This window comes from Mytilus galloprovincialis, chromosome 1, assembly GCF_965363235.1.
Source record: "Mytilus galloprovincialis chromosome 1, xbMytGall1.hap1.1, whole genome shotgun sequence".
NCBI lineage: Eukaryota > Metazoa > Mollusca > Bivalvia > Mytilida > Mytilidae > Mytilus > Mytilus galloprovincialis.
In genome coordinates this window covers 68,275,288-68,347,376 of record NC_134838.1, presented here as the reverse complement: position 1 = coordinate 68,347,376, position 72,089 = coordinate 68,275,288, and the positions used below count along the sequence as shown (strand labels likewise).

Genomic DNA, 72,089 nt, shown 5'->3' with positions numbered 1-72,089 from the left:
TATACATGTGCCTTGGTTAAAAGTGTCTTTTGTAGATCTTATTCTTGTAGAATGTTATCCAAACGAAGCAACAGCTAACATAGTATAAAAGTAAACATCACAACTTTGGATAACTCAGATTGAATTGTCTCCCTTTGTATATAAAGTGTGTGATATCAACCCATATACTAATAAAATAAGTTCATAGTTTAATTCGATATCGATAAACTTTTTACTTCAAGTTATATATATAAGAATAATATTTCATAAGTTTTGATTTACATAGGATTGAAATGTAAGCGTTCTTCATCTGAGATTGTAGCAAGTCTCATTTAATTTGGTCTGACTTCTAAACTCTTTTTTTCATTTAAAGGCAAAGACATGTGAACATGTACTTTAACAGGTAAATGTAACACATTAAACATATATTTTTTTTACCTTTGGAGATGGGAATACAGAGTAAGTGATCATAATCCTGTCTGGGTATTCTTCCCGGAGTTTACTGATCAACAGTGTTCCCATGCCAGATCCTGTTCCTCCACCAAGAGAATGTGACAACTGGAACCCTTGAAGGCAATCACATGTTTCTGCCTCTCTTCGGACGACATCCACAACACTTTCTACCAGTTCAGCTCCTTCCGTGTAATGACCTTTGGCCCAGTTATTTCCAGCACCAGACTGACCAAATACGAAGTTGTCAGGTCTAAATAGTTGCCCAAACGGACCCGATCGCACAGAATCCATGGTACCAGGTTCCAAATCAATAAGAACTGCTCTAGGAACATATCTGTTTCCTATAATTATATAGATGTAAATGTATGTTAAACTTTAAATTATAGATTTTACCTTGGTGGTGACTCGACTCAGATATTTTACTTACTTATGTTTTTTTTAACGACCTTGACTGGCTATAAACACAGGGACTCGGTTAGCAGATTAAAATTTTGTTAAACAATGTTTTTTTTATTTTTTTTATTATTTCTGTCTATTTGTTTTACTTTATTAACGTATTTGACGTTGACATCACTATTTCTTTGTTTTCTAGCAATGTGCAGTTTACTATCCATATCCGTAGGATTTTTCAGTATACGGATATGGATAGTAAACTGCACATCTGCTAACCGAGTCCCTGTGGCTATAAAGCCCTCGCACGGTCGGTAGATATTTTTTTTGTTACCTGGGACCATTACAATAACATCAGCATAATAGTACCAGATGTTTCCAAGTTCATTAAAAATGATTTTGCATTTTGTATTTTCCTACTCCACTAATTTACTTACCTGCAGTTGGTGTATAGCAATGTTAAAATAATAAACCTAGTTCATTCGAATTTACTCTAGCAAAATTGGTACAAGTTTAAATAACATTGTTATACAAGTATATAACATTCAAGGTACGATCATCTCTACTAATAAATCGATGTCATTCCAGGTATATCTATCAGGCAGATTTGAATCTGATATTGCTCTGTCTGACAGGTAACACTATACACCTTATCGCTATTTAGTCCAATCCGGGAAAAAACAGTTACTTGGACAACTTCCCGTTGAGGGAAAGCAGAACCAAAAAAAAAAGGTCATAAGCATTGAGCTGAGGGAGTGAAAAGTATGGAAGGTGGACAAACTAAAATTTTGATAGTTTAAGAATCAATTCATTATTGTTAAAAGACAAATTGTGGCCATTGAAAATGCTTTGTTTGATGTTTTTACGATGGCTTAAACATGTCTGTATGAAAATAATTGGGGAATGTGTCCATGGGACACAGATGATGCCTCCGCTTGCATATAACGTTATAAAGGGACATAACTCAAGAACTGTAAAAGTGACGCTACCCAAATTTATACTTGATCTGAGTATTGTGGTAATAAGTATTGTGTATAAGTTTCATAACATTTGGTTGAGGCAAACTGAAGTTAGAGAACAGAAACGAAAAATTCAGCAATTTTTCCATTTGTAAAGGAGCATAACTCTAGAACGGTAAAAAAGATGTCACCAAAATTCAAACTTGATCTGTGTTTTGTGGTAATAAGCATTGTGTATAAGTTCATAACATTTGGTTGAGGCTAACAAAAGTTAGAGAACGGAAACGAAAAATTCAGCAATTTTTCCATTTGTTAAGGGGTTTAACATGTTTAAATCTAGAACAGTAAAAGTGACGCCACCCAAATTCAAACTTGACCTGTGTTTTGTGATAATAAGCATTGTGTATAAGTTTCATAACATTGGGTTGAGGCAAACTAAAGTTAGAGAACAGGAACCAATTTTGGGACGTACGTACAGACGGACAAGGGTAAAACTTAATGCCCTCAGGCTCTCCGCTATGGCGGGGGCATAAAAATTATGCACAATACATTCTTTCTGTTGTCTCTAATTGTTTGAAAAAGGCACCAGATAGCTTCAACTGGTTTTTAAAGTTGTGTAATTTTAGAACATATCCAGATAAGGTGTTTTCTTCTACCAAGTTCTTACCATTTGTCTCATGTTTTTCACCCTTTTTTATGATTTTTTTCTTATTGCCATTATTATTTAGAAAATATATATATATATATATATATATATATATATATATATATATATATATATATATATAAACAGATTCTAATTGATAGATCATATGTAATTAATGTATTAGTCCAAGATGAATATTGTTGTTATCATTGTGAATGAAAAGTGTCTTATTTAATGCTATCATGCACAATTCTACCTCCTTTTCACTTGCTTTATCTTTAATTTGATTGATTTTAGATATAGAGCGAATGACTTGAAGCCATACACATGTGATCAATGTAAAAACGTCTAACATGAAGAAAATGTCACATACCATTTGCTTCGCTGAAGTAAACACTGATTCTCTCAAGTTGTAGATCAGAATCGCCATGATATTGTCCAGTTGGATCTATGCCATGCTCATCTGAAATGACTTCCCAGAACTATAGAGAAAAATATTAAATAAATTGTGAAGCTTTTGTATTGTCAAAGTTTCTTTCCGATCATTCATCTTTTGTAAGGGTGTATTGGATTTTCTCGGGACCATATTTTTTCAACTTTACTTTAATAAAAATAAATCTATGTCTTTAGATTTCTTACTTGGACAAATAAGAAAATTCATTAATCATGTTAATGGGAAAGAGAGATAAATTTTATAAATTCGATTAATTTTGATTCTGAATTTGAACATGTGTATCCCCTGAATGTTATATATTTGAACATGTGAATCCCCTGACTGTTATATTTGAACATGTGAATCCCCTGACTGTTCTATTTGAAAATAATCTGATTTTCTTGTACATATTTTGTTTATTTGTTGACCATTTGTTGACTAATTTTAACCTATGATCACACCAGGATTCATTTTCCAAAAAAGTAGGATTTCATTTTTTTAGTCACCTGACATGTAGGAAAAGCCGTCATCGCCAGTCTAATCGAAACGTAGTGAAACAGTTGGTCAATAAAGTACGGCGGTAAGCGTAAGGTAAATTGTTTCATAAAAGTAACATAAAATGTACATAGACAATAAGCTTTCCTTTAAACATGTTAAAACCGAAAGACGTCCGTGTATGCTCGTGTAATTATATCATCTATAGTCCAAATATGAAACTAAACGAGAAAAGAAACTACGTTTATTTTTCATAGAAAATGACAAGACGAAGTTACATTCGGCACACCTTGGCAGCGCAATCTGCCGAGATTTAAAGATTATATGATGTTCTTATGATGGTTGTATGGTGTATTTAAATTACACTGCTCGAGACTGCATCATCTGCAACATTGTTATGCCAATGTTTTCATCCTCTTCATAAGTGGGTCGATTGTAGAAAAGGTTCTTCTTACCACTGTCGTAATCTTCTTTTTTTCAGCCGGTTTCACTCGTTTGCTTTTAGCCGCTTTTTAGCCGGTAACGTGATTTGGTTAACACAGCTTATTCCGAAGCTCGAACAAATGAAGCAGACCTAAAAACAAAAACAAAAAACAAACTAGACAAAGATGATGCCCCCGCCACATGCATGAATATAATTTCGAAAATATTTGAATTCAAAAACATTGATGTTGAAGTACTTATATTTGAAATGGCTGTGTCAGTCCATATTTTAGGACAATGAAATGCTTGCTGTTACACAAAAGTTTTGCAAATTTGGCCGAAGGTTTAAACAGAAGATGTTAATAATACAAATGTACATGGTCAGTGCAATAACTAAGCAGTAATAACAAGAAGGACTATCTGACTTCATTTTTGCCCATTATTCTCAGTGGCGGATCCAAGGGGGGGGGGGTTCCGGGGGTGCGCACCCCCCCTTTATTTTTGCCGATCAATGCATTTGTATCGGGACATATGTTTTGCACCCCCCCCCCCCCTTTTGCCCTGGGTGCCCTGGGTTAGCACCCCCCCTTTCGAAAATTCCTGCATCCGCCCCTGATTCTGCACTTTATTTTACCATTATTCTGTTTTCTGCAGAGCTCCAGATAAGCTGCGTATTTGCGTAATACGCAATTAAAACAATAGAAAACCCAATTCAATTGTCCTTCTCAGCGTTTGAAAAGTAACCAATTGCTTCAAAGGAGAACCCAATTATTTATTGAAACTATGCATTTCCAACCCTAATAGTCGCTGTCAAGTGTGTTATTTACCCTAAACAATAAATTATTTTTGCGTAATTTAAAAAATCTATTTTTGTAATTTAAAGAAATCTACTTTCGTTCTTAAAATAGAGCACCAATCAAAAAGCAATCCTAACTTCTCGGGCATTCTCGCTCACTTACATAAACGTAAATGTAAGTGAAGCGACACGGATCGAGAAGTTACAAATGGCAGAACTGGCTCCTTGTAGGAATCTAAAACCAGATGCTCCGCAGAGCGCAGCTTTATACGACCGCAGAGGTCGAACCCTGAACGGTTGGGGCAAGTATGGACACAACATTCAAGCTGGATACAGCTCTGAATTTGGATTGTGATTAAATAGTTGACACAGCATAGGTTTCTGACACAGAATGAATGTGATCTTATGAACTTAAATTTCTTTTTTTCTTTTGAGCAATTCACTATGCTGACTGTTGAATATTAATCCTCTCAAAAAAAAAAAATAATGTTTGAAGAAATTTTCTTTTTATTTCTGAAATCTGAAATGAGAAAAATTGACCCCCCCCCCTTCCCCAATTTTTTTTCACCTCCCCCTTTCCCTTATTCCAAAAATGATCTCAATTCAAATTTCTAATGGAGTTTGCAACAATAACTACTCATTTAAATACATCATAAAATATTAAAATATAAAATGTCATACAGTCATGGTTAAAATTAATATTAAAGTAATTAATAGTAACTTCTAAAAAAATAAATGGGGAATATGTCCAAAGGGACACAGATGATGCCACCGCTAGCATATAACATTATAAAGGGACATAACTCAAGAACTGTAAAAGTGAAGCTGCCAAAAATAGAACTTAAACTGAGTTTAAAGGTAATAAGCATTATATACACATTTCATTAAATTTAGTTGAGACAAACTTAAGTTAAGAGAACAGAAACGAAAAAATTCTTCAATTTTTCCACTTGTAAAGGGGCATTACCCTAGAATGGTAATCAAAGTGCTTGTAATCACTGAATGGTAAAGATTGCTTTAATTTATCAGTTGGTAGTAAAAGTGAATATTGCATTGTATATTGTATATATAGCATTGATTTAAGTTGATTCAATTACTATTCTGGACAAAGAAAGATAACTCCAATTTTCAAAGAAGATTTCATAAAGCATTGGTTTCAGGTGATTCAACAACCATTCTGGACAAAGAAAGATAACTCCAATTTATTGTCTTAAAACTACAAAAATGCTTGTTTTTTGCCCCTTTTTTACCCTTTATTCCTAGACTGTTTGCCCCATAACCCTTAAAATATATCCCAACCTTCTACTTATGGTATTAACCATTGTGGTACAATTTCAGAACAACTGAAATATTTATACACAACTTATTGTCCTGACACTAGATAAATGCTTGTTTTGGGCCCTTTGGGCCCCTTATTCCTTATTCCTTGGACCATAACCCCCAAAAACAAACACAATCTTCCTTTTGTGGTTATAAACATTGTGTTAAAATTTTATTAATTTCTATTTACTTATACTAAAGTTATTATCCGGAAACCATCCGTCTTCGGACGACGCTGACGACGACGTGATACCAATATACCACCGCAAAATTTTTGCGGTCGTATAAAAATCGTTTGTCCCTTGCTAAAAATTTTAATCCTGATAAACAAGCGGCACCAGTTCATAACATTTTCTTTTTATAGCAAAGGAATGGAAGAGGTAGAAAAAGCACCAAAGACGTAGTTTATTGAACTACCTCAAAACTACTCGTGAAAGCAATAACTCCGTGTGCAATAACACTGGACATTAAATAACCACCCATCATCATGATCATATATTGATAGTGACTGTTTTGTTGCTTACATCATGGAAGTATTATTTAAAAGGAATAACATCGACTAATTAGCATGTATTAACGGCCTGCAGAGCAATATTACTTCCCTGCTTACATGAACAATATTTTGGTGTATGTCACTAAATTGGGTAAAAATATAACTGTCAATGATACGATGTTACATTGTTTTAACACAGTCACAGAACTATAATATTAATGCATCATAAACATGACAATGAATCAATCTTACCCAAACAGAGTAAATGTCTCAATTTTAAGCCCTGTTTTACTCTGTAAGATTTGACCATGCAGTTATTCTCTATTCTGTAACCCTCACCCAGACCTTCATATACAGATATTACAAGGAAGAGACTCTAGGGATTCCATTGCACTTTGTTAAATCTAGTGACTTCACCACAAAAATAACAACGGAAAATAATTGTATTGATGTGATTATTATATAATGTCTGAACTTAACCAGACTGAACTCTATCTAACCTGATCTTACAGATCCATAATTGAATGAGTCATGTCTGTTGCATGTAAAAAAAAATGTCTGTTGCATATATTGATCGATCGACAATGCTGAGACCAGTTGTATAAAAAACATGATGAAATCCTTACATTGAAATCGAAATGTTATCTTGCAGCGGGCAAGATGTTACTGTTGAAAGCCATTTGATACTAAATTGCACATTCTACGAGTTTTTGTAAAATTTTGCATTGAAGGACGTCTCTATTGAACCATAAATGAAATAATATTGTATGGATAAGAGAAAGAACACATTAAAAAATAATTGAAAATTTGTTAAAATAATAAACAATACTAAAAAAAAAATTTCACAAAACAAAGAAGAAAAACCAAAGTACCCATGTTTTAAAAGGCGTCGAAAAAGTGTATTTTCTTGAATTGCCATGTCTCGAAAACTTGTCTACATAATTTTGTTTTAAAATGATCATGATGATATGCTTTGGACATTTTCGTTTTTATACAATACAATACAAATTTGGTATTGTCATGTAAATTTAAAAAGATTGGTGACCATAATTAACTAGTGTATATGAAAATAAATCATTTATAAAAAAATCATTACATTATTGTATTCGTATAAAACAATCAAATGTATCAGTTTAAATATAACCCATTGTCAAGGTTATTTAGAATGTAAACATCATCTACGTGTTACAATTATCGACAAATATCGGCCATTTTATTCATGATATTAAAACATTTGCCCGCCCTTTGTTGTAAATTTAAAGCGACGCTGCCTATTGATTCAGAAGAAGTCACTTGAATGTTTTTAAAAAAACCCTTCCCGGAAAATACTTTAAAATTCTATGCAACGTAAATGTATGTTTTAAGGTTTATGTACCCTTCTGTAGCCATTTTTGTACGAATTTTTCAAACCTCAATTGTATCAAAACTAAAGATATAAAAAATAATAGAGATAGGCCATTTAGTACATGTTCCAAGGGGAAACTTGATGCAAAGCATTATTTTTTACTGTTTCATTGCATTTGATAGAAAAAGAGGACTTTGTGGCAAATAAATCAAGATTTTTATGGAAAATCCACAGCCTTTAATACAGAGATTTTTGTTATAAAATTTGAAACATAAATGACTCACTTGATTTTCTATGATGTGCTAGTGTTTATTTTTTACAAAAAGTTCTAAGTAACCTGTAAATTCCAAAACACCTCGTGCTGAGACACTAAAGTCGAGCGCACCCTAAAAGGTGTACTTGATTTTGGCCATATTTATACTTGTCTTAACCAATAACTACATTTATAAACTTGTTTTAAGGAAATCAATGCTAGCACTGCATGCAATAATCCTATATCTATCAGTCATCAAATTGCCAAATATGAGAGTACAAGGATAAAGGCTGTGGATTTTCTATAAAAATCTTGATTTATTTGCCACAAAGTCCTCTTTTTCTATTAAATGCAATGGAACAGTAAAAAATACTGCTTTGCATCAAGTTTCCCCTTGGAATATGTACAAAATGGCCTATCTCTATTATTCATAATATCTGTAGTTTTGATACAATTGAAGTTTGAAAAGTTCGTACAAAAATGGCTACAGAAGGGTACATAAACCTTAAATAATTTGTTATTTTTTCTGGTTAATCCTCTTTACTAATTTCAATGGATTAATTTGGACAGAAAATTGATATCATTAAACTTAAATAATTACCTTGGAACCAATTTGATTTCCACACTGTCCTGCTTGTATGTGAACTATTTCCCTCATTATTTCATGTGCTGCTTACAATCACAAATTTTCACTAATAATAAATAAGTCAGGTGATGACGAATTTCTACTGCACCGTCTGTATGTACACAAGTTCAAGGGCGAATAACAGTGTGATTGACTGATAAAGTAAAAATAAAAGCACTTTTGATATTCTTAGACATGTCAATTAAAAGATCAAACGCTTGACATCTCATATCCGGAACAAGAATAAGAATAAGAATATTGGTAAGCAGCATATATATATATATTTAGACCGTTCAGTGCTGTTTATTTGGAATTCTTATTGACGCAATCTTTCTTGTAACATCATAATATCGACACCGTTAAAGCTTTAAAATTGTGCTAGTTCACATCGCACATTATTATTTTTATTTAAAGCATATATGTGAACTCTCTGATGTAATTAGTCATATAACCTATGTCATATTCAACAAATTTTTAGAATGGTGCAAGCGTCTTAACTGATGTTCGGTTTGCCTTTTTTATTGTATAAATTTCAAGATTTAGTAAAAGTTTAATCTAAGAAGACTTAAAGATGATTCATTTAACATCAGAATCTGACTGACGAAGGATATCTGTTATCCGAAATATTTATAAATAATTACATTTATAGTTCCTTTTTATATCATTGGTGTTGTTATGTACACTTTTTAGGCGTTTATATAATTTATTTTATTGTGTACATGTATCGTTACTTGTAACGATCCAGCTCCCACGTGGGAAAAATCGTTGACTATTATTCAGACGTTATGTTGGCCTATGTTTACACACATGATTTGTAACATAAAAAACTTGTTTTTATTAATGATCAATGACCCTCATCTATGATAATATATATATGTAACGGGAGTGAAGTTTCCACTGACTTCGTTTCCCGTTGCCTACCCAGGCTGGGATATTGGACAACTATAAAACCACGTAAATATAAACAAGATGTTTATTAAGAGACATACGTTATGGTTGAATATAAGTTACATACAAGAAGAATAAAATATACGGTGGTTCATTAACTTTTGCTCAATACTCCTCTTTGTATGTCCTAAATATCATCAAAAGACGATATTAAGAAAGCCAATGATTTCTTCAAGTAAAAAACTTTTTTTATGTGGATATCTTTGATACTTTTGAGGTAATTAGGATTTGAAATCAATAAATATAAGAAGATGTGGTATGAGTGCCAATGAGACAACTCTCCATCCAAGTCACAATTTGTAAAAGTAAACCATTAAAGGTCTAATTTTAATTTTTGGTGTTCATTTTTACATTTAATTGAACAATTTCAACTATCAAGATTTGGGATTATAACAATTTATTTAATGCCCTAATATATAATGTGGCATGTATATATATTTAAAGCAACTCCATGAATGATCATTCAAGATTTAATACAATTATTAAAATTTTCATTTATATGAGCCTGTGCCTCAAAATAAATATTTTCAAATAAATGTGGCTTTACATAAAAATATTACCTTTTCTATCAATATAAAAATTTTAAGGTTTTTTAGTTTAAATAATTCTTCTACATATGATGTACCTTAAATGGAAAACAAAATTACAAATATCATACCACATGAGTTTTAAATAGTCTTGGGCCATGTATGATTGGAAATAATGTTGGGTCAATTTAGGCAATAACACATATTTACACCTAAAAATGCATATAGACGATATATTGTATAGGAAATAGATTTTGTTTACTTTTTGCTCGTTTCTATGCTGAGATGTCATGATACAAAAAGTTCAATATATGCTGATGTAAAGTTTTTTCATTTTTTAGCGAAAAACTTTCATGTATTTTTAGTCCCAATAGGCATATACATGTACATTGTTCTTGGTCCACTTACTATCATACCAAAGAAAATGAAGGTACAGTGTAGTTTATGAAATGACACGGGTACATCTGTACACTTATCAACATATTAACCACTGTTGAAAACTTTATAAATCTAAAAAATCACTGTTTTTAGCATTAAAAACATGTTTACCCTTAAAATTCTTGTCCCAAATTCACCCTAACTAAACAGACGTCTATATCGACCGTATTGAAATGCTGTGAAAATATTTGGTGAGCAAAAAAATGTTTGGTGAGTAAAAAAAAAGTTATTGTCTTTTAAATTCTCAAAATCGATGAAGTTTGTACAAAATACAAGTTCTTCACAATCAGTCACTGTGAAGGTCAAAGCTATCATGCCATTGCAAACTCAATGGAAATTATCGGGGAAAAAATGGGGGAAAAAGGGGGGGGGGGTTGTATTTGCAGAACAGGATGAAAAAATCCTGGTGCACTGTTCAAAGTTATACAGTTATACGAAAGCCATTAAAGATGGCCCGATGCAAATCAAACCATGTTTTTCAACACTTTTGTTTGATAATTGTTTTTATACCACCGCAAATCTTGTGCTGCCATATAATGGTATGTCGATGTCTGTATCGTCGTCCGAAGACATTTGGTTTCCAGACAATAACTTGAGTATTAGTGTATTGAACTCTATGAAATTGTACCACACAGTTCCACACCACAAAAGGAAGATTGGGGTTGATTTAAGGGGTTATTGTCCTAACTTTTTAAGAATTAGGGGCCAAAAACAAGCTTTTTCTTGCTTCATGACAATAACTTGTGAATAATTGTATGAACCTTTGTTTAAATTGCTTATTTTTTTTTTAACAATTTCAATGGGGTTTAATTCAAAGTCTAGAATTCTTGGGGTTCTTTAATATGCTGAATTTTTAAAATTGTCCACATTGAAGTCCAAAGGGTCCAAACTTAAACTTTGTTTAATTTCATTAAATATTGAATTATTGAGGTTCTTTGCTGATCTAACTACATGTATTTAGATTTATGATTTAGGGCCCGGTTTTCAAATTGGTCCACTTTAAGGTCCAAAGGGTACAACATTAATGTAGTTATATTTTAACAAACATTGAGTTATTGGGGTTCTTTGATATGCTGAATATAAGCATTGATTTAGATTTTTGGGCCTAGTTTTGAAGTTGTTCCATATCGGGGACCAAAATTAAATTTTAATTGTTTTCAACCAAAAATGAATATATAGTGTAGGTTTCTTTTATATGCTGAATCTAATCGTGTATTCTGTCTACAATTCAAATATAAATTAAAAAAAAAATAATAATAAGAAGTTGTATGATTGCCAATGAGACGGCGGTATGATTGCCAATTAGACAACTCTCCAACAGAGACTAAATAAGACATAGAAGTTAACAACTATAGGTCCCAATACGACATTCGACAATGAGCAAAACCCATATCGCATAGCAACCTATAAAAGGCCCTGACATGACAAATGTAAAAACAATTCAAACAACAAAGCTAACTGTCTTATTTATGTACAAAACAATAAACGAAAAACAAATATGATATCAACAAACGACAACCTCTGAAATTACAGGCTCCTGACTCTGGCCAGAACAGCCTACATATTAATCTTAACCTTTAACTTTAGAACAAAAATAAAGTGTGACATAAGTCGAAGTCTTCAAAGAATCACAACTCCAAATGCCATTATGCCATTATGCACCTGTTTTATTTGTTGATGGAATTGATGTTTGAGGTTTCCCATATCAGACTTGGATGAGAAGTGGGGAAATCAATTTTTTAGCTATATAATCATCAAGTAGACTAGTACATCTTGTTAAAATATGTGCTCTATTGCCATTAGATCTAATATGGAGCATTTTCCCCAGTGGATCATAATCTAAAAAATTTAAAGTTTGTTACTTTTCCCCTATAACTATTTGGTATTAAGATTTATCTAGAATGTTTCCTATAATCCAAGTTTGACTATTTTAACAACAACTTTGACAGTTAAGTTGGTACCCAACACCTTCACTAAAATTAATTTGGCTTGTTTAATTTTCATAAATTTTTGACAAAGTATTTACTTTGACCCTTTGACAAAAATATAAAACTTTCAAAAAATTTGAACCAACCGTTTTATCAGAAAAATTACACTGATTATATAGAAGTTTGACAAACACTTATTTTTATCATTGAGAAGCTTAATATTCCCTTAAAACACAACGTAATTAAAACGTTTAGCTGATTTTACAGAGTTATCTCCCTGTAGTGTTAGGTACCACCTTAATTATATTATCATTCAGGTCCACCTTTCACTACTTGTTTCACATAATGTATTACAGTAAATCTGTAAACTTTGATTTTACTAATCAAATAATATCATAAAAAACACTTCTAAACTTTCTGAAATGACATTAATTTATGAATGTCATGACCTTGACATTTGACCTTACGATTTGACCATATGACCTAAAATTCAATGTGGACCTGCGTATCACTAAGGGGTATTGTAAACCAAAATTAGGTTTTCATTTCATATAGTTTTTGTTAAAAAGGGGAGAAAAAGTTGAATTTTTATCAAAATTAACCTTTTCTTGTTGCCATGGTTTCACACTTTTTCAGATTGATCTCTCTTAAAAGGTCGGTTACCCCCCCCCCCCCCAACCCAACCCAACCCCTTTTATTTTTTGCTTTTTATGAATTTCACTTCTAATTCTCTTAGAATAGAAAGCTTAATCTTAACCTTTTCTTGTTGCCATGGTTTCAACCCAACCCAACCCCTTTTATTTTTTGCTTTTTATGAATTTCACTTCTAATTCTCTTAGAATAGAAAGCTTAATGGAAATCTGTAATGTAGTTCTCTTAATTTTTTAGGACTAAGGTAACGCAGGTACAATTTTCCCTATTAGTCTGTAAATATTTTACGAATTATGAGGGGAAAAACTATTTATTTTAGCAGTCAGTAACTTGCTAAGATGCTAAGATGGTCGATGACCTCTATTTTTATTGCATTTTCTATATCTATATGTGAGAGGTTTCAATCAACAAATTATCAGGAAAAACTTCAATTTCAATTTTATACCCTCAAGCCTAAATATAGCCTCAATTGACCAGTAAATTTTATAACTTACATATTACTTAGGTGGTGTGTTAAAAACCTGTTTCTGCAATGTCTGTAAATACCGAACTTTGATGTCCAATGCTTGAACTTCAAGTACACTCCTGCTTGTTTTGCTTTATCTGTTTTACATTTTTGCTACCAGCTTTATGCTACATTTTTTGCTATATGCTTATAATAGTGCGTTCGGTTTATGTTGTGAATTGTATTTATTAAATCATCAATTCGTTGTTTCAACTTATTATTAATGTACTCGTGTGACATTTTAAAGTGTTTTTGATCCATATGCTGCTTTATTTCAATGCATCTGTACGCGTATCTTATTCGTTAATTATGTGTGCAAATGTTTATGCTTGTGTGTAGTTGTTCCAAGCTGAATCTGTGCTTATTGTGATGTTTTGTATGTACATGTATAATGTTATATATAGTAAGTTGCAAGACCATTCTTAGGGTCATGTTTATAGCTAACTATTACAGTATAATTTTATGTACCAAATATTACAGTATAACTTTATATGTACCGTCTCAAGTTATTCCAAGAAATTATAGACCAGAAGTGTATGAACTGTATGTTTTCACTTGATATTTACTTGTACGGGAATCCTTGGTCTTGAAAGAATTATTTAATTTGTTTTGGATCGTTTTTTTTTTGGTCAATTTTTTTAATCTGTATACATAAACTAATAAATTATCTGCCAATAGAGAAGTGTTTTTGCAATAAAGGTTTCGTAAATTATTAATAAAACAAGAATGTGTCCATAGTACACGGATGCCCCACTCCCATTATCATTTTCTATGTTCAGTGGACCGTGAAATTATAAAAAATACAATTTGACATTTAAATTAGAAAGATCATAACCTAAGGAACATGTGTACAAAGTTTCTAGTTTATTGGACTTCAACTAAATCAAAAACTACCTTGACAAAAAACTTTAACCTGAAACTTGCACTATCATTTTCTATGTTCAGTGGACCGTGAAATTGGGGTCAAAAGTCTAATTTGGCAATAATATTAGAAAGATCATATCATAGGGAACATGTGTACTAAGTTTGAAGTTGATTGGACTTCAACTTCATCAAAAACTACCTTGACCAAAAACTTTAACCTGAACGAACGGACGGACGCACAGACCAGAAAACATAATGCCCCTCTACTATCGTAGGTGGGGCATAAAAATGGGGAATGTGTCCATGGGACGCAGATGATGCCCCCGCTTGCATATCATATAAAGTATATTTATAACTATATAAGTAAGCCGCCTACCAAAACCAATTACAACAATATCATATAGTTATAAAGGGACATAACTGGAGAACGATAAAAGTGACGATACCCAAATTTGTACTTGACTGAGTTTTGTTTCATAACATTTGGTTGAGGCAAACTTAAGTTAGAGAACAGAATCGAAAAAAATCAGGAATTTTTCCATTTGTAAAGAGGCATAACTCTAGAACGGCTAAAGTGACGCCACCAAACTTCATATTTGATCTGTGTTTTGTGGTAATAAGTAATATGTATAAGTTTCATAACATTTGGCTGAGGCAAACTAAAGAGAACGGAAACCAACTTTGGGACGTACGGACGTACTGACGGACAAGGGTAAAACTTAATGCCCCCTCCGCTACGGCGCCGGCATAAAAATCAAAAAGCAGTTTTCTTTCTTCTGTCCAAAAGCCGTTCATTTAATCAGCCATGCATGTACATTGCTATTTCTTGACCACGAAGAAGCTTGTCCAATTTAAGTTTCTTAAAACCGTTTACAAATGCATTGGATTTGAAAAAAATTGTTACTGTAACCTGAATGCTGACTGCAAAAAAAAACCCTCCTAAATATGTCCATGATTCGTCAGTAACACACAGAAATAAATGAGGAATGTGTCCATTGGGACACAGATGATGCCCCCGCTAGCATATAACGTTATAAAGGGACATAACTCAAGAACTGTAAAAGTGACGCTACCACAATTTGTACTTGATCTGAGTTTTGTGGTAATAAGCATTGTGTATATGTTTCATAAAATTTAGTTGAGGCAAACTTAAGTTAGAGAACGGAAACGAAAATTTCAGCATTTTTTTCCATTTGTAAAGGGGCATAACCCTAGAACGGTTAAAGTGACACCACCAAAATTCAAAATTGATCTGTATTTTGTGGCAACAAGCATTGTATATAAGTTTTATAACATTTGGTTGAGGCAAACTAAAGTTAGAGAACGGAAATTAAAATTTCAGCAATTTTTCAATTTGTAAAGGGCCATAACTCTAGATAGGTAAAAGTGACGCCATCCAAATTCAAACTTGATCTGTGTTGTGTAGTAATAAGCATTGTGTATAAGTTTCATAACATTTGGTTGAGGTACGGAAACCAATTTCGGGACGTACGGACGTACAGACGTATAGACGGACAAGGGTAAAACTTAATGACCCCGGCATAAAAAACCAACAAGCAATTAAGCGAAGTAAAAAACTATGGCCTAAAGTTTTAGTACAACTCGAAATTTTATGAACAGAGACCACAATGCTCATTTAGTAGGTAAGTATAATATGTCGATTTGCATGCTGGTGAAAAATAAGAAAGATTATAATAAATTATAAGCGCACAGAACGCTCTTTCTAAACAATGTACATAGATTTTTAGAGTGATCCGACTAGCCCTAAGCATAATACAATTCATCTCGACAATTTATAAGCACATTGGTCTAGTCATTGTCTCGGGACTTTCAATACTAATATGAATATATAATAAAAACTAAAAATTGGCATTGTTTTTATGTGAATATAACGATTTATCTCTTACTAGTAGTCATGTTTTAAAATTAAACAAATGAAAGAAAAACATATTTACAACCAGATGCTCCGCAGGGCGCAGCTTTATACGACCGCATAGGTTGAACCCTGAACGGTTGGGGCAAGTATGGACACAACATTCAAGCTGGATTCAGCTCTAAATTTGGATTGTGATTAAATAGTTGACACAGCATAGGTTTTGGACACAGAATGAATGTGGTCTAATGAACTTAAAATAATTTTTTTGTCTTTGAGCAATCACTATGCTGTTGAATATTAATCCTCTCAAAAAAATGTTTGAAGAAATTTTCTTTTTATTTATGAAATCTGAAATGAGAAAAATTAAACCCCTCCCCCACCATTTTTTTTTTCACATCCCCCTTTCCCTTCTTTCAAAACTGATCTCAATTCAAATTTCTAATGGAGTTTGCAACAATAACTACTCATTTAAATACATCATAAAATATTAAAATGTAACAAAAAGTGCTTGTTATCACTGAATGGTAAAGAGTGTTTTAATTTATCAGTTGGTAGTAAAAGTGAATATACATTGTGCATTGTATAAAACAATGATTTAAGTTGATTCAACTACTATTCTGGACAAAGAAAGATAACTCCAATCAATTGAAAATTTCTTGCTATTGCACAATATTGTGCAATTAGATATTTCTTGCTATTGCGCAATACTGTGCAATTGAAAATATTTGCTATTGCACAATACTGTGCAATTGAAGATTTCTTGCTATTGCACAATACTGTGCAATTGAACATTTTTTGCTATTGCACAATACTGTGCAATTGAAGATTTCTTGCTATTGCTGAATACTGTGCAATTGAAAATTTCTTGCTATTGCACAATACTCAATATAATAATTTTGGATCCTGATTTGAACCAACTTGAAAACTGGGCCCATAATCAAAAATCTAAGTACATGATTAAATTCAGCATATCAAAAAAGCCAAAGAATTCAATTTTTATTAAAATCAAACTTAGTTTAATTTTGGACCCTTTGGTATTTAATGTAGACCAATTTGAAAACGGGACTAAAAATAAATAATCTACATACACAGTTAGATTTGGCATATCAAAGAACCCCAATTATTCAATTTTTGATGAAATCAAACAAAGTTTAATTTTGGACCCCGATTTGGACCAACTTGAAAACTGGGCCAATAATAAAAAATCTAAGTACATTTTTAGATTCAGTATATCAAAGAACCCCAAGGATTCAATTTTTGTTAAAATCAAACTAAGTTTAATTTTGGACCCTTTGGATCTTATTGTAGACCAATTGGAAAACGGGACCAAAAATTAAGAATCTACATACACAGTTAGATCCGGCATATCAAAGAACCCCAACTATTCAATTTTTGATGAAATCAAACAAAGTTCAATTTTGGACCCTTTGGGCCCCTTATTCCTAAAAACCTGTTGGGACCAAAACTCCCAAAATCAAACCCAACCTTCCTTTTATGGTCATAAACCTTGTGTTTAAATTTCAAAGATTTCTATTTACTTATACTAAAGTTATGGTGCGAAAACCAAGAATAATGCTTACTTGGGCCCCTTTTTGGCCCCTAATTCCTAAACTGTTCACACCTCAACTCCCAAAATCAATCCCAACCTTCTTTTTGTGGTCATAAACCTTGTGTTTAAATTTCATTGATTTCTATTTACTTATACTAAAGTTATTGTGCGAAAACCAAGAATAATGCTTATTTGGGCCCTTTTTTGGCCCCTAATTCCTAAACTGTTTGAACTAAAACTCCCAAAATCAAGCCCAACCTTCCTTTTGTGGTCATAAACCTTGTGTCAAAATTTCATAGATTTCTATTTTCTTAAACTAAAGTTATAGTGCGAAAACCAAGAAAATGCTTATTTGGGCCCTTTTTGGCCCCTAATTCCTAAAATTTTGGGACCAAAACTCCCAAAATCAATCCCAACCTTTCTTTTGTGGTTATAAACCTTGTGTTAAAATTTCATAGATTTCTATTCACTTTTACTAAAGTTAGAGTGCGAAAACTAAAAGTATTCGGACGACGACGACGACGAGACGACGCAAGACGACGCAGGACGACGACGCAGGACGACGACGCCAACGTGATAGCAATATACGACGAAAAATTAAAATTTTTGCGGTCGTATAAAAATGATAACCCGTAAAAAATCAATTATTATTTGAAGACATCACGATTATTGCGCATAAGTGTTAATTTATTCCTTTTAATTTCTTTAACACCTCTGTATGGACTAATAAAGTCATACAGGAACTTAAGTTGAAATTCATAAAAGTAACAAAGTAAAACTACTCCAAATCAAAGAAGCAATCATAAAAACATTGACTAAAAATAAAGAATAAAAAAATATAACATTTATCAAACCTGAAAGTCAGAACTTGCCTTATGGAACAAAAACCTATTTAATTAAAACTTGCCATGTTTTTTGTGTGCACAAAAATAATTATAGTTAAAACAGCGTCACATTGATCTATTTAATAATCTTAGTAAATTGATTTTTGTGCAAAATGTTTTCTTGAAATCTGCTTTACGCGTTAATTAAAATGTACTGTATTAAATGAAATTCAAATGTTAAATCTGCCTTAATGTATAAAGCTAAATCTTTTTTAATCAATACTTTGCACACAGTTCATTTTTTAACATTTTACATTTCTCCATCTTCCTCTTCCTCTCCCTCATCAAAGTCCTGTTCATCTGCTGTTGCATCCTGATACTGTTGGTATTCAGAAACTAAATCGTTCATATTCGACTCCGCCTCGGTAAATTCCATCTCGTCCATCCCTTCACCAGTATACCAATGAAGAAAAGCTTTACGGCGAAACATAGCTGTAAACTGCTCAGAGATTCGCTTGAATATTTCTTGAATTGCTGTACTGTTACCTATAAAAGTAGCCGACATTTTCAAGCCTCTTGGTGGAATGTCACAAACAGCCGTTTTGACATTATTTGGAATCCATTCTACAAAGTACGAACTGTTTTTGTTTTGGATATTAAGCATTTGTTCGTCAACCTCCTTCATCGACATTCTTCCTCTAAAAATACAAGCAACGGTCAGATATCTTCCATGGCGAGGGTCACAAGCCGTCATCATGTTCTTAGCATCAAACATCTGTTGTGTCAGTTCCGGTACAGAAAGTGCACGATACTGTTGACTGCCACGTGATGTTAAAGGTACGAACCCTGGCATGAAGAAATGAAGACGAGGAAATGGAACCATATTAACGGCTAATTTCCTCAAATCTGCATTTAATTGTCCTGGAAATCTAAGACATGTTGTTATGCCTGACATTGCAGCGGACACAAGGTGATTCAAATCTCCATATGTGGGTGTGGTCAACTTCAATGTTCTGAAACAGATGTCGTAGAGAGCCTCATTGTCGATACAGAAAGTCTCGTCTGTGTTTTCAACAAGCTGATGAACAGATAAGGTTGCATTGTATGGCTCAACAACGGTGTCTGAAACCTTGTAATAGAAGTAATATTACAGAATTTATTAAGTGCCTAAAATTGATCATCATGAAAATATTGAATCAATAAACATTTAAAGACATATATCTATTAATGATAATGTTAATATTTATAAGATCTTTGATGGAGAAATGATGAAACCCGAGCATTTCATTTTTTGTGCAAATCGAAGGTCAGTAAACATGTTGATGAACCTGTCTTAAGTTAGGAACCAGCGGTCAGTGGATGTCTATTGTCATACCTTATTAATATTTTTGCCATTTGAAGAATATGGAGTTCATAACTGATTTTTTTAAACAGTCTCTGTTAGATTTATTCACTTTTTCGGACAATTGAAAGCATTACGTATGTAAACCTCTAAATGTCTTCTTGTACATTTTTGGATAAATACTAAAACATTATTCAAAATCTATCATACATGGTATTTTGGGCTATATTTAGGTGTTCATGTTCCTAATGTTCTAACAAAATTGAAGCACTGCTTTTGAAAATTTGAACAGGATTCCCCAAGGCATGTCTTAATACCCACCATATCTGAATGGCATCAAACAGCAGCATTTCCATGCATGTAAATTATTTCTTTAAATCGTTACTTAATACTTGGACAGTTTACGTTTTTAAATATTTAATGGGTACAATCCTGCCTACAGATGTAGTTTATAGTGCATTTGCCCTGTGACTACTCCATGCATTGTAATATTCTTATTTCGGCGATATTCAATATACTTTCTAGATCATATCAGTAGTCAAACCTACATGGGGATCTTTCTATGTCTTGATTTGGACAAAGGTTTTATTTCGTTGGACACTTGAATTCGTGGATAAAGTCATCCACGAAAACCACGAAAATTGGTACCTCACGAATAAAAGTACTTTCACAGTAATACAAATGTTTTATTCAAAGCATGAGTGTTGTGAAGTCTATCTTTGAGGCCCCTCATGGGGGGGTCCTAGTAATCACATAATCACCATTTTTTTGCCAATATAATCACATAATCATTAAATATTTGCTTATCTTTAGTAATCAAATAATCATAAACTAAAAATACAGTCCTAGGTAATCAAATAATCATGAAATATTTGGCTTAATAATCAAATAATCATTAAAAAAACGGCCAAGTAATCACATAATCAAAAACCCCATGAGGGCCCTCATCTTTATGTGCATAACTTTGTTAAATGTTCTTTTGTAGATCGTATTCTTGTAGAATTGTATGTAAATGAAGCATAATATGATAATATATATTATCATTGAACAGTTTAACATATGCATAGTATTTAGTAAACATGGTGGGAGTTTTTAACGACCTTGACTGGCTATACAGCTCTCGCATGGTCGGAAATTTAGTAAACAGTATAATTTTGGATAACTCGAATTAAATTGTCTCCCTTGTACATGTTGTATTTTAGTGTGGGATATCAACATGGTTATTACACATGCGCAAATATTCAATATCAGCAGCAACGTCATGTGGCGCGGAAAGTGTCCCGGATGAGGTTTCGGATTCCAAACGCGTATACAATGGACGTTTGAGAATTGGAGATCGTGTTTTATATTTAAAGATGTCCATATGGAAATTAGAAAGAATGTGATTGCTTCAAATACAACTTTCTATATAGGGAGACCGACTACAGAACAATAGTGTGTGCTCTAAACTAAGTGGAATAAAGCGTAAATCAAATATACTTGGCTGCATGATTTGTAAGTTCTGCTACAATGGAGACCCATGAACATCCACTGATATGTTCTCGGCTGGGAATAGTATACTAGGCTTGAGGTATAACACCCCCCAACACTTTTATTTCATCTGCCTTATTTATTTTCTCAATATTTTTTTTTTAATATTTTTGCTATTATAAACACAATCTTACTTTGGGAGCAGTTCACATAGTATGCCTACCCTTTTCCCTTATTCTCTATACATGTGTTAAAAATAATTGAACATTTCAAATAAAAAATCGCACAAAATCATTCGTCAAGCATAGTATCCCTACCCTTTTCCCTTATTCTCTATAGATACATGTGTTAAAAATAATTGAACATTTCAAATAAAAAATCGCACAAAATCATTCGTCAAGGAAATGATAAATTCATGATCTTCTTTAGCAGTCATGGTTATCCATTTATGCCATAAATCACTGGCTCGACTAATTTTGCAGGAAATTCTTAGGTATAACATAAATAGAGGAGAGGAATTTGTGGTCCCCATTCCCTTAGAAGCAAGAAAGAAGTCTGAATATGCCGTATACATACTATGAAGTAAATTCGTTTGCCTTTTGATTTGTTGACGTGAATGGAAACTCTTTTGCACAATTTTTTGCGGAGTGACTTTAATTCAAAGGCTGAATATAATCATTCGTTGTTATTTTGATCTTTCTTGACAAGCTGTTTATATTTACAGAGAATCAGCCAGCATAGAAAAAAATAATTAAATTTGGAGGAGTTTATTCCTATGGTCATTCTATTTTCCCCCATTATTACCATTTTTTACTGAGGACGTTTTATCGTGTGAGCTTTAAAATGAGTAACGTGCGCGTGGAGAACGTGCAAAAAATGAATTGTTCCAATTCTCAGTGTTTGCATGAGTGAAATGTTGTTGCCACATTATTCTCCACTGGATGCTACAATAACCATTAAAATTCAATCTATCTGTCTCACTTCAACACTTTTTTTTCAATTTAAAGACAAAAGACATATGAACATGTACTTTAATGGGTGAATTAAGACATATATATTTTTACCTTTGGCGATGGCATTACGGAGAATGTGACCATAATCCTGTCTGGGTATTCTTCCCGGATTTTATTGATCAACAGTGTTCCCATGCCAGATCCTGTTCCTCCACCCAGAGAATGTGTCAACTGGAAACCTTGTAGACAATCGCATGTTTCCACCTCTCTTCTTACGACATCCACAACATTCTCTACCAGTTCAGCTCCTTCCGTGTAATGACCTTTGGCCCAGTTATTTCCGGCACCAGACTGACCAAATACGAAGTTGTCAGGTCTAAATAGTTGCCCAAAAGGACCCGAGCGCACAGAGTCCATGGTACCAGGTTCCAAATCAACAAGAACTGCTCTAGGAACATATCTGTTTCCTACAATTATATGAAAAAATGCAAGACTTAGTTTAAAGGGTATACATGTATCTTGTTGGTGACTAGGAACAATTTTTCGATGTTATCAACTATATATTCTATTTTTTAACTTCACATATTTGTTTAGCTGCAGTTGATGGATAATTAAAAAAACCCTTTTATTCATTATATATCAATCTTGGAAAAAAGGTATATTAGTTAAAATAATGTTTATACATTCTAGGTACGATAATGTCTACTAAGGAATCAATTTCATTTGAGGTATACCTAGCAGACTTGAATCTTATATTGTTCATGTAACACAATTTGTTTACCTTATCATTTTTCTCCTTTAATGTTTTTTTTAATCATTGTAGATTCCAATAGATAGATAAGATGCACTATGTACAGAATAAGTCCAAGGTGTACATTGTGAAATTGACACTGAATGGAAAGTTTAATCAACGTTTACATACACAGCCGTACCTCCTTTTCACTTGTTTAATATAATTTATTTATCTTTAATTTAATTGATTTCAAATCTAGGGCTTATGACTTGAAGCAAAACAGATAGTTTATGATCAATGTAAAAACGTCTAACATCATCATTTGATCATGGTGGCTTCAACACGGTAAACTCTGACCTGCGACCTTGGGTAGTCTGGCAGGCAACCAGACATCTCATCTAAAATGATCCATGACCTTACTCAAATGTTGCATTATCATTGTCCATGCAGCACATGTCTGTGTCATTATGGTTGCTTAAAAATGACCTCGTGACCTGAGACACTTTTTAAAGGTGACCTTTTGACCTAAGGGGTTGCCCTCCTGGGGCCCCATCATGAAACCTCACATACCATTTGCTTCGCTGAAGTAAACACTGATTCTCTCAAGTTGTAGATCAGAATCGCCACGATATTCTCCAATTGGATCTATGCCATGCTCGTCTGAAATGACTTCCCAGAACTATAGAGAAAAATATTAAATAAATTGTGAAACTTATTTATTGACCGGTTAGGTTAGGTTCAATCCATTCATCTTTTGTAGAAGTGCATAGGATTTTTCTCGGAACAACATTTTTTCCCCCACTTTACGTAAAAAAAACTGAAAAAATAATATTTTGTCAATAACCATGAAAACATACAGTAAAAATACTTTTTTTGATGACTGTTGTTTTATTTATTTATATATTTAGTTTTTTTTTTAATTAATTTTCAAATAAAAAAAATCATTTCCATTCTGAAACAATTATTCATTGTAAAGAAATTGACTTTTCTATGGGTGACCTTGACTTCCCATGAGGGTCACGCACCCTACCCCACCACACACAGACAAAGGATGAATGTTCGAGGCCATAGTTAAGTCACTGCAAAATGAAATTACATTATAATTTAATTTTCATAAAAAAAAAATGACACTGCGATGTTACATTCGGCACACATCGGTAGCGGAATCTGCCGAGGTTTGTCGATTTTACGATGCCATTATGTTGGTTGTATGGTGTATGTACACTGCCCGGAACTGTACCATCTACAACATTGTTATGGCAATGTTTTCATCCTCTTCATAAGTTGGTCGATTGTAGAAAAGGTTCTTCTTCTTCTCAGCGGGGTTCACCCGTTAGCTTTTAGCCGCTTTTTAGCCGGTAACGTGATATGGTTAACACGGCTTATTCCGAAGCTGAACAAATTGAAGTAGACCTAAAAACAAAAACAAAAAAACAAGCTAGACAAAGATGATGCCTCCGCTACATGCATGAATATAATTTCGAAAATATTTGAATTTGCAAACATTGATGTTGAAGATCAATTTGAAATGGCTGTGCCTGTCAATAGTTTGGAACAATAATTATTGTTTGCTGTTGCACTAAAGTTTTGAAAATTCAACTGGAGGTTAAAAATCAAATGGTAATAATACAAAAATGTACATTGTAAGTGCAATAACTAAGCAGTTAACAAGTATGATGTGAATCAGTCCCAAGTTGTATAGCCCATCATATTTTTAAATTCTAATATATGTGATGTCAATCATATAGTCATAGTCAAACGCTTTTTTTTTAATTTTCTAAAATCACTATGAAAACATTTATTGACATGTACAGTCTAAACAGAAATGTTTATGATCTTCCGAATCGGTTTGATAACACAAAAGTACATTTACATGTACTGTCATGTTTACCTTCCAATATTGAAATAGCAGTTGTTTACATTGAAACATAATTTCCATCTAAATAAAAGAAGCAAACAAACAAAACGAAGCCGGTCATTTGACAAAGGTGAGGCTTGTTTAGGGGGGGTATCAATATCCCATATCCCATTAAGTTTTTATCCCAATATCCCGTATCCCTATAATGTTTACCCTTAATATCCCAATAAATATTTTTTACAAATATCCCATATCCCTAAAACTATTTGAAATATCCCAAAAAATCATTATAAATTCATTCCCAAGCCCATTTTTTTCCTCATCATCACAACGTCAACAATTTTGACTCTGAGAAAACAAACTGTGTTAAAGGAAATTTAGTGAATACTTCTAGTGTTAAATAAGAATATACAATGTTTGTGTCCAAAAGATGAAGTGTTTCATCATAGAGCCTTGTATAACAATCTCTTTTTATGTGATGCTAAACGATAAATTTAGCGTAAGGGGTCTAATTTCAGACTTTTTTTTTAATTGTTCAAACCTTGATGCATATGACTGTAAAATATAATTTTGATAGCATTCTTCTTTCATTTATAAGAAACTTCATCCTACACGTTAACCTATGTTGGAAAGAACAGAAGGACTCAACCCTGTCTCTTGTCCGAGATTGCTCTGACATCCAACGGCTGTTTTGCCAGACAAGCTGAGACTGTGGGACATCAGAGCACGTCCATATCAAAAGTGGATATTTAGCATGCAAGTTCAATAACTCAAAATTTAACACAAGAAAGCTTTCTGCTAATGTACCTTCATTACACTTAACTGTTCCAATATTTTTACAGCAGGCAAAATTTGCACAGCCCTTGTTTTGCAAAGAAATAACACAACATTTGACTCTGTGATATTGAACTTTATGAATTACATAGATCCCAATATTTTTGTTACTTTTTTTTTTAATTTCCTTCCTCACAACACCAGTAATAGAAAGAAAATATATTAATTTACATTGATTATTTAGTAATTATTTGTTATTAACATAGTTTATACAGCGAAATATCTTTTTGATATGGGACGTGCTCTGACGTCCCTCGGCCCCAGCTTGTCTGGCAAACAGTTGTTGCACATCAGAGCAATCTGTGAAACGTGGAGACCTCTGAAGATCCTCGCAACGATACGTAAAAAATAAGAGGTAAAACACTAGCAAATATCCTGTAATCATATAAAGCATCAAAACAAATAAAAACATTGACAACAATAAGGCTTAACCCATCAGATGGATACATCTAACAAAAATCTGTGATTATTTCAAGAAAATTATCAATGCATATGAGCACATAATATAAAAAAAGATGTGGTATGATTTCTAATGAGACCACTCTTCACAAGAGACCATGTGACACAGAAATTAACAACTATAGGTCACCGTACGACCTTCAACAATGAGCAAAGCTCATACCTCATAGTTACCTATAAAAAGACCTGAAATGACAAATGTAGAACAATTCAAACGAGAAAACTAACGGCCTAATTTATGTATAAAAAAATGAACAAAAAACAAATATGTAACACAGCAACAAACGACAACCACTGAATTAAAGACTCCTGACTTTTGATAGGCACATACATAGAGAATGTGGCGAGGTTAAACATGTTAGTGGGATCCCAACCCTCCCCTTAACCTGGGACAGTGGTGTAACAGTACAACATAAGAACGAACTATACAAATCAGTTGAAAAAGGCTTAACTCATCAGATGGATACAAATAGAAATACATCTAACAAAAACAGAGAGTGGACGTGACCGAGTACTTGTACATCCCATCAACAAAAAGACACTAAGTACAGATCTGAGAGTACTTGCAGTTACTGACAGCTAGTTCAAAGCCAATTACCACTTATAAAAAGTAATGTATCTGAGACTATATTATCAATCATTACACATCCAGCATCCAATGGCACGGTAAACAACATCTCCGTAAAGTTGAGGATGTGCTATCCCGTTTGAAATAAATTTTCTACAGGTAGAACCAAACTTCAAAACCAAATATAGAATTTAGTAAAGATTTTAAATAATTTGTGGTAACGAAATCCCTGACTTAATATTATTTACCAGTAATACATAGATTTCGTTCATTAAAATCCAAAACGTTACAACAGACACGGGCATAGCGGAGGTGTTGTGATATACAAACACTGTAAGATAGTGCCAAAGGAACATCACCATCCAAAAAAGGAAAATTAACAATAAGGAACGAAGTATGGAAAGCAAAACAAATACTTTTAAAATTATCAGTACATATGAGCATATAAATATCGAAAATAGATTAATACTTTTCGCTTGGGTTTGGATGACTTTTAAATAAAACGACCATTAACTCAATTAAAATTAACAAAGCACTAAAATGACCTTTAATATTAAACTTTTTGGGGCAATTTTATCAAGTGAGATGTAAATATTTCTGTACTTAACTTTTAAATTCCACTTATTTTTTTTTTCATGTTAAAAATTCAATATCCTTATAAATGCATCAATATCCCATATCCCATTTACTTTTCGGACAAATATCCCATATCCCTAAAATTAAAATGGCAAATATCCCGTATCCCAATATACCCTATACAAGCCTCAAAGGTATCATAATATTTTTCATACATCGTTTTTTTTCTTTTTTTTCACATTATTTAGGGAAAACACAAACATAGATTCACATTAACTGGATATTCAATTGTATACAATTGAAAGCTCATTTTCACTGATTGTTATGGTGCCTTTGGTTTATGTGATGTGCGTTCATGGGTTTATCTGTAGGTGTTTTAGTTGGAGATTTGTCTGTTCTACTGTCCGGGCTAACAACACTTATCATCTCTTTAAATTGGACGTTTCATGTTAATATAAGTCTTCGGTTTTTAGGCGTGATCAGTTTGGCGTGTATTTCTTATTGTTCGCTGACTTATTGTTCACTAGCTTGACGCTAGCTTGAGTCAGGTTAAATTGGATTAAGAGTTGGTTGATTCGGGTTGTCAACATTCTTCTCATGTGGTTTGGAACTCTTTTGGAGCTTCTTTTTCTTTTTTGTTTGTCGGTTTTATGTTTCGTTGTTTTTGGAGGAACGATATCTTCTATAACTGTCCTTTTCACATTATCACTGGATTTGAGGCATTGTATTATGTACTATAGCCGAAGTTTGCACTAGCCGGTGACTTGATCGATTTAGAACATGGCTGTGAAAGATTGACTAGGTTTTCAATACAACCTATAAGATGATTTGTTTACATTTATTGATCCGTTTGTGTCTGTGTCTAACATTACCGTCATAGTCGATAATGGCCGACTCGTCTTGGGAAAAATCATTCATGTAAGTGAATTTTGGAAAATCAGCTGGTTTGTGTGCAGGGGTTTTGCGTACTGAACAAACCCAGACCATTTTCGAAAATCTATGAGCTTAATTTTAATAGCACTAAAGTCTAATTAAAAGTGATACCAAAAGATTAAATTTCAGTTTTCTGTTCTTATTTAATAAAATGGCTAGATGGTACATATATGACGATTCATAGCGTTATAGGCTGAGGATTTTATCCGTGGGTTCACATAAAAGTATCAGATCCTGTCACTTAAAGGTTTTCTGGCAATAAGTGGACATGTCTTCAACAAGGAACCAATCTCTGCATATTTTATGAACAAATACCCAGGATATTTTCCTCTCATTGTCTGGCCGTCTTCTGTACATTTGCTTCTGTGTACCAGGAACATTTTAATATAAACGCCAAAAATATTCAGTGTAGTGTTCTCTTGATAGAACTAGAAGGTCGCTATACTACTAAACGGGGGCGATTAACGGCCTTGACTACCAATTAGGCTATATATATATATACATTGTTGTTGACTCGGAAGTTCAACTTATCTATCCGGATACTCGTGAATGAGGTAAACATTGAATATTGAATACGAGGACGGGAAAATAGATTTCTAAATAGAGATCTCCTTATCATAGACATTCTCAGGTATAATACCTTTGGTATATGTCTCTACACTTGCATAGTTGAAACCCGTCACATATTCATGTGTTTATATAAAGTTTGTAACTTAGTTTACAGTTATCTTTTATTTAGTTATATATATTTATGTTTTGTCCTTTAGGAAATTAAATGTTCCATATGACAGATCTTTGATGACGAATTTATTCACAACTTTTATTATAGACTCGATAGAGCTTGACATATTGGTTACACACTTGTCTTTTGTTAAAGACTATATAGGTTGACCTCTGAAAGTGATTTGGTATTTTGTGTCGTTAGGTTGCTGTCTCATTGAGCTATTTACTAATGTGAACACTTTTAAATACAGAAATACATTAAAAAAAGTGTTACAAAATATTTGTTGAACCAGGGACTTTCTATACTATTAGAGACTGTCCAGGGGCGGATCAAGAATTTTAAGATTAAGGAGGCGCAAACTTAAATTTTTAGCCGAGCGAAGCGAGGAGAAAATAAATTTTGAGGTAAAAGTATCGAAATATTCTTTATTAAGCTGAGGACAATCCATGCTTTGCAAATTTTAGGGGGCGCCCGCCCGCCCGCCACGCCCCCGCCTGATCCGCCCCTGCTTTGCCTGGTTGAACGGACGGATGATTGAACAAGGTGCAAAATGAAGAAGAAGATTCCAAGGGTCCATTAAAAACTCAAAACTCGGAAGAAAAACTGACAACGCCATGGCCATGTCAAAAAAAAAAAACACGCCGAAAAGAGGAACAAGTCAACAAAACACTCCATAAATAAGAGTCTGTCAGAGTGACACTAAACCGGATTTTCCTGCATGAACATGATAGTTGCAAATCTGGACCCAAAAACAGGATCAAGTAAAAAAAATGAATTTTTGTCATGTTTGTAGAGTCCAAAAGCAATTAAAGTATAACTTTTCGCTACTTAAAGGTCTGCAACTCAACAACAATAAAAGCTAAAATCGTGAAAATCAATTTTGACCTTGGAGTTCATTTAGGAAACAACAGGAAACAACATGTATAAATTTGAAAAGATTTCGTCAAAGCGTTTTCAAGTTATTGTACAGATAACGGTTTAAGTATCACTTTTCGCTACTTAAAGGTGACAACTCAACAACGATAAAAGCTAGCTAAAATCGTGAAAAAATCATGAAAATGGAACATTAGGGAGCTACCATTTTATGGGGGGGGGGGGGGGCTAGGATGAAAAATTTTGTCCTGCATTTTTTTTTTTAGCTGTAATCTCTGTCCTGCCTTTTTATTTTTCACTCTGTTCGGTCCTGCATTTTTTTTTAGTTTATCCTGACTTTTTTTTTTCCTAAATTGTTGTCTTGTTTTTTTTTTTTTTTTTGCCTTTCTTTTTACTCAAAGCTCCTGTCCCGCCTATTTTTTTCAAATTTCATCCTAGCCACCCCCCCCCCCCCCCCCCCATAAAAATCAAATGGTAGCTCCCTTACCTGCATTTAGTCACAGGAAACAACAAACAACATATCAAAATTTGAAAAGATTTCGTCAAAGAGTTTTCAAGTTAATGCACAGACAACGGTCTAAGTATCACTTTTCGCTACTTAAAGGTTTACAACTCAACAACGATAAAAGCTAAAATCGTGAAAATAAAACTTGACCTACATTTAGTCACAGGAAACTACATATCTAAATTTGAAAAAAATTTCGTCAAAGCGTTATCAAGTTATTGCACGGACACTGTTTGGCAGCCGCTCGCCCGCCCGCCGTACATCCACAAATTAATAACCGATATATATTTTCTTCGGAAATCTGTTAAAAATTGAATATTGAGTAACACGATAAAAACAAAAACCGAGGTTAACAAAGGTGCTCAGGAAGGGCAAGCACTTCCTGTTATAAACAATAGCGCCCCACTTGTAGTGGAAATTATTATTTTCCAATATGTTTGCCAGTGTACTGAAAATACAAGCTATTATATTGTAACACATATATATTTTATGTATTTAGTTGGTATTTTAAGCATGTTGTCTGATTGGCGTTTTTCCAACATCTTATGTTTTCTCAAACAAATGTCAATCCAATCTGGGAGTATAATAATCCCAGATCCAATATATTATGTGTCAATCGTACTCTGCATAGTATTTTTGACTTTTTTTTAGATAAATATGTACAATTGTGTAAGATATGTAATGCGAAGATCCTTATTGTTATTATTATTACATCATCATGTATTATTATTGTGTCAAAATATCATTCATGTCCAAGTTCCAATAAAATTTACACTTTACACTTGCACTATGTTATGTGTTACTTGTATATTATATATACTCGTGTATTTAATAGATACATCTTGAGGGCGTTATCAAGATATTATTGTCAAAGCAGGATGATAGTTTTCCATAATTTAGGAGGGGGATCTTTCAGCGATTTGATCATAATAATTATGTTATTGAAAAGTATGATAAATGCAGGGTATCCAATTTCATTTCACGACATCTTGGTGCAAATAAAATACACCTATCCACTATCTATTGGTAAGCCCGACCCCCTTATCAACACATGGCAACCCAGCATCCTAGGTCAAGCTAATCAACAAAATGGCGGTTATTATGAACATTTGATAATAACAAAGTAAAGATATAAAAAAAATACAGTTATATAAATAAGAGCAATATTTTGTTCATATGTTTTTGTGTTAAAATATGATGAAATAGTTACTCCTCAAGGGGTGAGAGATAGATTTATGACAGCTAATCAGGAAGTAACATTAGGGATCACATTGCACTTTGTGTGCAAGCTTCACTAGAATCACCCCGAAAATAACCATGGAAAATAATTTTATTTATGTGATTATTATATGAACACACCCACTGGACTGTACTCTAACCTGATCTCTCAAATCCATAATTGAACCAGTCATAATGTCTGTTGTATGTATTGATCGACACATTCTTTGACGAGTTGGATAAAACATGATGAAATCCTTATATTAAAAATCGAAATTTTATCATCATGATCATGCAGCACAAGATGTTACCATGGTTACAGTTGAAAGCTGCACATTTTACGAGTTCTGTAAAATTTTGCATTGAAGGACGTCTCTTTTAAAAAAAAGATGGAATTACCGTATGGATTAATGATAGAAAACATCAATCAAGCATGTCAGGTGAAAATAAGTGAAATATTTTAAAAAGAGTGTTTCTAAAAAAAATTAAAAAAAAAAAAGAGGAAGAGAAACAGAAACAGAAACAGAAACAGACCCAAGCCCTCATGGTTAAAAGGCCGCGAAAACCCGGTGTATTTTTTTCCTATTGAATTGCCATGACTCGAAAACTTGTCCACATAATTTGTTCTAATATATTTTATTGCTATGAACATACCCGCTATTATTCAATACAATACAAATATTGTATTGTCGTATACGAATCGTAAAATTAGTATAACAAACGTATAAGATTTGTGACATAATGAACTAGTTTATATGAAAATAAAAGGGGGCTCACCAGATTTTTGTTGTGTAAATTGTTCAAAAATAAAAAAAAAAATCGGTGCATATTCAATTATTAGAAATTACACCCCCTTCTAAAAAAAAATCATGGATCCGCCTCTGAATACCCCCCCCCCCCCACCCCCTTCCCCAAAGGAATATCAAATGGTCGGATACAGGATAAGTGTTGGTTATTGATAGCAATATATGTTGAGCCATGGACAGTAACAATAAAATCAATGTTAAAGCATGCTATAATCTAGATTTAATTAATCGTCCAAATCGGTAGTCGAACACAAATCGATCATATTTGATCAGAACTCGATTGGTGACTTATACTGTGACAACACGACGAGTGCCACATGTGGAGCAGGATCTGCTTATCCTTCCGGAGCACCTGAGATCACCCCCAGTTTTTGGTGGGGTTCGTGTTGCTTAGTCTTTAGTTTTCTATGTTGTGTTTTGTGTACTATTGTTTGTCTTTTTCTTTTTAGCCATGGTGTTGTCAGTTTATTTTCGATTTATGAGTTTGAATGTCCCTCTGGTATCTTTCGCCCCTCTTTTATCCATCATTAATGAACGAATAAGCTCACAAAAGATTACAACTAATATGTAAAATTATACATGGATTGTAGTACGCTTGCTCTAGGATGTGATGATTAATGTATATTATAAATATAAACCATTGTCAAGGTTATTGAGATTGTTGTAAACATCATCTACGTGTTACAAGTATCGGCCATTTTATTCATAATTTTATTCATAATGTGCCCGCCCTTTGTTGTAAAATTAAATAATTGGGAGCGATGCCGCTAAGTGAATCAGAAGAAGTCACTTGAATGTTTTAAAATCCTTCCCTGCAAATACTATACTAATATTTGCAACGTAAATGTATGTTTTAAAAGGTTTGGTTATTTCCTGTTGATCCTTTTCAAATTGTACAAATTTCAACGGATTAATTTGGACAGAAAATTGAAATCATCTTATAAAAAAAAATAAAAAAATAATTACCTTGGAACCGATTTGATTTCCACACTGTCCTGCTTGTATGTGAACTATTTCCCTCATTTTGTATTTGCTACTTCTATTGATAACGACTTTCCACTAATAATATATTATGTGATGACGAATTTCTACTGCAACGGCTGTCTCTGCATATGCAAGTTCAAGGGTGAATAGATTATAAAGTAAAAATAAAAGCACTCATAAAAATTGCTAATCTTGGACAATTTAAGGATGAAACTTGACATCTGATATCCGGAGCATTAAGTATGTCGATCACTTTCACAAATATCTATAATTATCATTTGAAGGACACTAAAACAAAAAGTGATACTTAATTTTAAAAACAGCCCTCTAGATGTATAAAGGCCATTAAATTAATTTGACCCTAGGTTTATTATCTATATTCATGGACTAGGGACAGGTAGAAAACTTCCATTAATGTAACGGTTAAGATGAAATATTTTCCAAAGACCAAATTAATCGGGACTCTTAAAAAAATCACTTTAATCAATATTTGTTCAGCATTTTGAGAATACATGGTAAAACCAGATGAGGGACTTTTTTACGGAAGCGTATTAGCGCCACACATTTTTATTTTTTTATTTTTCTTCCTATGTTTGCGTATAACGCAAACCTTTGCGTTAAAACGCAAACCTTTGCGTTATAACGCAAACCTTTGCGTTATAACGCAAACCTTTGCGATATAACGCAAACCTTTGCGTTATATAACGCAAACCTTTGCGTTATAACGCAAACCTTTGCGTTATAACGCAAACCTTTTGCGTTATAACGCAAACCTTTGCGATATAACGCAAACCTTTGCGTTATATAACGCAAACCTTTGCGTTATAACGCAAACATCTTTATTTCAATTATTCATTAAGTTTTGTATATATGTCCGTCTGTCATTCATTTCGGATGTGATTTACTAGTAGATAAAAAAAGAAACATACATACAAGGCCAAATCATTATAATAAATATGCATAGGAATAATGGAATAATTGAAGTGCAATTATACATAAATTAAGACTGATTTGTGCATCAGAAAAGTATATAATTTAACAAGAAAATAGATATAGTATATAGTCATATTAAAATTGAAAGATCAAAAATAATGTCATACAATTGTGAAACCTCCAAGTCAAATAGACAAAATGATCTTTCTGCTTTAAAATGAATTATTAATAAGGAAACATTTTTTTTTAAATCTCAGAATATGATCAAGATTCTTTGATAGAAAGTCATTGAATTTTCATTTCAATATAATGAAGTATTTTTAAGATGCTTGGGTAGCAATTTGAATAGAGAGAACATAATTTTATTAATAAAACATCTTCATTCTATACATTTATTGCCAAAGGGTAGCTTGTTTGAATGTAACCTACTTTACACAGTTCTCAAACGAGAGCTTACTTTGGAAGTATATTTATATTCGGTTATAGCTATATTAGCAGGGTTGATTTTTTTCTTAGGTATAACCTCAATTTACTCAATTTTCTTTGTAATATATATACTAGTAGTAACTTGGATATCGTTTTTGGGGACCTTTATAGTTTGTTGTTTAGTGTGAGCCAATGCTCCGTGTTGAAGACCGTAATTCGGCCTATGATGGTTTACTTTTACGAATAGTGACTTAAATGGAGAGTTTTCTTATTGGCACTCATACCACATCTTCTTATATTATTCTGCTCATTATTAGTCATTGGTATGATCAAATTATTCAAGCAGTTTACTTTGCAATTACTACAAAGGTGATAAATTTTATTATATCCAGCCTCCTCCATTAATAACTACTGTTTCCTTTGAATCTTAAATAAGAAATAAGATAAAACAAATGTTTGCGTTATATCGCAAATGTTTGCGTTACAACGCAAAGGTTTGCGTTATATCGCAAAGGTTTGCGTTATAACGCAAAGGTTTGCGTTATAACGCAAAAGGTTTGCGTTATAACGCAAACATAGGAAGAAAAATAAAAAAAAAAAAATGTGTGGCGCTAATACGCTTCCGTACTTTTTTGAAAGAAAATTGTCAACATCTTGCAAGTTTCATGTAATTTTTGGTATTGAGAAATTTTTTACCGTAGAATAATTTGAACAAAGTAGACATATGCATAATGTACATCTATGACATATGTTACTACATTTCGAATATCTGAACATAGTTTGCATATTGAACGAGAAAGGTATGACTCAGAGTACTTTACTAGAAAATAGAATTGTGTCTCGATACACTTCAGGTGAAAAAGAGGACGAAGAGCACTTAGATTCTTGTTCTGGTGTACTTCAAATAATAATAAGAGATCTATCTATAACCCATGGGTAATACTTCTATTGATACATTATATGTTGGATTTTAAATTAATTATTCATGTTACAACTGTACATATCTTAGTAAAACTAATAAACTGAAATGGTTACTTAATTGTGAAAGCACTGCTATATTATCTTGCTTGAGAGACCTCACCTCTAGCTTTAAATAGAGTATATTTAATAGATAGCTTTCCTAGGCCAAACACGTGGCAGACATGATGCTGACAATATTATTCCTACCAAGCTTAATCATTTTAATGTATGCATTTTCTTTATAATCATCGTGCAGCTTCCCAGTTGCATGTAATCATACAAAGGTTTGTTTTTATTGCACTTTATACTACCACAAAACAAGATGTATGCTACTTTATAATTTTTTAAGTGTAAATTCATATTACACATTATTGAACATTATACATGTTATATGCCTGGCTGGGTTCATACCATTGTATTTGTAGTGTTGAAAGGGAAATAACCTCCAAACTTTTATCACAACTCGAATTTTGATGTTGAAAATTGGAAAATTAGAATTTTTCTAATATTTTCTATATGTACTGCTAAGTTCACTGATATGCACTTGATGTTTGTCATTTACCCTCAATGAGCTCTTATTTTTTTTTAAATAAAAGTGCTGCATTGAATATGTTATCTGTGGACTTCTAAATTTTTGTGATGATTTTGTATCTACGGTTAGATTGTTTACATTGGTTACAGTTCGGTAGAAGCATTATTTTATGCATTGTATATATACTTTAATAAAACATAGAAAAGAGTAAGATATTTCGCGGGTAAACTTTGGGTCAGGTCAAACGTGAAGGGGTGTTCCAAAGGAAACTGTCAGTACGAGTAATGAGACACTTTGGAAGAACACCCCTCCTATAATAATGGTACGGCTACCATTGGGGTATATAAGCAGGAGAGATTCCTAGCTCAGGGTCGATTGTCATAAGTCTTCGTAGGTATAAGACCAAGGTACGGTACGTTGGTATTCGAGATCGCAGTCTCGTTTATATCAGATTTATTAGATAATATTACTAAGTGTAATAAAGAACAGGTTGGTTCCTGTTAGAAATACGGACTTGTACGTTAACAAGCTTAACCGTATTGTACCGTATAGGACAAGTGTGAGTCTGTGTGACCACCTTGTAAAGTACATAATTGTACCAACAGAACAGAGACAAGTGTGTAAACTTGTAGGGTACATTATTGTACCAGGAGGACAAGTTTGTTCCTGACCTAGGACAAATTTGTACCAGTTGTATATTTATATTAAAGTAGAATTGTTTATAGCTAGTTTATTAAAGATTGTAAAGAGCAGTTGTACATATTTTGGTTCATTGACGTTAATTTATAAATAAAGATTGTTTGTTACATATTTTGTAAATAGAACAATTTTGGATCCAGTATCAAACTGGTAACGAACACATTCTAAATAGAAATAGACACGCTTATCCTGTGTACACGTTACATTTTGTATATTTTAGTTCCGGGACGAATCCCGGATTTGAGGGATATGAAGAAAGGGGAGGAAAGTGCTATCTATTTTGATATTTTATTGTAGTTTTTAATGTTAATATCATAACAACATATTCTGATTGTAGAAATAGTCTGAGAAAATAAGAGAAGAAGCGAATTTGGCACGTATGGCCTACGTCTACTACAATGTATAGATGATGTTGGTAATAAGTTTAGTTTATTATAATTTTTTTTGTTTCCCCCCTTTTTTTTATACATATGTAGCTTTTTCAATATATAAAAGTTAGAATAGAACTTACGAATTTGCACCTCAAGGATAAAAATCAATGAAAAAAGGCGCCAAATTTGTCTTTTAATAAAAACACGAATTTGGATTTGACCCGCTGAGTCAAACTAAAGAAAAACAATTGTTGTTAGCTTATCCTCCTAGCAAGCGGCATTTCGGGTTGAAGAGAAAATCTATTTGAAATTGGATAATGTGATCGGGCAAAGTTTTGTGTGTTCCTGTGGACTTACGTTTTGAGCTAACACGTTAAATATTCAGCTGAGCATAGAATAGAATAAAGCAAGGTATTTTCTTACCTAATCAACAGGTTGGTGAATTCTCAATATATGTATTAGATAAAATACAAAGGTAACAAGGAAACAGGCCGGTAACAACCGTTGCCGGATAGTTTTTCTGCACGAGTAGTCAGGTCCGAGGGGATAGCCGAGGACCTTGACCTGACTACAAGTGCAGAAAAACTATTCGGCTGGTTGTAACCGGCCTGTTTGTTTTGTTACTTTTGTTTTTTATCTGACTTGTACGACGTTTCAAGTAATAATACTTTAAGCAAGACTAAACATTTGAGAAATTTGGATAGCCATAAAGCATTTCCCTTCAACCGAGATTTTTTTCAAGAAAAAAAATCAGGAATCTAATAATTTGATAAAAAAAAAAGAACCATTTCAAGTAAAAGATAAATGTTGTACACATTTAAGACTTTTTAAAATGCAACTTCGTAAAAAAGTAACATATTAAGGAATATTTTAGTGGTAAGTAAGATAACGATTCATAAAAATGAAAGCGCGGAGGGGGAGGGGGGGGGGGGGGTTGGCTAATTCATTTTAAAATACACAGGCTGTGATCTTTATTTTTGATGAAAAAATGCAGGATGAGCCATTCAATCCCCCCATTCCGCCTTAAAAAAAATCGTAAAAATCGCGCGTTTGTTGCCAAATACATGAATTTAATATGCAGTGGTGGGGGTCCCGGGGGTTGGAAAAACCCTTTTTTTTTGAAGATCAATGCATTTAAATAGGAACATAAAGTTGGACCCCCCCCCCCCCCCCCCCCCTGTTTTGTTCTGGATTTAGACATGGATCCGCCACTGATATAAATTCGATTTATGAAAAAAAAAATGGATTTTGTCTTAATATTATATATATACTCAGGAATATACTTTGATTTTTTTTTTAAATTCATGCTCGTCTCTAGATCTGCAAGTGTTGATCGGGATTAAACACGTGTTACTATATGATCCAATCGCAGCTTACCGCCCAAAATTGATGACATAAGTTGAATGATTTTCTTCTAGATTTGCTCCTTATTTGGACATGTATTACATGAACACTTTTTGTTTATAGGATCAATCGTGCATTGGTGAGTTGATAGGGGTTTTATCTTTTGATATTAGATTTGATTTTTATTAACTTATTTCCTGTCTTATTTTTAAAAATGTTCACGTCAGTATCATCCTTTCTTTACTTTCAGCATTGTCCAAAATACTATTCATGTCCATATATTGAAGAAAACATTTATTGACCGAATATTTTGCTTCATAAAGGGGGCGGTATGTTCTTTTTTGAGTATATTAACTATTTACTTTTCAACGCCATCCAGGGCCGTAACTAGCCTCTTCTAATCGTGAGGCAAAATATATTCGCCGAGAAAATTTGCTATTTTCCGACAATAATCTGGTCTCAAAGCAAGAACATAGATTCATTGTGATTTAAGACTTTAAGGTTTTATGGAAAACATTAAAAGACCGATATGTAGGATAAAGCAAAAATCGAAATTCTCGTAATCATTAATACAGGATCTGTCTGTCTGTTTTTGTCTTAATTGTATTGTGCTTAGTCTATGGTTATTGTTTTTATGACTAGATTTAAATATAGTGACAGCTTGTACTTTAAGTACTAGTACTGCTTCAGTCGACACTAGCAGTGGCGGATCCAGAGGGGGGGTTCCGGGGGTCCGCACCCCCCCTTTATTTTGGCCGATCAATGCATTTGAATCGGGACATATGTTTGCACCCCCCCTGCACCCCCCCCCTTTGCCCTGGGCTAGCACCCCCCCTTTCGAAAATTCCTGCATCCGCCACTGCACTAGGGACCATCTTAACCCTGTTTTACGGTATTATTGATTCTTTTATTGTTAAAGACTCTCCAGCAACTCTGACCATTGTCTTTTAGAATTTTTTCTATGCATTGACTCTGTGCGATTAGGTTTCGTGCACATTTACTCCATATTCCTTTATTTTCTATTAGAGGGTCTGAACATGACTTAATGCAAGTTAAACCCTTCAATGGAAAAAGGTCATATGGCAATACATTATTGTTTTTTTTTCCAAATTAATTGAATCCTGGAAATTGGTGACCTTACTTTAATTTAAACCATGTCAGCTTTCTAGTTTTGTCTACCCCTCCCCCCTCCCCCAAGAAAGCCAGTTTTGTATTCTTTGATATTAAAGTTCAATTCTCCATGCAGAAACGACAATTTTTGTCTGTGTAGCATCGTATATTCGTAAAATATTTTCTCGCACAATATCTGGACATCGGTGGGCATGTAACATTGCAAAACCACACGTTTACAAATAAAAATCATCACTCGGACTATAGTCATAAAGTAGGAAAACAAATGAACAAAAGACAATATAAAAAGAAGATGTGGTATGATTGCCAATGAGACAACTATCCACAAAAGACCAAAATGACACAGACATTAACAACTATAGGTCACCGTACGGACAGTCACATAGAAGTACAAACAATAGACCATCAACTCTGAAAACTAAAAGTAAAATAGAAACATGGATCACGAAAAACATGCAGGGGCGACACCAGAGAGTGAGGAGAACTTGCTTCTTGCTAGACACTTTCCGTGAAAACAATTTGATATTAAGACAATCTTTTGTTTAAGTTTTTTTTTTTGAAATTTCTAACATGAGGCATTTGCCTCATTTGCCTCAATGTAGTTACGGCCCTGCCATCACCCAAATGTTTTTGTTTAAATTAGCACCAGGGGCGGATCCAGCCATTTTAAAAAGAGGGGTTCCAACTATATGTCCCCATTCAAATGCATTTATCGGCCAACAAAAAAAGGGACCCCCTCCCCCCGGATCCGCCAATGAGCACTATTAACGGTATTTGGAAAATCAGGAATCATTCAAAACATTAATTTGTCATCTGCTTGACCATAATAATTTTTTTCTCATAAAATTTGGGATCAAAATATCTATTTTAGGAGAAAACCGAAAACCATAACCCCCCCACTATTGAAGTTAAATGTCTAATCCCTTAGTGTACTTATGTGAATAGTATTTAACTGGAAATGTTTGAAAAAAGATATTGATGCTAACGTAAATATTTTGTTCAATAAAAAGACGGGAAATAAGTCGGTGAACCAAAAAGTTCAAATCTAATTGAAAGTTAAAGTGCCCATGAACTCACTGATCATGCTCGAGTGATTCTATTCATAAAAAGTGTCCGTGTATCGTCTAAAAAGAGTCCGTGTAACACCCGTTAATGTACTGTTTTTCTAAAGCTCTTCGGGGGAGGGGGGGGGGTGCAAAGTCGTACAAGTTATACTTGTTAATGGATGTTAAGCTACCATCAATCACAAATATGCGCAATTGCAAATATCTACAGGATATTAGAGCTATTTCTCTAATGCTTGCAGTTTAAATGTTTGGTTGGCTTGTTTGCTTTGTTTGTATACATGTACACAAGCTGAAGCCCCGCCTATCTATTGATCGCAGATGCCAATCTTGAAAACAATGCTTGAGTAACATTTATACAAACAAAGCAAGCAAGCCAACCAAACATTTAAACTACAAGCATTAGGAAAATAGCTCTAATTATATCAATTTAATGCCTTCGGCGAGCTTCGCATTTCGTCCTGTTTCTAAATCGTGTTCAACTAGAGGTTTTTTTTGTTTCCCAACAATGTACATATATATTATATTAAGCTTTTGAAGACGAACAGTAAGTGTCGTCTCACTGGTTTATGTACAGTTTTTGCAGTGAAATAAAAGTTGCGATTTATGATGGGATGTGTCCTAAATCTATTCATCTCTAGACACTAGAAGGATCACACGCAACCCTCGACAATGTGGAGGATTACTAAAGGATATTTGAAGTTTGTTTATATGGTTTTTGGACAAATTTTTATTCCTTCAGAGAAAGAGCGATTATAGTATCGCCAGTGTATTGTATTACCTTTCAAGTTTAGTTACAGCGTATAGCTTTTAGTATTATTTCAACGGCGTAGAAGTAGACTGGAAAGTGGGAGGTCAAACTTTTGAATATTAAAAGCAAAAACATCTTACAAAGTCTTATAGTCTAGTATCATTTTCATTTTTAATTGCAATTTTAATAAAAATGGTCAAAAAGTGTGGAGAGGCGCACTTTAATAATTACCCACATTTTTTACTTTGGCTCCTACGTCAGTGTAGTTCCCCATACAATAGAAGGAATAAAATCGACGACAAAATTGATACAAGTTATTATAGACCCTAAAAGAAAAGGTTTGCGTTATAACGCAAAGGTTTGCGTTGTAACGCAAACATAGGAAGAAAAATGAAAAAAAAATGTGTGGCGCTAATACGCTTCCGTAAAACTCCCTATACCTTCAAATGTTTTTTTCTTGTTTTAGTGTGTTGTTTTGATTGCTGTCTCAGCAACAAAAATAAAGAATATCCATCATATATCTACCTTTACTCTCTTTACTACTTCAGAGCTTTGGCAAAACAGACATCAAAGTTAATTCACTTGACATCAACATGTAATCGACCTTTATTGAGGACCACCTCCGGGTGCGGGATTTTCTCGCTGCGTTGAAGACCCATTGGTGGCCTTCAGCTGTTGTCTGCTTTTTGTTCGGGTTGTTGTCTCTTTGACATATTCCCCATTTCCTTTCTCAATTTTATTTTAAATCTCCGTTCAAAATTTTAAATAGACTTTGGGCGATTTTGAGTTTGACATAGTGTATGGAAGCCTGTCGAATGTTGAAGACAACATGTATATATACTGCCCTCTATAAATATCTTTTGGTTATTCTTGTGGTCAGATTGATGTCTCATTGAGGTACAAAACGTACGCGAAAAGACCACATATCCTAATTAACGTTCATATTTCAGCATATTTCAATATTTGTTTTGGCGCCAAATTTATATATTTTCAAAAACAAGAACTTAAATTTCAAGGTGCAATTTAATTTTTGAAAGCAATTAATAAGTCTTCATTAGTTTCTGAATCTGTCCATAACATCTCATCATCCACGTTGTAGGCAAAGTAACTCTTAAGCTGAAACAAAATAAGAAAACGAACTAAGTAAGGAGGCTACCATTTGATTTTTATGGGGAGGGGGCTAGAATGAAATTTGAAAAAAAATGGGCAGGACAGGAGTTTTGAAAATAAGATTATTAGAGTGAAAAATTAAAAGGCAGGACAGAGATTACAGATAAAAAAAGGAATGCAGGACGACATTTTTCATCCTAGCCCCCACCCCTCACCCCCCATAAAAATCAAATGGTAGCTCCCTAAATAATAACTTAAAAATCTTGAACAACTTTCTAATCATGGAAGTTAACATAATCAGCTTATTATAAGATACAGGAATGACTGCGATTTTTTATAACAAATTTCATAGAAAATAAAGTCCCAAAAAACACTTCAATTAATTATATCTGTTTTAAACGTTTCTTGAATGGAATACTTTGATTTAAGAGATCGAAGCCTAGTGATTTCAACCGTGCAAAGACATTCACACCATTTCAGACATCGACCTAGATGCAGATCCAGGCATTTAAAAGAAGGGAAACCAAACTAGACAAATATTGGATTAAAAGTAAAAAGTCTGAATTTACCATCATTGTAGCTCCATAACGGGAGCCCAGGCACCCCTTCTTATCGTTCAGAAATTTTATATGCAATACAGAACAAATATTTTCTTTAGTGAATTAAGTGTATTTATGTTTTAGTTTAAACAGAGCTAAGAAACAACACAATCCTCTATTTATTTATTTACCTGAACATTTCCGCTGTATAAGAACATCTCGCATGTTTCGTAGAGGATCAAAGCTTGAGTCGGAGAAAACATATTTGTTATACGGCTCTGTTGCCATCTCTTTGAAAAGTTCCTGGTTAGTATGGGAGCCAATGCCTATCACCATCACTTTTATCCCGCTGTTTTTCGCCTTCTGAGCTTCTCCCAGTGTTTTGGAAAGTCCCTTGTCAGATCCATTTGTTAGTATGACCATCATTTTCTTTGCCTTGCTGCGAGAATCTGAGGGATACATTTAAATTTAAAAGATGCGTCTCTTATAAAAACTAGACATTTAGAGACAAATCATAGATAAGAATAAGACAGATACATCATGACCAAAGTTAACAGACGAACACAAAAACAACAGTCCACAAAACCAAACACTTAAGAGTGTGCAACACGAATCTATCAAAATTTGGGTTATCGCAGGTGCTTTGGAAGGGTGAGTAGTTCCTTCTCCACTTTTACTATTGGAAACATCAAATTGTTTTTAATTAGTCTTTATGATTAGTTTTCTTAATAACTTTCTATGCTGTATGGGTTTTGTTCATATTTGAAGGCCGTACAGAATCGAATATTTTTTAACTTCTTCTTCATTAGGTTTCTGGTGGAGAGTTGGTCTAATTGGCAATCATTCCACATCCTCTTATTTTTTTTATCTGGTATAAAATAAAATCCTTAACAATAATGAATTCATTTAAAGATTTTGATAATACATTTGTAAGTGTTAACAATTTGTATGTGTGTCATTTAGTAATTATCTACTTGGCATATACATGTACCAAATATAATGTTCTTCCTTAAATCAAAATAATAAATGACTGCTCGGCTGCTGTCTCAATCTACTTCTGCGAAACGTTCAGTTGCGAATATTTCGCATATGTATCAAACGAGATTTAAATGATACAAGTATTCATATACCTGGAAAACTGTTCTTCCTTGTATATTCAATAGCTTTTCCGGTATTCACCTTTCCTCCAGTGTATTTTATTTTATTGACAGCTCTGATGATGTCTTTTCCCTTTTTATACTTTCCGATTTCGAATTCTGTACTCGCAGTACATCTGAATGTATTGACACCAACTTGAACATTTCCTTTGCCAACCGGGACTTCTTGTACAAGGTCTTCAACAATGTCTAACATTTTCTGGAAATTTTGTTTTCCTACATGACAAGAATCTTCAAGGACAAATACTAAATCAGTCTTGCCCCAACAAGCTGCAAAAATGAAACAAATAAAGTTAGTTATTGATTTGAATTTCTGTTGGTAGCAACGCTCAATCCTTCTACTTATGTATGTGTTTCGTGACAAGTAAAATTATGCTGCTCTAATTAAATTGTGCATTTTTATCTTATTCTTTTTTTCCATTTGCGCAAAATAAAAGGGTTAAATACTTCCTTTCTCTGTACCCTTCCTCCGTTATATCGGATCATTGAACTCCCATTTTTAAATAAAATATCGGATTATAACTTTTCGTGCGCACAGCCGCACATAATCATGAAAAATGAGGAACGAGTTCTTAACAAAATCAGTTTGAAAAGCGAATGATATAAAACGGAACAACCGCAACAGTGTATGCAGCCTAAGAAATTATTTTTGTGAGCTCAAAATTCACATGAAGATGCGAACTGATCATTTATATTTGATTGCATAACATAAATACACATTCTTTGACGTAAACTTGATATTCGAATGAAAATAAACAAAGTTAAAATATTAGCATACTTCTATTTTTTTCAACTCATAAATTGTTTGGGTGTTTTAGAAAATGTTTAATTGTTGTGAAAATATGAAACGTTTTTTTCTTTCTCGCATACAACAATTTGTAATATTTATCGATATTGTAAGGATATCCTTATAATTTATCTACATAATAAGGATGTTCTTATCCCAGGCAGAAAACCCTAGCCGTATTAGGCACAACTTTTTGGAACTTTTGGTCCTCAATGCTCTTCAACTCTGTACTTGTTTTGGCTTTCGAACTTTTTTCATCTGAGCGTCACTGGTTAGTCTGGTGTGGACGAAACGCACGTCTGGCGTATTAAATTTTAAACCTGGTACCTTTTGTTAGCTACTATTCGTGTGTTTCTCTGTCCTATATGTTCTCCCATTTATTTGTATTGTAGTCCTGTCATGTAATGTTGTCATTTTAATGTAATATTTAACATTACCATAAAAGCGGGAGTTTTGGCATGCCACAAAACAAGGTTCAACCCACAATTTTTTTCTTAAAATGTCCTGTACCAAGTCAGGAAAATGGCCAATGTTATATTATAGTTCGTTTCTGTGTGTGTTACATTTTAACGTTGTGTTTCCCTCAGTTTTAGTTTGTAACCCGGATTTGTTTTTTTTCTCAATCGATTTATGAATTTCGAACAGCGGTATATTACTGTTGCCTTTATTTGTATCCACATGAGTTCATTACAATCTCTTTAATTTATGAGCATCTGAGAAACTATTAAGAGATTATGTACAATGGTCTAGAACTACTAGATCAGAGCCTGTAAAACCTTTGTCATTTTCACAATAAAACTTTTACATCGGAATACTGTTTCATGAGATCTGAGATGTAATGCGACATTTTCAATCAGATCATTGAGCTCGTTAACCACACTTGCTACATGTTTTCAATTTCTTTATTTAAAGGGGCACTAGCTACGAGATATATTAAAAATCTTATATATTATTTTTTTTTGGCTCAATCATTAATGAAATGCAAATAGTGAAATGGTTCATTTTTGTCAAAATAAGCTAAAAAATATTGATTATGAATTATTTTATTTTATTCAATTATATGCGAAGAAAAACATGAATACTTACTAATTTCGGCGACTGTAAATAAAGATTATACATTTATTAGATCAAGACGATTTTATTAGATCAAGACGATGAATTTACATTAAGCTAATCAATGAAAGTCAAATTGGTGTTGTTAGATGCATCACAATATAGCAATTCCATGTTCGTACAATGTTACCTTCTACGGGCAGGAACGCAGTACCTTGGAGTTGTACCCATATAGAAAACCAATATAAAGTAGGATATTTGGTAAATGTATAAACTGAATCTTTCTTTCTATAATTTTTAAAAATATATCATTCTTTAAAAAATAAATCGACTTAATGCATGTTTTGATTAATTTCATATTGATAAAAAGCACTTTGTTGGTCGCACTTTTTAGAGAATGTTTATGCTTTGAAAAATGCATGTGAAAAACAAATGAATATTTAATAACATACCTTCACAAGCTTTACTCAAGACTATAGTCTTGATTGATTTCAGCAAGTTAAAGTTAGCAGCTGTAAAGACAAACTGACTCTTTGGTTCACTGGCAACACTCTGGATTTCTGTTGCATCTACAGAACTACCAACTCCAATAGAAAACATTCGTATTCCCTTGAGTCGGGCATTCCTGGCCTCTTCTCGTGTCTGTGCTTTATTTGATGAATATCCGTCTGTTATCAAAATTCCAATCATTGGGTGTCCAGGTCTGTGCCCTGAATTTTTGAATAATTTCATTATTGGATATTTGGATATGTTAAAAATTGCTCCATTTGTTTAAGACATGAGTAAGAATTTACTATTTCAAAATTTGTTTGCCTGTTTTACTGAACACGATTGATTTTGTGTTAAAAGTCTTAGTGGAAAAGATGATACAACAAGTATAATATGTAAAATAACCACGCATTACCGATGTATTTTTGATATATGCAAATGAAGTAATTTAAAAGTTTAGAATAACCATGTCGGAAGACAAGAAGGCTTTACAATTAATCCAAATACCAAACATGGTTTTCCTATTTTTATTAGAACATCAGAGACTAAACTAACCATAAAAAGTTCTGTATCAAATATAAACCTTGCAAGATTCGTGTATACCAACTATACAAATAAAGTTATCCCACTGCTCATGACAAGGAATAAACATACAGGTTTTTCAAACAGTCGCTGAACCATTACAATGAGGTCAATGACAATGGACATTTGATAGAAGGAAACTTTGTAACATAACGCATCTGTATACAAGGTATGAAACATAATTTCTTCTACCACTTGCAATAGAAAGCTTTATACAAATAGTTTATAACGTTACGGAAACTGGATCATAATATCTATGTCCAAGACTTAAAACTGATTATTTGATATTTTTTATTTAACAAAAATAAATATACATCTCATAATTTGGTCATGCTTAAGAACAATAAAGCACGTGATAATTTTTCAGTTGAAATAAATTTTGTTGTCAAGGGAGATCACCGAAAATATTATGCCAAGGGAGATAACTCAAAATAATTTTTAACTACATGTACCTGACGAGTGGGAGAACGATGTGGAATGAAGATATTTAATAGCATCTCCGGTATTTGTTCCACCTCCCTGGTACTTGATTGACATTATGGCATTCTTTATATCCTTCTTGCTATGATACTTGTCTAGGTTAAACTCCGCCTTCACTGGTGTATGAAAAGTTACTACGCCAACTTGAAACTTATCTTTGGCAATGTCCAGGCCGTCAACTATGTCGGACATAAACTTCAAAGTGGTTTGAAAGTTGGTGGATCCAACACTGCCAGAATTATCAACCAGGAAAACGAGGTCCGCTCCAGCATTGCAACCTGGTAATTAGAAGTATATGTTATTATAATATAATTGAAACAAACTAAGACGGATAAATAAATACCCCTCTTTGTTGTTTCCATGACAGAGCGGATTTAGAGGGGGGCCCGGCCCCCCCTTTTTGGGAAAAAATTTGGTTGCTTATATAGGGAATCACTGAAGCGTGACTGGAGCGGGCCCCCTCTTAGGTCAGTCATTGGGCCCCCATTTATGAAATTTTCTGGATCCGCCACTGCATGATAATTTTAAAAACCATATATCATTTTCCTGTTTTATAATTAAAACTTATGTATACTTCAGTGATTATAATATGAAGGTGCACTTATGAGGAAGAAAGTTTATGTATCCACAACCTGTCAAAATACATAAAATGTAGTCATAAACTTGTGTACATGTATATTTTGTTTCAGTAAAAAAAAGTTGTACCATTATGAAAATTAAAAAAAAATGTCAAGGACGCACACGAAAGTTAAATCCATTAAGTTTACCCTGATGTGCAGTTTACAGATACTAACAGGCACAGTGATTACTTGAGAGGCATTAGAGACCCGTCTAAGACAGTTTGAATTCATCTTTCACTTCTGGTTGGGGTTCGTGTTGCTCATTGTAAAGTTACCGTATTGAGTTTTGCTTACAAAGTTGATTGTGTTTTCGACTTTTCATTTTGTTGAGTGTTTCAGTGTCTGGTCATTTTGAATACTCACTTTACATTTTAAGTACTTACCAGTAGATTGTGGCGTGAAAACTGAAAACAAGGAATAACATATGTACATGTACATACAAGCCTTTATAGTATTGAATTATAATTTAAGGATTTAATTTACACAAAATCAAATCAAATCAAAAGAGTTTTTAAGGTCGGCATGTCACAAAACAATAACATAATCTCTTTGAGCTTTTATAACCGACAAATACATACATTAACACAACAAACATACATAATTCTGATATAAAAGCATAAAAGACACAAAAAAAAAAAAAAAAAAATCAGTCCGTTAAACAACCAAGTCGACAATCTATTTGATTAAATCATTATTAAATGGCTATAATTTGCAAGATACATTAGGCCATTGAATAGCGTTAAAGCCAATTATTCCAAAATAATATTAAACAATATTGATGATTTCACATATCCATATTGTAATTATATCTCTTCTTTATTTAACCATAACATTTGATATGGTATACTTTAAAATTGATTTATCTTAATTTCCCATTCCCAACACCAAACATCCTGCTCATGATGAACGCTCATTTGGCTATGTGGATTAACTATACGATTGCTAGGATACTGACGCAACTTGTCAGAAGAGTCTCGTAAGCTCTGCACATCAAAGAAGACTGTGGAATCCGTTACAAAGCAACATTGTTACTACTATAACACATGTCCTCTGTTCCACTTTTAGCCGTTTGTTTTTTAATGTCCTCCATCTCAGTGAATTTCTTTTTTTCCGCATCCGTCCCCAATACGCCATGACCTACATTTTATACTGCATAATCAATTAAATTCAACAAAATCTTATTTAAAAACAGCTACAATTTATCATTTATATATATATATACATACTTGTGCATGCTTTTGAAGCAAGGCTACTTTCGATAGATTTCAAAGCTTTGAAGTCGTTTACTGTGAAGTAAAAGTCACTATCTGGGTCATTAGCTATACCCCTCAGTTCTGCACTATCAGTACTGCTACCAATCCCAATAGAAAACAGTAGTATTCCTTCACTCTTGGAATCTTTAGCAGCAGACAGCGTTTCAACTTTTGAATTAGACTTTCCATCTGTCATAATGATCCCTATCTTTGGAACGCCAGACCGGCTTCCTGAATTACACATGTGCATGTATTATTATATATTTTTTCTTGTTAAACCAGCTTACAGCACATATACATCCGAATTCGCGAGCGAGCGAAAAAGTAATATAAATATATAACATATTAATATAAACATATATGTATTGCAAGTTGAAAAAAACACAAATGTTCATGCATTTCTTCTTCTATACCGTTCTAGCATTATTATAATACAATGCAGATTTTTTTTCTGGTTGTTGAATACTCAACCGTTGTCTTACCCCTAATAAAAGAGAAAACACAACCGCGAAATTCAACGTAATTGATTGGATGACGTCTGCCATCTATTCCACGGTCAACGTTCGAAGTCCTTGGGAACAACGCTATCATCGCAGATGATGATTGCATCTGCATAACAATAACAATACCTGCATGTGGAGTGGACTAATGAAGTAAGAAGAAAAGTTAATTACGGTATAATTATAATATTTTTTTTCTGTCTACAAAGAAATAAAATCAAAAATGGGGTGCACAATGGTCAACTCGCTTGTACACGTAGTGTGTTATTTAAAAGTGTGTACAGCAATTTTGAGAATATTAAGAAAAATTATTGCAACCATTCGAACTGATTTAATTTTAATTTCATTTTTAAGAAGTTAATTTTAACATTTTTAAGAAGTTAATCTTCAAAAGAATGTTTGATGTCAATGAATTGGTAGAAAAACAATCAGCCAATCAGAAGACGTGTTACATCCAATAATTACCGTATGATGATGAGAAACTGGTATTAGTCATGTGTTGTATACCAAGATGCGTTGCTGTTCCTCCACCAACATATGAAATGCCTTTCACCGCGTTCATAAGTTGTGTTTTGGAATGGTACGAGTTTAACTTTATTTGTGAAGATGGAGAACCTGAATAGATGTCAACACCAACTTGAACATCATCTTTGCCGATGGTAAATATATTGATAACATTTTGAACGAATTTCAACATGATTTGCCAGTTTGAAGATCCGACGCTTCCAGAAGAATCCAAAACAAACATCACATCTGCCTTCGTTCCACATCCTATAAAATATTAAAAAGCAATGACATAAAAGGCAATAGGTGACATACTGTTGCATTAAAAACGAGTTTCTTGGTCAAACTTTATTTGGAGAGTGTAATCCTAATTTGTGAATAAAGGGCGATTCATGAAATATTGATGGATATAATTGTCAACACCTTCAGCAATTATCAAATTATTTGCGTTTTTCTTTCTATCTACTTGTGTTTGAAAAAAGGGAATTAGCCAAAATGTAAAATTGTTTTTTTTTCCTTTTTTATATTACAGGATGAGAAATTCCCTTTTTATTTACATTTTATTTTTAGAAAAATTTCACTTGTTCAATGTGTCCTGTACTTTTCCATACGATTTTCCAATAGTTTATAAATGTGTACCCTCTTGTAATATTTTCCATCTGGGCACTGTACAAGATCTTGAGTGTCTTCTGGTACTGTGTACACAAGAACATTTGCAACATATGATTATGACGTAACTGTAAGTAATATAACAGGAAGCACAGTGACCAATATTAGAGTGAATAATAATAAGATTTCATGCTTAACTTGCAAGTTAAGGATTTGAAATTGATTTTAGAAACTGTGAGCATTTATCATACGGTATGTAGATACGATAAGTTGTGGTATGAGTGTCACTCTCCATCCAAGTCACAATTTGTTAAAATAAACCATTATAGGTAAAAGTTATTGACCTCTTATTATGTTTTTCTTGTAATTCAATTAAGTAGTATCCTGTTTACAGTAATTACAATAGTATGTTTCGTGTATATATATTTTCTTAGCACACTAAGATCTGAAAGTGGGACGATAAGGAAGACTAGTTTTGAAATGCCATATCGTATTTAACAAATGTGCCAGCCCAAAGTCATGAACCCCGTGTGTTTTACACTTACCTTTTGTGTTCTTTGCATCTGAAGGTTTTGTCAAAAGTAGCAATACGAAAACACTTAAAATTTTCATATCTGTAATTAAATGGGAAATACTTGAAAAAGTCTATTTATAGCGTTCATCAGGAGGTTCATTTAGACATTTCCTAAAATATACATTTGAAAATGAAGTAATTTGTACACTTGCGTTTTTACTTCGCATATTAATTAATGTGTTTTGACGATTTTATGTAAAAAATGATATGTTCCGATCAAAACTTTTCCCGCCACATTCTGTATGCATGTATGTGCCTGTCCTAAGTCAGGGGCCTCTTATAGCTGACAATGCGGTGTGCTTATTGTTGAAGGCCGTATTTATAGCTGTTAATTTCTGTGTCATTTGGTTATTTGTGGAATGTTGTCTCATTGGCAACCATATATCGCATCTTCTTTTTTTTCTATACTAGTATGAAAGGTAGATATATATATATATACAAGTACACACCCGTGATATCGCGGGTCCGTGACTGAATTAAAGTATATAACTATGCCTAAGCCTTATTTTAGTAATTAGTATTGTCATCTGATAAAGTCCTGTCGATTATAAGATACAAAGTTTTCTCTGCTTTCAAATCTTTCTGTTTGAATCCGTCGACCTGGAACTTATCAATTATTGGTAATATTAATTATTTGGAAAAACAAAAGGTCCTGGCTATCCAGGAATGGAGTATTTTTTATACAACAGCATTGTCCTATATTAGTTATCTTAGAAAGTCTTGCTGATTGCTGAATAAAACTACAATAGGGAACAATTTGACAATGATTGAATTTAGTAGTGTCAGCCCTTTGATTATGACCCGTGTATATAGCAAAATCCTAAATACACCGTTTGGTGGTGCGCCTGTCAAATGCAGAACGTACAGATAAGGTAATAGCTAACAGGTGAATATACTATTGGTATCGGTATCGGATTCGACCCGGAACTTGTTAATTATTGGCAATATTAATCATGTGGAAAACAAAAGGGTCTGGAGTGGTGTAATTTTTAATCTACACCATTGTCCTTTGTTAGTTATATATAGAGTTGAATTCTTTGATTTGTCGTTTTTACCCGATGACGTCTGACAAATTGGACCTCGTAATTTTAGGGAGCTACCATTTGATTTTTATGGGGGGGGGGGGGGGGGGGGGGGCTAGGATGAAATTTGAAAAAAATAGGCAGGACAGGAGTTTTGAGTAAAAAAAAAAGGCAGGATGAGACGCTTGCAAAAAAAAAAAAGTCAGGACGACAATTAAGGTAAAAAAAGTCAGGATAAACTAAAAAAAAAAAAAAAAAAGGCAGGACCGAACAGAGCGACAAATAAAAAGGCAGGACAGAGATTACAGCTAAAAAAAAATGCAGGACAAAATTTTTCATCCTAGCCCCCCCCCCCCCCCCCCCCCCATAAAAATCAAATGGTAGCTCCCTTAGTATTCTATATATATATATATATAGGGAACAGTCCATTTATTACAGGAGGAGACCTACTTGGAGGAAACTCTATGAGTGATCACAATGGTTCAACTGCAATATAAACAGCCTATCTGAACTTTATTATGTAGTCTGTGTACATTAAATGGTATACTGTTTTTGACACGAGTAGACAGAATTGACAGAATTTGGAAAATTCACAACGGTCGTCTTTTACTTCAATTTCAATGACAAAGATCGTATAAAAGTAAAATGTATACAGTGATAAGATGTGTTTCTCTATACCCATTAAACCTAGTCAAATTCTGACGACTGAAAATTTGACAGAATCAATGATTCGCCAGTTAACGGTTACCTCAGAATTCTATACCCTTTCGTTAAATCGCTGTTTCAGAATTTGAAGGACTATGGGTAATTAAATAGTTCATAGTACTCTAAAATAAAAGTATTAAACAGTGGCGGATCCAGAATTGTTCATAAGTGGGGGCCCACTGACTGACCTAAGAGGGGGCCCGCTCGAGTCACGCTTCAGTGATTCCCTATATGAGCAACCAATTTTTTTCCCAAAAAGGGGGGGGCGGGCCCCCTGGCCCCCCTAAATCCGCCTCTGTTAAACGTCACGTCAGTGGTTGAATTTGCATTGGTTAGGACATTTTCAACCAATGACGACGTTTTGTTGTACACTTTACAGAATATTGCCCAGAATACATTAAACAGTAAAAGTTGGGCCCAGTTCAAGTCGTATTTGTGTTTGTATTAATTAGTAGTTGGGTATTTGTGTGGAGGGGTTCGTGACGTGTTTAACTAGAGGTTATGTGACATCCATCAAGGGACCAACATGATTGTTTTGCGCATGCTTTACTACATCGAATACAATGTTTCACAACTTGTCAAGACTAGTACGATTCCTTATTTTAGTTTGAAATTTAATGAGTATTTGTAAACTGATTGTTTTTATGTTTACTTTTAGAATTTAAAGGTTGCTGATGTAAGTGTACATATTGGTAAATGTGAAGTAATCTCTTCTGAAGTTTTAAAGATCCAATAAAAGTTTAAATTATTAAACTGTCTATATTTTGGCTATTGGTGACCGAATGTAAATTTGTACCTTTTTTTGTTATACAAAACCGGGTTTTCTCCTTATTCTTGGCTTTTCTACGACTGAGACCTACCACCAGAGTTTTACTTGGTAAGATAACGGGTACAATGTACCACTAGAAGAGTAAAAGCATTGTTTAACTTATAAAATACCATATATTATCGAACATTTTTTTATGTTGGTATGTGAGTGTTACACTTAGTGAAAAAATATGGTCTGTTATTTCTGAATAAAGGGAATTTGCATCAAGTTTAGTTAACTAATTTTTATAATTACAATAGATCTTTTTTTTGTTTAAGATTAAGTATTTAAAAGTATAAAAGATATAAATCTTACCGGAAAAATATACTTCTTCGATAATGGAAATGTTGGCCAAAACCTGTCACACAGATTAAAACGAAACAAGACACTTTTCTATTTCAGAATGACATACAAAATGTTACTGTATGTAGCACGCAACAATTACCATTATAACATGCATTGATTATTTGTTGCACAATCTTAAAATCATGTTTTTTTTTTTGTTTTTTTTTATTTCCTTCGATAATTATGATAATAATTTTAAACAGCAAGATTATCAACTATTGATTTATTTTATAATAGATGTTTCTAGTTCTTTTGTGTCAAATTATCTAATATTTTTCTGGAGGTGGGGATGGCACAATGTATATTAAAATTGTTATTTACTGTTATTAAATAAATGGAAAAGATTTTACCGTGTTTAATTGACGGACTCACTGTGACTTTGAGACAAAGAACAGTTGCAATACAAGCGCTGTTTCACTATTTGCCTTGAGCGCGTACGGATTGTGTGTCGTGGATTGATCGGCACCAAAATCTTTTCTGTGTTATTATACAGCCGGACATACATTGTATTCCCCACGACACCCATAATTATTCCAGGAGCTAACAGGCACCAGGGCTAGCATTGCACCTGACACGAAAAAAAATCTTATTTCTTTATCTGTAAGAAAACAATTAAATTAATGAAAAAGTCATTTTCAATAATTATGCAGAAAAAAGTTGGAAATTCGATCGCTTACCATCCCGATTTCTTGATAATTTAGAAAAAAACCTATTTTTTCCTCAGAATTAACTTTGTTTTGAAGCTGACTACAAAGATTACATCAACATGAAGTGATTCGAATATAAAATATAACTCTACAATAGTGGACTATTTTATTTCACTCAATGTTTTGCAAGACTAGTATTTATAACTGTAATTTAATTTTTTAAAAGACGACTCGCTACCACTGAAGAAGTGCAAAAAAAATGAACATATATCAAATATTGTCGAAATGTGCATCTGCACGTTTGAAATTATTGTAACAACTCTGAGGAGGTCTGTAGGCCTGTTGTTAGGCAACATTTCTGTACCTTCATTAAACGTTCCATAATTTTCCAATGGTAGTCCAAATTTCCCACCCTTTATCCCGGGATCGACCCCCTACCTTTGAAAAAAAACTTCTTGTTCTATTTACATGTTATGCTTTTTTCTCCGGTAATGGTGTTTATCTTATATGCAATGTAATGTTATGCCAAATTTTACTGTACGTAGTATTTACTAGTTTAAATATGTTAAGGTACATATAGAATGTGAAACTATGATTTAAATGTGATTTTGCATAGCAGGGTGGTTTTAATTCCTCTTGAAATATTTTATTGGTATTTCTGATTGATCATAGTTTTAAACGTGTGTTATAGACATAGTCATAGTTTTTCCAAAGTTAAGAATTTTAGTTATTATAGTATAAAGTTGAGTTTTAGTAGCTTTTATGTGCCATTCAGATATCCTCGGGAAATAGAGTATCGGAACATATCGAACGTTTTCGACGATACAATTGCAAAGAGGTAGTTGTCTATGTCTTTGATACGGTCCCTCGAATGTTTTGCTTCCAAGTTACATTAAAATTCGTTTATAGATGACAAAGACTTCAATGCAGTAAAATCATGAATTGTTTTAATATATTCAAACTATTTTTTTTTTTGGACAACATATTCGTTTTCATGTGAATGTTTATAAAATTTCAAGTATATCAATACTGCAATAGTTATATACATGTATGTTTGAGGAGGTCCTTGTACTCTTTTTGTGTGTAGTATTTAATACAACTTCTATTGCACATTGTGACAAGAAAAACTTTTAAAAAAGTTGCTGATAATTTGTTACATCCCAGTTTCTGAACGTATACCATGTGAAAAAAAGTAAAATCACAAAAATACTGAACTCAGAGGAAAATCTAATCGGAAAGTCCATAATCACATGGCAAAATCAAATGACAAAAAACATCAAAAACAATGGACAAGAACTGTCATATTCCTGACTTGGTACAGGCATTTTCAAATGTAGAAAATGGTGGATTAAACCTGGTTTTATAGCGCTAAACCTCTCACTTTGTTGACAGTCTCATCAAATTCCGTTATATTTACAATGATGCGTGAACGAAACAGAAATAATAATTAAAATAGTCAAAATATGGGTACGGCAGTCATCATCGTGTAACAATAGTCTGTTTATCCATTAGTCATGTATATCGGTTAGATGTCGGCAAGCAAGCAGAAAATGATCAAAAAGAAATCTGTGCAAATTGTTGGTCGCAAAGCAAATTGATTATAAAACAAAACTATATGTAATTTCATTATATGATACTAACACACCTAACTAGGGAATTGTTATATTCATCAAAATTATCACGTTTTAAATTTTACTAAATTAAGCATTAACAGATTATAAATATTAATGTTATATTATGTCCCATAGGTTTTAACAGTGCAACATTTCATGAAATATATCTGAAAAAAATGAGCACAAATCATCAAGGGTGCACATAAATAAATTAATATCTAATGCAATAACTGTAGTAAATAAATAAAAAAAAAACTTAACCAGGTTCAACTTAAGATTTGAAAGTTATTTACAATAATCATTCATTAACTACGAAGCTCGCATCACACCTGTTTCTTAGCCTCGTTCACATGCAGCTGATATTTAAAGAAAAGAAACAGTATTACAAACTCAAAGTATTTCACTTACCATTTATTATACCGATTTACATCTAGTTTCGATTTTATTTTTTTGTAATGGTTTGTTGCCTTTCCTTATTTCAGTAGAATCAGGAAAGTGATAATCATTTGGGACTAGTCTCCTGTTTACATTTATTGTATTCGTCACAGCTGTTCTTGAAAATTTTACCTTCTACCTATATACATTTTCATATTTTAACATACACTAAAAAGTACAACTGCTTACTGAATATGTACAGCAGTTTAATAGTTTTTGGTATTGTACATGTTGTACAGTCCATTCATTATTTCCATCAATATTTTAAGAAACCTGTACCTCGAAAAATAAAACGAATGGTAAAATTAATAATGAATTTTCTAAGAATTAAAAATAAAGCCAATCAGTGGCAAGCTCTGTACGAACACAAAATTCAGATATTTATAACGGTGCTATTAAATTTATTCTAGAAATGTTGAGTATATATTCATAAACTTTTGTCCAGCATTTGTTAGTCAATTGACAAGTTTGGTATTTTGTTATACATGTATTTGTTATATTCTTTCAAGTTCCTATATCGCAGTGTTAACATAACAATGTAAACTAAATACTGATGTGCAACTCCGTCTAAAAAAGGTGTACGACCTTTGAATATTTGGAATAGAATTAGGTAAATTCTAAGAGCTTTATCTTTTTTTGTTTAGTCGTGTTGTTTTGGTGTTTCAAATTATGAGTCTGGAACCTTTGATAACTATTGACAATTTTCCATCACTGGGTCGATGCCACTGCTGATGGTATCGCCAGGCAAGTAGTCAGCACTTCAATGTTGACATGGGTATTAATTATATGGTAATTTTTATAAATTAACTGTTTGCAAAAGTATGAATTATCAGAAACATTAAATACTTTCTTATCCAAGTCAAAAATTACATTAGCAATGTTTGACACAACGTTTTTTAATTTTGGGTCCACAATGCTCTTCAACTTGTACTTGTTTGCCTTTCTAACTATTTTGATCTGAGCGTCACTGATGAGTCTTATGTTGGCGAAACGTACATCTGACGTATCAAATTGTAAGCCTGATACCTTTGATAACTTATGACAAGTGTGCACTTTAGTAGAAAAACAGTAGTTTCTTGATTTTGAAACCTTATTCAACGGATTTCTAAACGAAAAATGGAGGGGGTGGGGCTGCCAGGTGGCTGCTAAATAGTGTGTGGCTATAATTTAAAAAGCTTTTACGGAATCTATTAAAACTTACTAATGTTCTTTCCTGTGACTAGATGAAGGCCTAACTCGATTTTCACAATTTAAGCGCTGGTCGTTGTTGAGTTGTAGACCTTTAAGTATCGAAAAACGATGCTTCTATTGATGTTTGCCTATCTTTTTCTGAACCCTACACAAATTCATTTATTTTTTTGTTGTTTATCCTTTTTAGGGGTCGAAATTTGCAAATACCATTTTCTTGCAAGAAAACCCGTTGTGTGTGTGGTTTTTTAAAATTTGAAAGCCTCTTGTATTTAACTTGATCTATCACAGTATCGAGCTTTCTGATTATTGTAATCGTTCAATGCTTATTTTTCCTACACCATAGATACTACCAACAAAATGTTTAAAGATCCAAATGATCGAAAAGTACTAGCTTTCTGAATAAAATAAATATAAAACCGTTTTATTTTCAGTTACAAAAGCATAATCAAGAGTCATGTGGTAAAAACATACAATTTAGGTGTTTGTCCAACAGCTAGAATGAAGAAAAAAATGATACTTTAATAACTGTTTTGATCTGAGTGTCACTGATGAATCTTATGTAGACGAAACGCGCGTCTGGCGTATTTAACAATAAGCCTGGTACCTTTGATAACTATTATAGGTTCTGTTGCCCATGCCCGACTCAATATATAAATTAAACAAAACTTAAAACACTGTTAGCACAGGATACAACAATTAACATCAATAATGCTTTTTTAACCGATAAACTTACAAAAACGTCAACATGGTCAACACATTACTAGTATAACAACCACTCAGACATTATACTATCTATTCTTCTGTTATTCTTTTTAATCCAATGCATGTTGTCTTTCATTGTTTTTAATCCTTTCTTTTCTGCTGTTGCTTTGTAATTTTCATTGTTGTTTTTTAAAATTTATTTTCTTGCATGGATGGATCCTTGTCAGTTAATTAGGATCTTAATCTTAAAGAGTTTTAGATGACTTTGTTATGTGAGATTCGTTTTGCTTGTTTTCGTTTTTCCTAAATTTGATATACATGTATTTAAAAAAATATTTTTTTACGTCCTTGATAAATGGTTTTTGTTTAGTTTTGCTTTTGATTTTACGTTTCTACCTATTTGACATTTGTATCTATTTTAATTAAAGAAATCCATTAGGGATTAAAGGATTTATTGATTAGATTTATACAGCTACAGAACTGTAAACAATAACGTTTTTGTGCATCAGATGTCCATTAAGTCAACACGATTCCTGATGAAATCGAAAATAGTTAATGAAAAAAAAATTAATTCATATTGGCAATGATTGGTGATGTTATGCATTATTTAAATAAGTCAGAACGTCTGTTTAGTGTCTGATCATATTTCTTGGGTTGTTTACAGAACTTAAAATGACAAATTATTCCAGGATACTGACACCACGTTTTAATCAAAGTGAGTCTGTCGACGTTATCTTAAGTTTGTTTCTTAACTCTGTCATTGATTTCCATCCTGTTTCTGGAGTTATGACATTTAGTGCATCTTTTATTATTAAACAGAGAGACAAAATAATTGAATCGAAATGGCGAAACTCCGGTTATACAGATATAGATGTGACACAGATAAGTATGCACAATGTATGGCTTCCAAAAATATTATAGTGTTATTAACTGGCTATTTCTGTATTTGCACTGGTATAGATGCAAGGTGTGCTGTATTGGTCTCGAGACCTGTAGGGCCAATACAGCTGACCGAGTATCTATACCAGTGCCAATACAGAAACAGCCAGTTCATAACACTTTTATTAAATGATTATAATAAACTCACTTATTTTAATATATTTGTATTAATGAAGTTGAATTATAGTTGCTTTATAGTTTTCGGTACAATAATCACACTATTTCTGTACCACCGTTCAACTACGAAGAAAGTTCCGAATTTGCTTAAAAAATTACTTGGCCACAAATCGCTTCAACTAAAGTTGTTACCATTTCAAAACTGAACACACCACCGAATACGAATAGTAATAACATGATGGACCTTCATGATCGAACTCACGATAATACTATTTCGGAAAACCAGACAGAAGCCGTAAACGATAATGATATGACGCCTAGACTTATCTAGGACAGATGTAAGCATTGCATTAGACATAGTTTTAAGAACTATAACAAAAGTTTTTACGGTATGTTTACTGATTGTGCTTATTGTATTTTATGTCTGGGTTCGAAAAAGAACCGATGAATGACGAACCAGTTTGTGTAATTCGTAATGGCTGTAGGGACTGTAAAAACCACAATTGTTTGTCGCATTAAGTATGTTCGCTCCTTTTGTTTTGTAGATTTTGTCAATTATTCGGAATCCTCTGGTTTGACCATGCAGTTCAATTCAAAACTTGTGCACGCTAACGGCTTCTTTTCTTTTCATAATGTAAAAAAAAATTATAAAGTCATATTTGAAAATCTTATAAAATCCTTGTTATTTTTTTTTTTTTATTTTTTTATTAAAGGAAAAAGGTGCTTATATTAAAAGTACGAAAAATCATATCCCTTTAAATTTCAAATTTCAATGGCTTATATCTCGATAACAACCACACGGACCCTTCTTTTTTGTCTGTTTTTTTTTTTTAGTTCTTTTATTAACAAATTAAAAGCTATAACAGTCTTTGAAAACATTTGTTGTTTTAAAACAGAGTATCGAGCATCTTATTCAATATTTTGTTTTACTTCAAATTGATAGTTTCAATATTCAAACTGCATCCATGTTATTTAAGTATCATTAACATGTGTGTTACTAAGTTTTAGATATGTTTTGATATTTATTTGTTTATGAGTTATGCCTTCAAAATATATTTGAGTAACATTTGTTTTTAATATTGAAAGTGTTAGTTTCAGAAATATTTAATATTTTTGATTTTCACCATGTACATATTAGTTAGAATTGAAGATAAATTTTGATGTTTCTGTGAACGAACAAATAACTTTTATATATATTATATAACTGTTGTCATGTCATCTACGTACAACACTGAGTATTGTATCGGTTGAAATTAAGGCATCTTGTCTGATAATGAAGTATTTTTAATTTATCATGCCATATTTTGTCTATAATGCTATTTTTGACTTCTGTTTAAACATTCTGTTTAATGTGCAAGTCGAACATATTAATACAGATTGTATTTTGTTCGATTGGGATGACAGTTAAGCCTTCACGACTTATTGATTACCACACTTTATGACAGTCTTTAAAACAGTATAATGAATAAAACAAATGCACTGAATACTATTTGTTTTCTTAATAAACACTAGGTTTGCTATTACTTATTGTTTTCACCTGCTTATTTGTCTTTAAATTTTTCTACTATAGATTGTTACGTTAAGTTATTGTCATATATATTGGAAATCGGTGAGAGGTTGGTCATATTTGGCACGATTCTGTTTAGTTTGTTTGTCTATATGGGTGAATTTTTTCGGGAAGAAGGTTGGGTCATCGTTTTTGTTTTCTCATCTCTTCTCAGGGGTTGCTATTTTACTGGGTCGATGCCTCTGCTTGGTGGACTGTTAGTCCCCGAGGGTATCACCAGCCCAGTAGCCAGTACTTCGGTACTGGCATGAAAATACGGATTTTTTTTTGTGTTATTAAAATTTGCTGTTATAAAATGTTAGAAATTATTATGATAAATATCAAAGGAATGTATCTCCCTCATGCAAAGCTCTGATTCCTTTCACGGATTTGGCTATACTTTTTTGACCTTTTGGGATTATAGCTCTTCATCTTTTATATAAGCTGTGGATTTCAAATATTTTGGCCACGATCATCACCGAAGAGACATGTATTGTCGAAATGCACATCTGTGCAGGAAAAATGGTACCGTTAATGTTATTACAGGTTTTATATATTTTTCATATCTGTTTGTCAGTTATTGATAGCAGTTTACTCTAGAAAAATTACATGCATGTATGTTTCATAATGATACGTAAATATGATAGGCTAAATAAAGGCAACAGTAGTATACCGCTGTTCAAAACTCATAAATCCATGGACAAAAAACAAAATCGGGATAACAAACTAAAACCGAGGGAAACGCATTAAATATAAGAGGAGAACAACGACATAACACTAAAATGTAACACATATAGACAAAATCCCACGAGAATAACAAATATAACATATATATATAACATCAAAACCAAATACATGAATTTGGGATAGACAAGTACCGTGACACGTCTTATCGCAATGTGAATTTACACTCAAAAATAAGAGAAAACAAACGACACAACGTTATAATGTAATACACACAGAAACGAACTATAATATAACAATGACCATATTCCTGACTTGGTACAGCTATTACGAGTTCTTCTGAAATTGACATTCATTACACTATGAAACATTCATGCTGACACGAGGTCTCACAATAAAGTGCACAGGTAACGTAAAACAAAACTTGATGGAAATCGTGTTTTCGTGATCCTAGCTAAACTAGTATTGAATGCTTCTTTTTGAAATTTCATAGGGTTGTAAAAGCGTTGCCCGTATGCACATTTTAGAACGAAGCGCTTCCTCGCTTTAGACATTTTAGAAAATGTACTTCGGTTAACGATTTAACAACCCCACTGAAATTACAAAAAGAAGCATTCAATTCTTAATTGAAAAAAATTATTAGAAATCCTTCGAATTACTTATAAGATGTAAACGGTAATAACAGTGTCAACGTTTATGTTTTTATGTTATTCAACTTTTCAGCCATTCGATATCCTTCCTGACAAAAGATGCTTATCATGAATAATAAAAAAAAAGTAAAATCACAAAAAATAATGAACTCAGAGGAAAAACTAATCGGAAAATCCATAATCACATGGCAAAATCAAATAACAAAACACATAAAAAACGAATGGACAAGAACTGTCATATTCCTGACTTGGTACAGGCATTTTTAAAAGTAGAAAATGGTGGATTAAACCTGGTTTTATAGCGCTAAACCTCTCACTTTGATGACAGTCTCATCCAATTCCGTTATATTTACAATGATGCGTGAACTAAACAGACATTATAAATAAAATAGTAAAACAAACCCTTATTGATATCCTTATTTTGTTCTATTAAATTGAGAATGGAAATGGGGAATGTGCCAAAGAGACAACAACCCGACCATTGAAAAAAACAACAGCAGAAGGTCACCAACAGGTCTTCAATGTAGCGAGAAATTCCCGCACCCGGAGGCGTCCTTCAGCTGGCCCCTAAACAAATATATACTAGTTCAGTGATAATGAACGCCATACTAATTTCCAAATTGTACGCAAGAAACTAAAATTAAAATAATACAAGACTAACAAAGGCCAGAGGCTCCTGACTTGGGACAGGCGCAAAAATGTGGCGGGGTTAAACATGTTTGTGAGATCTCAACCCTCCCCCTATACCTCTAGCCAATGTAGAAAAGTAAACGCATAACAATACGCACATTAAAATTCAGTCCAAGAGAAGTCCGAGTCTGATGTCAGAAGATGTAACCAAAGAAAATAAACAAAATGACAATAATACATAAATAACAACAGACTACTAGCAGTTAACTGACATGCCAGCTCGCGACTTCAATTAAACTGATGTTTGATTATCCAAATTCAAGCATAGATAGCTATTTTCTCTTTAGTTCAAGTAAAGTGATAGTCCTAAAATAGCAAAACTATACCTGATCCTGACTAGTGCTGAACAATTCAACATACCTTTTCTTCCATATACATGTAAGGGCGCACTGGTTCCCAAAAGTAGGTAGTACAAACACAGGTATTTCTGATCTGAGCAACAGTGCAAATATGCACTCCTTTAATAATTTCACAAATTTATTTTTATTGAAGAGAAAATATGTCCAAGGTATCTACAGTGATCTCAATTCCTTTAAATTTCATTTCACACCAATTTAGCCCAAACATTTTACTTTCTGATAAAGCTACAGCAATGAGTAGAATCTATTTCAATTGACATTCCTAAATATCATCCAATAGAGATAAACAATGATTAAATATATTTAGATTGTTATTACATTTCAGCTTTTAGTCAGACCTTTAGTACAGATATGGTTCATAAGGTCAAAGAACCTAAGCAAAATTGGCCATAGTTGAATTTGGTATTCGTCTTATTTCCCTTATGGTCAATTAGATTCTGACGTATTCAGATATGTATGAAAAAAGAAGTGCAGGTGCTGGTGTAACTTAACGAAATAAAAATAGAAAATTCACATTTGGAAAGTTAAACTCATCACTTTCATCGTAAGTTTCATTCTTTATTGATCACAATCTTCAATTTCACGATAAAAAGGAAGAAGCTATCAAGTTTGGGAGTTTAAATGTTCCTGGTGAAGTATATCGAGAAAATCATTTCGGATACACCAAATTTGATGGAATGTTTTTTATGTTAATAAAATACTAATTTATTCAAAAAACGACATGTTATTGATATATTTTTCTTTTTTACTAAACACAGGAATGCATTTACGAAACACTTCTTCATTAAACAGACACCTTTGGTTATGCCTATTTTGAACCAACAATTAGCCCTACATTTACTGATGTATTTATTTATCAAAAGGACAAAATGTGAGTCACGTTGTGCATTTGACCTTATACCCATAACTCTACTTATCAAGGAGTATACAAACATCTTTATGACAAATTGTCAAAAATGCTCATACAATTTTCCATTTTAACGGAATTGTTAACAACTGACACACAATTGGAGGTTTAGCTAGCTAAAATTATTCGAAAAATGCATATCTAGAGGTATAGGGGCCAGGGAGGGTTGAGATATCAAAAACATGTTTAACCCCGCCGCACTTTTGCGCCTGTTCCAAATGAGGAGCCTCAACTGACCTTTGTTAGTCTTGTTTAGTTTGTGCTGTTTATGTCAGAGTTTAGTATAACGTCCATTATCACTGAACTAGTATACATTTTTGTTAAGGGGGCGGCTGAAGCACGACACCGTGTGCGAAAGTATCTCGCTGGATCAAGGACCTAATGGTGTCCTTCGGCTGTTGTCTACTATTTCGTCGGGTCTTTTTGACACATTCTCCATTTCAATTCTCATTTTTATGTGATTGATTTTCTTATAAGGATCGATCATTTTCATTAGATCTTATAGGTGATTAACTGTTTTAGTTGTGGCTGTTTCGATTAATCATTTGTATGCTTTTGTGATTTATTTTTGAATATTTTCTCTTAAAATTTTGTATTTCTTGCTACATGTATTTCTTTACATAACGTAAATCAATCAGTAACATGATGCAATATCGATAAGATTTGTAAAACAGCAGAACTATGGACAATTACGTCATTTTTTTATGTCTATAAGAGATCCATTAAGTAAACATGACTTCTGATAAAATCGTATGTAAACAAAATCTAATAAATCCTGCTGATGTCAAGCATCAGTTAGATAAATCAGAACGTCTGTTTTGTTTTCTGATTGTATTTTGTGGAAGGTTTATCACTCTAAAATGCCATCAAAAATTGGTAAACCAAACAAAGTTTTGATAAAAGTTTTGATGTTAGTCGCTACTACATTGATTATCGCTGGATCTACAAGTTCTGAATACGAAGATGCTCAAAATTTGCACGCATTTTTAATGACAAATTATTCCAGGATACTGACACCACGTTTTAATCAAAGTGAATCTGTCGACGTTATCTTAAGTTTGTTTCTTAACTCTGTCATTGATTTTCATCCTGTATCTGGAGTTATGACATTTAGTGCAGCTTTTATTATTAAGTGGAAAGATGAAATTATTAAAAAAAGATGGCGAAACTCTGGTTTTATAGATATTAATGTGACAAAGATTGCTATGCACAATGTATGGCTACCGAAAATTTATATTCGTAACATTGCAAATATTGGATCTGTCTACCAATTCCTAAGTACTTTGGATAGTGAAATGTCATTTGTAACATACAAACATACCGGTGAAGCAATAATGACGTGTTTAGCGGTTTTACAGACCACGTGTCAAACGGATGTGACGTTTTACCCAATAGATGAACATACCTGTGATATTACTATGATTACCATTAATGATTATCAGGCTATTAATTTACAAACAGCTGATGAAGATGTTGTGAACGATTTAACATATCAGAATTCGGAATGGACTATTACATCAGTGGTTACAGCCAGTTGTTCTGATAAATTTTCTGAGGTGAACTTTGCTGTGAATTTGACAAGAAAACCAGTATTTTTTGTCACAAATTTAGTGTTCCCCATCATGATCATAACTGTGGTAAATGGACTGTCATTTTTTGTACCTATTGAATCTGGGGAACGATTATCATTTGGAACAAGTCTTTTGCTAATGTTTATTGTGTTTTTGACAACAGTTATTGACGTTCTACCGTCAACAGATAATGAACTGTCATATTTTAATATTTTCGTATTTATAGAGTTGAATTATAGTTGCTTCATTGTTTTCGGTATAATAAGCACACTCTTCCTGTATCATCGTTCAACTACGAAAAAAGTACCGAAATTCCTTCAAAGAATCACCTTGTATGTGCTCAAACAACACAAAACCCTTCCGGTAAACATTGATACCATTTCAAATATGAACACACCAAACACAAATTGTACTAAACTGATGGAACTTCATGATCAAGGAGGTGATAACGTTTATTCGGAAAACCAGAACGAGGTCGTGAATGATGAAGTATTGAAACCGAGAGTAAACTGGAGAGATGTAAGCATAGCTTTAGATAAAGTTTTAAAAAGTATAACAACATTTTTTACTGTTTGCTTGCTTCTCCTTTTTATTTTATTTCATATCTGGATACACATAAGAACCAAAGGATGAACAACAGTTAGTGAAATTCTAAATGAATGACGGAAATTTCGTTTAATCGCTTAACTTGAAATTGTAATGTCAATATGCAATCGCGCTTCTTGTATGATACATGTACACCTATTTGTTGTACATACTACATGGACTAGAAGTTTTGAATATGTTTAAGTGTATATTAAGCTATTTATGTGTCCATAAGTCATTGCTTCAATATATATATATTATATATTTATTATTTTTGATTGTTAATGTGAAAGTTTAATACAAAAGACGTTTCTGTGAACGAAGTGATTGTCTCCTCATTAATGCCGAAGCGTCATCTGCTGCATTCAGTATGATTTCGATTACCATACACTTTTATACTTTTCAGGGATGAAGTATTTCTAACTTATTATTCAAAGATTTATTTTAATTGTTAATCATAAATTGAAGTGGTATGAAATGCGTAGTTTATACATTAAGCATAGTTAGATATTATATGTTTTACTAAGATATGAGTAGAACACTGATGACTTATTGATTGACTCACTTTGTGTAAATATCCAGCAGGACATTGACACAATTAAAATAAAGGTCAACTTTTCAGTCAGTCAACATAATTCAAGATAAAATAAAATATGTATAAAGCCGATGCATCTGGAGTATGCATTTTATCAGATATAAAAAGAATTAAAGATGTTTCCGATCAAATAAACATGGTATACTTCCAACAACACTTAATATCATCACATAGAGATACAATGTTCAAATATATACTCATATCTTTTACACATTTAAGCCTTTATTTCCGGTACTGACATGTTTATAACATAGTATAATTTCTTACCGCTAGGCAATTCATCAATCACGAAGAATAATATTTTTTAACTGATATTAGCATTACATGAATTGTTTTTTCTTTCAGAATCTAAAGGACTATTGGTAATTTCATTTTTTATACCTCAAAATAAAATTAACGTCATTGGTTGAATTTCCATTGTTTGTAACGTTTTGGTTAACACTTTTGAAAAATATGATTATGCATGTGATGTATCTAACAGACTAGGAAGATACTAAGAGGACTTTTACTACTCATAAGTCGATCGAATGACAAAAGATGACATAAAGAAATTCTCAAAACATTCAATAGAAAGAAATACAGAGTAACATGGACACCACCTAAAGCATGCTGATCTCTGATGCTCTTGAAGGTTATGTCCTGCTGTATTAATGGCACCCGTCGTGTTGATAATAGCAAATACAAATTCGATGAATTGCCCCTTTCGATGATGCTAAAACATAGAAAAAAGGAGACGTGATGGGATTGAGGTGTCCACAATTGTCATAAAAGAGAGACGAAAGATACCAGAGGGACAGTCAAACTCATAAATCGAAAATAAACTAACAACGCCATGGCTAAAAATGAAAAAGACAAACAGACAAACAATAGTACACATGACACAACATAGAAAACTAAAGAATAAGCAACACGAACCCCACCAAAAACAAGGGGTGATCCTGCACCGCATGTGGCACCCATCGTGTTGCTCATATTATAACAAATTTGGTAAATAGTCTAATTCGGTAGGTCACATTCATGAAAGGAAAGAGGATTGTAGTTACGACGGAAGGAACATATCCGATATCATTTGTGAAACAGTTATTCCACTACGGTCAACCAACTCGTGATGGCGTCCGTAAAATTTACGAAGGGATGATTTCAATTTCACCATTTGGAACTCTTACCCGTAGTCATATGTGACACAGATATTCCTAGATGGTACACCAAATCCACCCATACAATTTTGAAAGAATTATTATTACATAACAACTTAATTACTTGAATAAATAATTCTTCCATGTATACCACAAAATTCAATTATGGAAAACATAATATGAAACGCAATAATAGGAGGTTTACTATTAATCATTTATGTTGTATAGTTCTAACCGACACTCATTGTCATTTTTATGATGTTAGCTATGAAGTTCTTAACTTTACGGCTTTGAGTCTCCTGAAGGATATCAAGAACAGCATTTTGGACACTCCAAATTATAAACACATGTTCATATCAACCAGGTACACAATTTTAATCCTGGTATTTATAATTAGTTTATCTACACGAATTCGGAATACGACGAATTCAAGAAATGCATAAATGTGTTGCAAAAACAATTTTCCATGATACTGACAATATGGTGAGTCTTTCGACGTCATTTTGAATTTGCTTTCTAATTTCTTACTATACATTGACATAAAATGTATGTTCTCTATCATTAAATAACTAATCTATAATTCAAAAAATAAAAGGTAACAAGATGTGATATAATTGCCAACGAGGCATCTGGTCCAAGGACACAGTTATCGTCCTTTGGTTTTCGTTATCTACGAATATAGTCCCTAGTGTGAACAGTGTATAACTTGCATGTTTTATTTGATACATTTTCCCAATTTATTTCTTGATATTTAATGCATGAAATATTTAGTAGGGGGATGTAATTACGTGTTTAAAAAAATTGGGTGCTGAATCTTTATGTTAAGAAGGGATTTGGTCCAGTTCGAAAAGGTCAAAATTTATCTGAAGCTGTCAAACTGAATTTTACACTTCTTAACACAGAATTGTCAATATTTTGAGGAAGAGCTGGTAGAAGTTTCTATAATTTTGATATTGTGTGTCTCACTAGTAGTACACTACACTGTAGAAATCTTTTTGAGAAAGAGCAGGTGCGATTTTAAAATTTTAATTTATTACCTTAAGGAAATGCACTACGAAATAACTGTGTTTTCGGGCCATCTCTCCACCAGAGACCAACATGACAAAGAGGTTAATAACTATGTATATATATCACATTGACATCATTTTAGCTCCGTTCTGCTATTGAACTAAGCATTCGTCTACTTATAAGGATTATGAGCGTTTAACTGTCTCCTTTTGATACACCATCAAAAATTCGACATGACTATTCAACCTTAAATATTGTGTTCTTAACAGTGATTGTATAACATAAAATCGTCCATTATTTTTTCTGTGTCTGTTACCATAAAAGTGCAAAACAATACAAAAATAAACCGAGTTTGTCTTAGTTGTGATTTTTTTCTATCATTCACAGTGTCAGTTACCGTGGGAAACTCAATGTTAATTTGCAGATATCTTCGTTGAATGTACTGTACTCTTATGCTTATTTCATATGTTTATTTCAATTTTGAATTTAGATTAATAATTAACGCCAGAAACACAAATCCTGTTGGCCTTCTACAAAATGAATATTCAGTAAAAATTATATATTAATAACTAGAACAGATGGCAGAAATCGTTCTTATCGCACTGTAAAATGTGTTCATATTTTATTCAATATCGTTAACAAAAAATACAATTGTTGATCATTCATGATATATACTATGAAAACCGACACGATTGTTTAGAAACATTCCAGATTCATACGGTTCATTATTCTTTTAAGCTCATCTGGCCCAAAGGGCCAAGTGAGCTTTTCCCATCACTTTGCGTCCGTCGTCCGTCGTCTGTCGTCCGTCGTCGTTAACTTTTACAAAAATCTTCTCCTCTGAAACTACTGGGCCAAATTGAACCAAACTTGGCCACAATCATCATTGGGGTATCTAGGTTATAAAATGTGTCCGGTGATCCGGCCAACCAACCAAAATGGCCGCCATGGCTAAAAATAGAACATAGGGGTAAAATACAGTTTTTGGCTTATAACTCAAAAACCAAAGCATTTAGAGCAAATCCGACAACGGGGTAAAATTGTTTATCAGGTCAAGATCTATCTGCCCTGAAATTTTCAGATGACTCGGACAATCCGTTATTGGGTTGCTGCCCCTGAATTGGTAATTTAAAGGAAATTTTACCGTTTTTGGTTATTATCTTGAATATTGTTATAGATAGAGATAAACTGTAACAGCAATAATGTTCAGCAAAGTAAGATTTACAAATAAGTGAACATGACAGAAATGGTCAGTTGACCCCTTTAGAAGTTATTGCCCTTTATAGTCATTTTTTAACCATTTTTCGTAAATCTTAGTTATCTTTTACAAAAATCTTCTCCTCTGAAACTACTGGGCCAAATAAATCCAAACTTGGCCACAATCATCTTTGGGGTATTTAGTATCAAAAATGTGTTCGGTGACCCGTCCATCTAACCAAGATGGCCGCCATGGCTAAAAATAGAACATAGGGGTAAAATACAGTTTTTGGCTTATAACTCAAAAACCAAAGCATTTAGAGCAAATCTGACAACGGGTTAAATTGTTTATCAGGTCAAGATCTATCTGTCCTGAAATTTTCAGATGAATCAGACGAACCGTTGTTGGGTTGATGCCCCTAAATTGGTAATTTTAAGGAAATTTTACTGTTTTTGGTTATTATCTTGAATATTATTATAGATAGAGATAAACTGTAAACAGCAATAATGTTCAGCAAAGTAAGATTTACAAATAAGTCAAACATGACCGAAATGGTCAGTTGACCCATTTAGGAGTTATTGCCCTTTATAGTCAATTTTTAACCATTTTTTC

At 33.0% G+C, this 72,089-nt stretch overlaps 3 protein-coding genes across 6 annotated transcripts in view; all 3 read right to left on the bottom strand.

Annotated features, from left to right (window-relative positions):
* LOC143082372 (tubulin beta-2 chain-like) overlaps window positions 1-8,744 on the bottom strand; it is a 10,841-nt gene extending 2,097 nt beyond the window's left edge. Inside the window, exons 1-4 of one of the 2 annotated variants that reach the window (XM_076258029.1) lie at window positions 8,587-8,735; window positions 3,811-3,929; window positions 2,801-2,909; window positions 418-773 (exon numbers count right to left, since the gene is read on the bottom strand). In XM_076258029.1, coding sequence (XP_076114144.1) covers window positions 418-723 — 306 coding nt within the window. In that variant the 5' untranslated portion in view covers window positions 724-773; window positions 2,801-2,909; window positions 3,811-3,929; window positions 8,587-8,735. Of the gene's footprint in view, window positions 1-417; window positions 774-2,800; window positions 2,910-3,810; window positions 3,930-8,586 lie in introns of both variants that reach the window. The other variant, XM_076258023.1, reaches the window with a different exon arrangement.
* A 7,587-nt stretch (window positions 8,745-16,331) lies between these two features.
* Window positions 16,332-33,713, bottom strand: LOC143082352 (tubulin beta-4 chain-like). 3 transcript variants are annotated; one of them, XM_076258008.1, is made up of 5 exons: window positions 33,539-33,686; window positions 24,459-24,631; window positions 23,789-23,897; window positions 22,597-22,952; window positions 16,332-19,849 (listed from the first exon to the last, which is right to left on the bottom strand). In XM_076258008.1, the coding sequence occupies exons 2-5, from the start codon at window positions 24,459-24,461 to the stop codon at window positions 19,031-19,033; spliced, it is 1,287 nt and encodes a 428-aa protein (XP_076114123.1). In that variant the 5' UTR covers window positions 24,462-24,631; window positions 33,539-33,686; the 3' UTR covers window positions 16,332-19,030. The 3 variants fall into 3 exon arrangements, with proteins under 3 accessions (XP_076114123.1, XP_076114115.1, XP_076114132.1); XM_076258000.1 differs by lacking the exon at window positions 24,459-24,631 and having other exon boundaries at window positions 33,539-33,713; XM_076258017.1 differs by lacking the exons at window positions 23,789-23,897; window positions 24,459-24,631; window positions 33,539-33,686 and adding an exon at window positions 23,267-23,777.
* A 9,058-nt stretch (window positions 33,714-42,771) lies between these two features.
* Window positions 42,772-54,645, bottom strand: LOC143082343 (matrilin-1-like). The gene is made up of 11 exons (XM_076257991.1): window positions 54,548-54,645; window positions 51,996-52,064; window positions 50,803-51,108; window positions 49,811-50,068; window positions 48,968-48,988; window positions 47,937-48,242; window positions 46,866-47,123; window positions 46,447-46,458; window positions 44,547-44,843; window positions 43,608-43,865; window positions 42,772-42,883 (listed from the first exon to the last, which is right to left on the bottom strand). The coding sequence occupies exons 2-11, from the start codon at window positions 52,060-52,062 to the stop codon at window positions 42,879-42,881; spliced, it is 1,788 nt and encodes a 595-aa protein (XP_076114106.1). The 5' UTR covers window positions 52,063-52,064; window positions 54,548-54,645; the 3' UTR covers window positions 42,772-42,878.
* Between the last annotated feature and the right edge of the window lie 17,444 nt (window positions 54,646-72,089).

What these genes read in the sequence shown, in the direction of transcription:
- LOC143082343 (XM_076257991.1), bottom strand. Translation starts at nt 52,062, where the DNA reads ATGAAAATTTTAAGTGTTTTCGTATTGCTACTTTTGACAAAACCTTCA. An exon ending in AGATGCAAAGAACACAAAAG is followed by an intron (nt 51,109 to 51,995) that starts GTAAGTGTAAAA and finishes AATATTTTATAG; the next exon opens with GATGTGGAACGAAGGCAGAT. An exon ending in TGCTTCAAAAGCATGCACAA is followed by an intron (nt 48,989 to 49,810) that starts GTATGTATATAT and finishes CCTTGTTTTCAG; the next exon opens with TTTTCACGCCACAATCTACT.
- LOC143082352 (XM_076258000.1), bottom strand. Translation starts at nt 33,595, where the DNA reads ATGAGGGAAATAGTTCACATACAAGCAGGACAGTGTGGAAATCAAATC. An exon ending in TTACTTCAGCGAAGCAAATG is followed by an intron (nt 22,953 to 23,788) that starts GTATGTGAGGTT and finishes ATATAATTGTAG; the next exon opens with GAAACAGATATGTTCCTAGA. An exon ending in CCGTAATGCCATCGCCAAAG is followed by an intron (nt 19,850 to 22,596) that starts GTAAAAATATAT and finishes TTCTATTACAAG; the next exon opens with GTTTCAGACACCGTTGTTGA.